Below are 72,089 nucleotides of genomic sequence, written 5' to 3' on the forward strand. Positions count from 1 at the left end.
ATAAGATATTGCCCTGACAACAGATACCCAGTGTTACACTAGGAGTTATGATATACAGCCCTGAGCGTCATGCATTGTGACAATGTGTGACACTTGACCTACATCTGGTGACGTCTCTACATGAGTGAAACATTCTTTAAAAAATATACAATCTGACAATCAATACTTTTTTTATTTTGATAATTATTACTCATCTATTCTATCTCAATGAAGAAATAAAACTTAGTACGTTTACTATAATGTAATGATGAAATACTGAAAACAAGCAACTATCTTTATGATGTGTGGTAGAATTGAATATTGAATAAGCCAAACAAATTAAAGCTGTATGGTCCGAATTACAATATTTTTTTCCATCTCGTAAAAACGCTATTAAATCATCGCACGTATGTAGTTATGAGACTGTACGACCTATCATAAATTATTTCACCAAATTAAACCCAAATAATTTGATTTTAAATCGATGTTTACCAATAACCGCGTCACTCTGCCATTTCAAGTGACAGTCACGTGACCAGTTCAAACTTTCAGATCATCGGTGGTCTTATCTGTGTAAAGCTGTGTATTTTGTTATAACAGTACCGTACCATAAGTTTAATAGAAATAAAAATATCAAATACCTCTTAGTAATTCGTTGTTTTAAGCTCTTTCAGCCTTAAAACTAGACAGTTGCGTATGAGTTAATACATCATGGTGGGATTCCCCTGACGCGCGTTGGTCTATTTATAGACGTCTATTCTGGGATGATTTATATATGTAGCCACCATATTTACTTTCTAAATAATATTCGCACTGTTTTCTTTTACATGCAGATGTTTTCAAGCATGTAATTAAGGGAAAGTTAATAACTTTATAAAGTAATGAATCTGCTTTAAAGTAATTATGTACAAAAATAATACATGAACATCGGGTCATACAGCTTTAACATCTGACTGATAGAGATTGTAGGTGATGATAAATATAAATTTGGAGAGATCACCAAAATATCTATATCCTTCCTTATGGACATCATAATGCGGACCTTAAACGTGACGGCGGAGTTGGTTTTACAGGAGGTTCAACAATGTCGTTTGAAGTCAGCACTTTGTAAATTCCATGGTCGTCAAAACGATCTGATTAAGTAATTGGGTCAAATGCTTTCTGAAGTGTTTCATAGCAATTCTTAGACCGTTCTTTATACACTGATTTAGACTATGGATTTCTTTATATCTCGGCTCACAATATAGGACTCATGGCGGATGAGAACGGTCGACAGGGCCTGGGGATGTTTACTCCTCCTAGGCTCTTGACATCCACCTCCGATATATCTAGGGGTCCGTCTTTGCCCTACTCCTAAATTTTTTTTCTAGGAGTTAAAATAATGATCCCCATTTGTTATCTTCATCGTTTGATTTAAATTTCGAATAATTTGTAACACACTTTTGACCCGCCCTTATCCGTTTTGTTAGGGACGGGCTCGTTAAACATGATATTTTAACATTATCCACAACTTTTGTTGTACAAAGTTTAACAATACGTTTTTCAGTTTCAAGATAACTGAAAAAAATTGGTTTTAAAGATCGTCCCCTAACTCCTTGAAAGGGGTAGCAAGAATACTTTTGAGAGTTGCATGTTATTCAGAATAACATTCTATTCATGTTTTGGTCTTTACTGCTCTACATAATATTTTTTAAAAGATAGAAATCATCAAAGTTTTGTGCATTTCCCAAATGCGTTCCTTATTATCTAATCAGTTGATATTTTAATGATAATCAGTAAAACGTACAATTCTGCTTCAATGATTCTTTAGGAATTCATTAAAGTTTCTGAGATATCCAGGGAATACATCTGACTCCTTCTGACCTTTTATTCAAAGGATTGACCCTTAAAACCTAATTCCTTTTACTTCCCTTTGGGACAATCGTGATTTCTGCCTGTTTCATCGATGACATAGGAAGCGCGTGTGGTACATTTAAATTGAAATAACTTTGTAGAAAATCAAGATGTTTCCGCAAAAATGGTTTCATTAGGAAGAGGAATGATAAAATTTGCTTTTCTACGACTTTTGTTTTACAACGTTTTATAAAATGATCGTCATGCTCGAGAACTATTCCGATTCAGGGACCGACCCCATAATTCATGAAAAGGGGTCACACAACAAAACTTTTGAGGAATACACAATATTCAGGAAAATATTCTCAGCAATTTCTATTCTTTAGTGATTTACAGATATTTTTTTTAAAGAAAAAAAAAAGCATTAAAGTTTCAGACGTTTTCGTTTATAAACTTTCTAAACCATGTTGTCCATTGATAACAGTTGTCGAAAATCGCCAAAACAAACATTTTTCCTTCAGTAATATTTTGAAAAGTTTTTATGTACATTTTTTTTTGTCGGAAAATACTGTTGACCCCTCCTGGTCCCTAAAGCTTGATATGATCAAATACTATTGACATTAAATTAAACGTATGTTCAGAAAATCTTTCACAGTTTCGAAATAATTGGGGTATTCAATTTTAGGGGACGACCCCGTAATTCTCTCAAAAGGTTTGCAAGAGACTTTTTGAGGATTGCGTATTATTCAGAATAGTATCTCTAGCCATTTTTGTTTCTTACATGTAACACTTTATAATGTAATACTTATAATGTAATACTTATAATGTAATACTTATAATGTAATACTTATACGGTACCAATTTTGATGATATATTTCCGCTTAAAAGAAAGAAAGCGTCAACATTTACAATGTCTTCCCTAATCAATCCCTTATGACGTAATCAGTTATATTTTAAATGATATCGATCGTTAGAAAACGTTAAATTAAATAGTAATGCGTCTATAGTGTCCAACAATTTCTCAACATATTTTAAGGTATTTAGGAAATACCTTTGACCTATTTTTGACCGTTATTTAAGTTGGTTTGTATGTATGCCTTACGTCTCGTCGAGAATTTTTAACTCGAAATGAGACGTCATTAGATGTAGCAAAAGTACATGTACCTACGAAAGAGGGATCATTCGAGATTTTTGCCCTGGACCCATTGGGAGCCTTAAAGCGGCCCCAAAACCCCTGCTTACGTCCCTGGTATGTTTTATGTCCAAGTATATATAATCTCAGGAACCGGTGATTTTGTCCGTAATAGTAATAGTCGGGTTCTATACTACATCACCCCGTAATAAACATTAGGAAGTGATATAGTATAGACCCCTACTATTATTATATTACAGACAAAATTACCAGTTCCTGTGGTACGTAGGCTGATATAATATGAATCAGTGCATAAGATAATTTTCAAAACGTGGATATATAAGTATTTTGTCGTTATCACGCACGTAAGCTTCCTGGAGCCTAAAAATGTAAAAAGATACAACATAGATCTGAGATGAATATATATTCATGGTTCGAATGCATGTACCCTCTAACCTTTAATCTATTGTGACCTACATTTTGATTGGTTAATTTGGATTTTGAATTTCGAAATTCGAATCTCGTATTTTGAATTTCGAATCTCGTATTTTGAATTTCGAATCTCGTATTTTGAATTTCGAATCTCGAATGAGCCTTCTGGGCTTTCGTATGTACCCGATCTTAGATCTCTGCTTAGCGCTCAGGACCTCAGCAGTGAGAGTTTGTTAACCTGCCTAAGCCTGGCTTGACATAAGACCTCCGTTTTTAAAGGATCGAGCATGGACACGATTGAGCTGAACATTTTATTTTTCTGTTTTTGTTTTTTGAAATGTTTAACCAAAGTATTTCTAATGGTCAACCAAAATTTTAATACCATGTGTTATTTTACAAGTAAGATACGGAACTCAAAATTCTTTGTTATGTAAACAAGGCTCGTGCCATGTTTTTATTTACATATGGATTACATTTTAGAAAATAGCATGTTTAAAACAAAATGAGATGTGCTAAACACTAGAAACTATTTAATTATGTTTCAGAATTGACTTGTAATTTGAAGAATTTCCTTTAAACGAAGTTCTACTAATATATTTAGCCTATATAAAAACAAAAACATGGCACGAACCTTGTTTACAGGACAACGAATTGTGAACTCTGTATCTCCCGTGTTCCTCAACAACTGACTTCCAAATTTATGCTGATGATTAGAAATACCTTTGTTAAGCATTCTAAACATTAAAAATTGAAAAACAAAATTTGAAAATTTTCAGTTCAAATCGTGTCGTCCCGTGGGGATCCGGGTTAGAATAGGTCCTCAGTGCCCCTTGCTTGTTGTACGAGGCAACTAAATGGGGCGGTCCTTCGGATGAAACCGCAAAAACCGAGGTCCCGTGTTACAGCAGGTGTGGCACGATAAAGATCCCTCCCTGCTCAAAGGCCACAAGCACCGAGCATAGGCCTAAACTTTGCAGCCCTTCACCGGCAATAGTGACGTCTTCATATAAGTGAAATATTATCAAGTCGGACATTAAACAATATACAATCAATCAATCAATGAATCAAATCGTGTCCAAGCCCCTTTAATGTCATCACTACCCATGTATACGTCTTAGATTTGACGTAATCATGGGACGAGTTGCCTCGAACTCACGACCTCCAAATTACGAATCGAACGCTCTGCCACTGCTCTACCGTGACTGGTCCCTTGCTAGTCTTTAGAACTCGATGTCCTGAACTACTAGTAAGTCACGTCGTTATGTACAGCTGTTGTTATATTTATTACAGTGTAATTATTACTAATCATTTTTGTACAATATTATTAATGAAAACATGTCGAAAATTGCGCGAACAATGTGTGGCGCATTTTCGAACCCTGCCGAACTGAGGTGTCTCTTACATTACTCCAATGCCACATCTATCAAGTCTTCTACAATCGCTGGACATTTCAAGTTGACAAAATGACCATCTGAAAACATAAAGACGTTATATCTTATGTAATAAGTGACGTATTAAAAATCGGAGACGATATTGAGATAACGTGAATATACATGTATACAATTTCTGCAAATTTCATGAAAATACGTTGAGTGACGAACGTATACGAAATCGCGTGCACAAAGATTATAGGAAAAGTATTAATTATAGAAAACCTAAAGATAACAATAGAGAATCCCGTTGGAAACGGAAGACATGAACTAGTGAAATGAACTGTTGTTAATCTCATAAATCCTATATAGAATACAACATCAGGTGAAGAACAAACACTGATCACCGGACATACGTGGAATGCGATCAAGTGCCTAGGAGGCGTAAGCATCCCTGTTGACCGATCACACTAACCATGAGCCCTATGGCGTGATGAGGTAAACGGGGTAATCAGTATGTAAAGTACAGCCTAACAATTGGAATGAAACATAAGTTGTGCCAAAATTCAGGATGTTCTAATCTTTCAATACGGAATTTCGGGATGTGCCGGATCGACCGATTATATTTGACGTTTATTCACCACGATCACGTAATAATAACCAATCGTAGGGCAAAGTTGACATCGATGCAAATGGGTGTTTTGCTAACAGACGGTCCGTAAAGAGCTATGCGCAGTCCTACGATGACGATCCAAGTTACTATTGGTACCTGAGTGTAAATTTGATGGAAGGGGAAAGGCGCATTTAGACGCGCATCATTGGATGCAAGGTATGAAGTTTTACCGATATCCTCAAGCTATTCCCTAGATTTATTTCCCTCGCCAACTCACATAATTTAATTAATTGCATTTTTCTATAAAATGGTTGTAGTGATTCATTTCTTTCAAAGATAGAATTTAATTGCAGGAATTTCATGGCAATTGAAGTATTCTATGCTTGTGAACTTAGTTGTTATTGTAGTCCGGAAGTGACAGGCCCTACAAATTACGTTCAACGCGCGATAAAAGTCAGAGTGGATCCGTATCTCGAAAGTCTGGTATTTACAAAACTTCATTCAACTTTATGCGCTCTGTCTTGTATTCTGAGACAGGATGAAATTGATATGAAGGGAAAGACCTTGACATTTTGACCAGTCGACAGGGGATGCTTACTCCTCCTAGGGACTCACTCCCACTTCTGGTGTGTCCAGGGGTCTGCGTTCACCCAAATTTTAATTTTGTATTCCTGATAGGAGTTTTGAGATTGGTAGTTATCTTCACCTCTTCACGGTTTCATATATTATATACATATTACTCGTAATACTATCATATATATTACTCGAGTAGGGGGTATGCTATGATGCAAAGCATTCTATGAGATTTTACGTTTGAAAAATTTAGGTTCATTATCACGACAAATAAATGGTAATGAAATAAGTTTTTATTTTTATAATAAAGGTGAAGATAACGAACGGTGATCAATCTCATAATTCCTGCAAGCAATGCAAAATAAATAGTTGGGCAAACACGGACCCCTGGACACACCAGAGGTGGGAACATGTGCCTAGGAGGAGTGAACATCCCCTGTCGACCGGCCACACCCGCCGTGAGCCCTATATCCTATAACTATTTTGCATTGATATTTTGGTGAAAAAACACACGGTTGGTACAGTCTGTAAGGAATTGTGCATTCAGTTTTGAAAACCAACGGACTTCGACGTGTCACCCCATCGCACTTTGGTTCATTAATGTGTACCATAGCACCTTGGCGGATTGATGTTTACCGTCGGACTTTGGCGCATTTTCTCACACCATTACACTTTGGGGTGTCACACTATCGCACTTTAGGGTATGAGATTTGATCATCGCATTGTGGTGTTGTCACACCATCGCACTTTGGCACATGAATGGGAATCATTGCACTTTGGCATGTCCCACCATTAGAGTTTGGTGCAAACCATCGCACTTTGGATTCCTACATTTATACAGACTGATAAGACATATAAATAGATATACAGACACCATTCGTTTTTCCTTAATGATATTATTTGTGTTCTGATGCTCTGCAACAGAAATTCTATGCTCCAGATTTGAAACCTGAATGGAAATGAAAGGAAATTTGATTCCACGCCTGTTCCGTCCGGGTTCAGAAATATGAGCTTTGTGTGAATTAGATTTGATGTACACTACAATCATAGATTCACGTGCACAATGAATGTTTCCAGAAAATGATTAAGACAGAGTATAAAGTCCGTGTAACAGATTACAAATTTTATAATTAGAACTACCAAACCATAGACCTATTCTTTTTTATATAAAATTTGTATATTTTATAGACTTTTGCAACAATCCATGTTAGACCCTAACATATTGTAAATAGAACGAATGAATCAATGCTGTAATAAAGTCACGATGTAAGTTATATCGGTTAACATTTTCACAAGAAAGGTGTATGATTAAAATATTTTACAGTCACAATTTTCGTTTCAAAAGTACTTATTTCGCCAAATTGTGACTTGAACCCAAATTTTGAAAAAAAAAGAAGAAAAAAAAAGAAATAAATAAAAAATCTTGTGGATTCGGGAACATCAAGACTGAAGTGAAAATAAAGGTTTTCTATAGATCCACGTCTCGTTGAAATAAGAAAAACATTTCATTATATTACCTATTTTGATGAAAATCATATTCTATGGAAATGCAACTGTTCCGTAATCTCTATTTCGATTGGCAAATGGATTAAGATTTTAAACAGTTAGATTGGCCTAAATGAGGCAAAAACCTTCGATTCTGATATAATGATATATGTACAATGACGCAAAACAAAGTATCAATCGTTTGTATTTCGTTCCGTATTTGAACAGAATAAGCGAAACTTAACGAAATCCGACGTAAACATCAAGGAAAATACGAAATTGCATAAGGGTGAGAATATGTATACTTTCACTTGTTATTTGTGATCGTTAATGCTGATTTAACGGTAGAAAGAATCTGTTTTATAATGCATTGCCGGTAAAGATCAGTCGAGGACCGTTAAATTAGTTTCAACGGTCGCAAAAAGCAAACTGGAAGATCATTCCCCAAACATTATCATAATGTGAATATATAAATGGATTTTATCTATTACACCGATATTATTAGAGCAGTTATTTCAGTACATCCACATATCCGGAATATGAGGACCAGGCGGTAATAAGGGAAACAGAGTTTTATCATGAACAATATGCTGCCAAAAACATGAATTAAGCTTAAGATACAACACGTGGAGATGTTTTTTCCGTTAGAAATTTACACGCATAGCTTTATACTACATGTACTTTATTCACTTTAGGTCACATTCGAAAATAGTTCTCTCTTGTCAAAACGGTATCAGCTTTAGGCGAAATGTAACAATTGTTCACCTGTGTATTGCACTAATGGCAGTTGCAATGAGGGTGGGTTACCGTGTCAACACCTTCCGGATAGGGAATCTACGTTAGTAAGGTCATATCCAAAATACTTCCACCTCTATCGTCGGTCGTTTTGCGAAGAAACAACCACCGTCTCTGTCACACGTCTTAGATTATACACCAGGAATAAGACTCGAACCGGGGTATCCCTGATTCCAAGAAAAACAATCTGACCACTAACCGTCCACGACCGGTACATAGTTTTATGTTTAGTCAAATTTAAAGTCAAAGCAAAAGTGGATTTTCAAAAACTCCAATGAAAGTTTAGTAAATTTGAAATTGCAAAACATTTTTCAAATAAACATCACCAAAAACGACTTTTCAACTCTTTACAAAACCATTTCTTACGATATATTAACGCCTAACCATTTGTACGTCATAGAAGTTTTCTTCAATAGAAATGGAAAAATGGAAATATTCATACCCTACCCGAAATTTACAATTAAACAGCATTCAAAGTCAAGTTCCAGTTTTAAACATATTCAATACTCTAGTCAATGAGACAAATGAATACAAATTAACGTACCAATACCGTATTCCAAAACATTACAAAACTCCCTACATAGATACATGTACATTGTTGGATCTAAGCCCTTATATTTGCTCCTCACGAAAATATTGACTACAGTGAACAAGGAACTTCAAACATATTATGCTAGAAGTGGTGTAAATGAAATGTGGATTCTAAAATAATCTAAAGAACGATTAGTAAATTTGAAATTCAAAAATCTACTCAATTCAGCACATCAAAACGTATGACTTTTCCACACTTTACGCGACAAGGCGATAAATTACACACTAGACTCTCTGATATTATAGAAAGTTGCTCCTTCAATAAAAAATAATAACAAAATGAAATAACCATATATCGTGATCAGTCATTCAAAAATTTACTTTGTGAAACACCAATCTGATTCTACACACAGGTACTCTGAAATTGATACGGGAAAGATGAAGGAGTTTCGACTGATCATATATCACACATACGAAGGTGAATTGGATCATGAAGAGTTTGTCAAAGACGCAAGATATGTAAAAGGAACCATGGCTCAATGATGATGATAATAATATTTATATAGCGCCTTACATAAAACAAATTACTCTAAGGTGCTTTACAAGGGTAAGAAGAGGAACACAACAATAAAACACAATTAAATGAAATTAAATGACAGTATGAAATAAGATTTTAAATCTGTAAAATTATCAAAATAAAACACTGTAATTAAAATCGATGTTGATGCACCCCTGGAGAGAATAGCCCTGGGAATTATGAGCCCCTTACCTCAATCTGAGAATGAACATTTGTATGTATTGGTTAGTGTGGACTACTTTACGAAATGAGCTGAAACATTTCCTATGCCGGATCAAGAAGTTAGCATTGTAGCCTATTTCTTGATAAACTTTCTTTGTCATTATGAAGTACACATTGAAAGCAAACTTTGCGTCCACGCGTAAATTATTTTAGCTAGTTTACAGTACTTCATAAGTTCGTTTGTAAAATTTGTGAAGGTTTAAAAAGACATTAGCAAAGTTGAAAATCCCTTGTCTTACAAATCCCCTCCACATCGACTTGTACCGTACAAATAACCACCATTCCAGATCATATCACCATATACCTTTTAATAGCTAATGTTACAAATTACCTTAAATCGACTCGTACTGTTTCGCAAATACATTGATAAGGGATGGGGTAAATAAAATCAGTTAATGTAAAAATTCGTAAGGAATTTTTTCTCTCAAAGTAATTGAATGTATGTGTTATTCAGATTATGTACAATAACAAGTACTTGGATGCATTTGAATTCTCGTCTAACGATATTTGTAATTTTAAATACTTTTCAATTCAATTTCAAATCCAAATAGTAGATACAATAAATAAAATGGAAAAAATGGGAATTCGTTATATAAACATACTACTTATGAAGTTATAAGCATTGTTTTAATTACATCTTTGCTTCCGAGAGGAAATGACATCTCTAAATTATACACAACCCTATACATTTTTCTAAATCCAAAAGTTGTAACAATTTAAACATTTCTTAATATAATTCTCGATAAAATGTTTACAAATCTTGATATTATGGAGAAACTAAAACGATGTGGTAAGTCATCGCTATGTTGGTTGTAAATGCTTTTACAATGTACAAGATGACAATCTAAATTTAGATTTAGAAGACTTTGGAATCTTACAAAGGAGGGGATGTACTTTATTATCAAGATTATAACTCTCCTTAAGACTTCAATCATTTATTTCTAACTGTCAATACTTACGACGCATGATGTGATATTTAAATGAGACGTGTTTTGGTTGGAAACCTTTGAAAGGCAGAAGAAATAAAGCTAAGCTGATGACACTGTGTAGAATATTCAACAATTTAGTTACCATATATCTACAAAATACCTATAGTGCCTGGATATTCCACACAATATTTTTTTTATCAAATTATGCATTACTAAAATGCATATACTGGAATTAGTCAACAGATAATTTATTACTGAGACTGTCTGAAAGTGAACTTCTCCTGGTGTCAATACAAAGGAAACGACTTGCATTAAAACCTTGAAGAAAAATCTTATAAACGGTATTGAAAACCCACCAAATTAAATTACATGTATATATTTACTTCGCAGCTGTTTACGAAATATTGTATCTGGATAGTCCACACAAAATTCCTCAAGTTATTCATTCCCAAAATGCATATCAGATTAGTCAAGACATGTTTGTTTTTTATTCCTGAGACTGACTGAAAATGAAATGTTGTCAGTATTAATCCAAGAGAAGCAACTTGCATTAAAACTTTCAAGAAAAGTCTGCTAAATCACCAAATTATTTTTATATGGCAAAATTGTTTAAACATTGTCCCCAGAAAGTAGAGACACAACCAAATTTCAAATTCTGATTGATGTCGTTGTAACCAAATAAACAATCCAAATTCTCCATGTGGACTATCAGAGAATGCTTCCCATGTGTAAGTTTTTTGTTTTGTATGGGGAAACTTATACTACAGCAGTAAGAGGCTACCATACGATATTGTTTACATTACACATGTAGAAAATACATTTAATGGTGGAATATTTCTCTTTCTGCTATACCAACTGAGGACTTTTCAAGGCTATTTAATGTTTTCGAAATGAGTGTGGTCGTTTTTTCTAAATATAAATAATCAATTATGTACCTTTTTGATTATAACTAGAACTGAAAGATGCGATGAACATATTTAACATTCATTTACACTACTTCTTTATTTCATGAGCACTATCATAATATACAAGAGCTGGCGGCCGTTTCACTAAACGATCGTAGATCGTAAACTTAGACTTAAATGTGAACATAGCATGTACGACCGTTTCACTTAAAAGTTACGACTTGCGATTTACGATCAATCTTGATCTTAACTCCACGAGTGGTCTAGCGCTATCGTAAGTGCTCCTACATGCACGCAAATGAGCAATATGGCCGCCATGCTGGCCCTGTCTGATATCATGTTGTGGTAGTATTTACCTGACTGAGTTTGTTTATACTTTGTAGGAAGAAAACAATCACAATGACATGACTTGCAGTCTGATTTTGCATAAGAATATTGTACAGTCCGAAACCGAATCTTAAATCAATTAGAGTTATCCTTCTTTCCTACGCACAACTACAGAAATGCCAGTCTCACAGGGGCTGTTTTGGGGCCGAACTCTGTAATACCATGAATATAGTAAATATAGATTTATGGTATCACAGAGTTCGGGCCCAAAACGGGCTTAGCCCCTGTGACCAGTCTGCCGAAATAAATGTAAAGGCAATAAATGCATCGCTTAATTTATCTCATTGTGGCAGAGTAAGTTCTTATCTAATATGCATATGATGCATTCATATGTGCATGTATGCATTGTTATTATTTCATTTGTGTTCAATTTAATGTCAATGTTATGTGTATTGAATTATATAATCCTTCAATGGATCTGCAATTCAATATCCGGTCAAGCATAATACTTAGTGAGTTTTTTGGTATAGATTGCTTTCAGGAGGTGCCTAATCATGTATTGGCCAAGTTGTCCACAAGTCTTTTAATTTCATTGGCGTTTTAGTTTTGTTTCTTGCGTCTTTATTGGGTTTTTTGGGGGATTTTTTCCCTCCAAAGGTTTTTTGTGTCAGTTCATTCTTTGTCTGAAATTTGAAATTACCAGTCCATAGAACAGTACACATGTTTATTAGTTTTGACTTTACATAGACCTGATAGTACTACCTGAAACTGACTTTTCCTTTTAATCGGTAAGTTACTAAGTTTATTACTAATGATAATATACTTCTAATATATATCTAAATGGTTAGTCCTATAATTTTGCATTAAGATTAATTTCCTGTGCACTTCAGCCTGAGTAAAAGTATATAGTGAGAGAGAATCATTTATTTTAACTATAAAGTGTAAATACATGTATTTCAATTGTCTCACTGTGATGTGTCTTAATTAATAACCATATTTTTATGATAATTGCATTAGCAGCTAGTTGTAAGTTATTTGATTAACTTGCAGGTTTGAACTTTATATGGTGACATTTATTTATCACATTGGCAGTTCACCATTGTATATATTGGCCTATTCCCATAGAATGGTATGTTTGAGTATTTTGAGTTACTGACTTAAATATTTCTCATAGTGTATATTTTATATCAAAGTAATAACTGTAATGTTTATATTATCATAAGCGTAAGTGTACAGTAAAGATTTTATCCATAGGCAAGAGTAAATATTGGGAGATGCAAATGTTACATGTATAGCACTTTGTGTAATACAAAGTTATTTCCCTTGAAGTATGTAAATATTGCTACCATTAATTTTATATCAATTAGTCTGTAAAAGTAATATTGTATTTTTATGATTTATACATATGTTTGATTATTGTTATACAATTGTTACAGGGCTTTCTTTTCAAACAACTTTATAAACAACCTTAAATATATATACTTTGCTGAATAAACACCTTGTTCCGAACCTCAACAGGAGTTGGTCATCATTACTACTCGCAATCAACACCCTTTTCTGTTACATCATATTCCCACTAAAATGCATGTAATAATAACGAAAACAGTTGTAAGAAAAGTAAATGGGGAGGTGGAGATGTTGCTACCTGTGGCTGCATCAATGTTAGTTTACATGTATATTTAACATTAGGCAGAATTCAAGACATTAAAAGTCCCATAGACTAACTGCATAATACGTGCACATTCGAATGATAAATATTACAAATTTTTAGGAAAATATGATAACATGATTTGCACTGGTATTAAACTGATGATAATAACGATCGTTACTATCATCCCATGATGGCGGAAGGAAATTCCGGTAAGACCACGTTTACTTATTATATCTATTTGTATTGTTTATTTGCGAATGATATGTAGGTAAGAAATATCATACACTAGCAACAATTATGATCAGGTGTTATTTTATCTTTTATACGGTTCATATGAACAGAAAATTCGTCGTTGAAAAAACAGCGAGGATGATAGTAACGAAAATGAATGATGATAGTAACGTTTTACTTATTATTATTATTTAAGAAATGAACATCACTTTTGAGCTCTTCATGGTCAGTATGAACGGATTTGGATTTGAGGCAAATTGTGTGAATCGCGCTAGCGATTCACAGAGAATTTGCCTCAAATCCAAATATGTTGATACATAGACATGACGTCACATTTCGTCTCACCCTGCCTTTTATCAACATTGCAAGGGGCACTGTATTTTGGAGGTATGAGACTGCAAGATTAGGATGATAATCCACGTAAGTTTACAATCTTAATCCAAAGGTGTGACTTGCGAGATCTTTGTAACAGTTGTTCTATATTTTTCAAATCATTACGCTCTCTCAGTCGCGTGCTTTAAGCTAGTTCATAATCCGTTCATAGTCAATGTGAACGGATTGTATCGCGCGCTGAAATTGGTTGGTTCATAGAGGAAAATGCGATTTGTAATATAAATATTATTTTATAATAAGTAAACGTGGTCTTACCGGAATTTCCTTCCGCCATCTTGGGATGATAGTAACGATCGTTGCTATCATCAGTTTAATACCAGTGATTTGGTATTGGGAGAGGGGTTAAAATCCTAATTTTGCAAGTGGAACGTTTCTGTAGTTTTATGAAGGTCGTTAGAAATTAAACATACAAACCAGGCCTATATGTATACACAGAAAAGGAATGAGTCATTATCGGACCCTTGGGGCTCCCCCGACCCTTTGTTTATAAAGTGCAATATCAATAATGATTTTTAATAAATGATCTGGATTATGCATCATCACGTAAAGCCGGAAGTATATGTTTACATGCCTAAACGAAAAAATAAAATAAAATACAAACGCTTAGGGAAAATAAATTTTAAGTCATTTAAGGTAGGTCCCTAGTCCTGGACCTACTTGTGATTTCTCAAAAATTTGAGTTTAAATACTTAGATTGTTCATTTGAGGGTATGATAAAAACAAAAAAATGGGGGGTTGTCAGTATAATGAGTAAATTATGGTATTTTTATTACGTGCACCCCCATTTGTCAAACGGCAATATCAAAATTCATTGAAGAAGTCCTAGAATATGTCCATAAAATTTTGTTTGAGGTATGATGCTGCAATTTTTTTCCTCAAATATGAAATAAATATGTTTAACTAAATAATTAAAAGTGAAATTTTAACACAATTTCATGTTTTTTAATAATGGTGGTACAAAATTGAACTCAATACAGGCCCTCGGCAGTCAAAAATACGGCACTGCAACACCACTAATATGAATATTTAAAAAATTTGACTTGTGATTTTTCATTCAAACTCACATATTATGTTCATATATGAATGCTTGTTAAAATACATTTTAAAAATCTGCCCTTTCTCAGCATAATATTTTCACAGCATCTCAATTTATATTTACATTTTTTGGCCAAAATAGTCATTTTGAAGATGATTTTCACATAATAGAAGAAAACAAATATATAACAAGATAACAAATATATAACAAGTGCAGAATTGTTTTATTTAATTCCACAAGTGCATTATCGCATATCATGAATTTTTTTTAATTTACAGATAATTTTAACATGTAATACCCCTGTATATCAATTAAACAAATATGTACCTCTGGTTTTATTTGTGAATTAGATGACAAAAAATGGAAAGAAGATTGGAGCCATAGTCTACTCAAATATAAGTGATTGAGTGTTATTGTATTCATTTTACTAAATTAAAAAACATACAGGTAAATGTAAAAATATGTTTGATAATAATAGTACGTGAACCAATACCAGAGTTCGATCCGGACATGACGTCACGCTACTAGACCTCTACTTTAAGGGACAAATTGAGTCCATGATTTGTATGAAATTTATACAAATAAGTGAATAGATATGTCAATGGTGTTATAGCGTATTAGCTTAATTTACAACAATGATTAAACGAATACATGTATATATACATGGTTTGAAATGTGTTTGATGCAGGATAAAATTTTCTATATCTGTGTGCAATTCTATTTTTATTTTATTATAATATTTTTTATCAATACCATTTCAATTTTTCATCATCTTTTTTAATCCTTTGAATATAATTTGTTTAGGCCTAGGGGTCTGTTGATGGAAACTTGACTCACTAGAGCAGATCGATACATGGCATTTAAAAGTCTATAAAATGTAGACCTTTTATGTTATTTTTATATCATTTTTTTTTTCAATTTTAACTGAGTTACATGAAAGTCAATAAAAAATATTCTATCAATTGTTTTAACATTCTAGGAATTTTCTTTACGTTAAATTAGAGATCGGGCTCAAAATTTCCATTATTTTTGTTGACAACATGCATGAGTTACTGCAGACGATAAGGATAATTATGTTTAAAACCATGAGGAAATAATGAATGAATATTTCTTTCCATGGCATGATTAATTTTAAATCTACCTCCATAGGCAAAAGAGTTCTAAAAAGTCAAACGAAAAATTTGACTCGCATTAAACGTAAGTTAATGCGAATTAAATCTAAACCGCGTTCACACGGAGAATTTAATGCGCATTAGTTTACTTCAAATTAAAATTTACGTCGCGATTTAATGTTCGAAGGGTCCGTGTTTGCCCAACTCTCTATTATGTATTGCTTTTAGGAGTTATGAGATAGATCATTGTTAGATATCTTCACCTTTCTGAACTTGTACCAAATCCCTTTCATGTTTTGTTAATAAAAAACGTTCAACTTAGGCAGATTTGTTTTAATATATTATTTAATATATAATATATATTTAACATATGGGGTTCACGGCGGGTGTGACCGGTCAACAGGGGATGATTACTCCTCCTAGGCACCTGATCCCACCTCTGGTGTGTCCAGGGGTCCGTGTTTGCCCAACCATCTATTTTGTTTTGCTTGTAGGAGTTATGAGATTGATCACTGTTCGTTATCTTCACCTCGCATCCGTAATGTTGATATACCCTATGATTATTTAGTCGAAGTGTGAATATTTACACAGTATTGTTGTCGAAGTATATACGAAGGCATTGAATTTGGAAAATTGTGGGTCAATATGTCTTCTAGAGTATTAGAAAAATGCACGGTGTGTTTCGTTTGGAATGGAACCCTTTGGTTCGCATTCTTCCAGAGATGACTTTGATTTGAAACCCCATAATTCTGATGATACATGTATGTCATTGTTGAGATATGTAAAAGTGATATTGAATTTAGATTAAAAAGAGATCCAGTATATTTCATGCACACGTATTCATCAGTTTACCTGATCAATATATAGGGCTCACGGTCGACAGGAAATGTTTACTTATCCTAGGCAACTGATCCTACTTCTGATATGTCCAGGACCAAGTTTTACTAAACATCTTATCTAACACCACCCCCCCCCCCAAAAACCCCAAAAAACCTTAAGAATTTCGGAAGTTTTAACACAATCGTAAACTTAATGTAAAACTTACACGGTACCAATTCTGATACACCAGATGCGCATTTCGACAAATAATGTCTCTTCAGTCAGTGAGGCTCAAGCCGAAATTTTGGACATTCGAAATAAAATAAACTTGTAAGAGCTAAAAGGAAAAATTACCTTAACTTATGATATATTCGTAACTTACGATCTGAGGCTATGCCAGTACATTTGTCACTTTCGCTTTCAATATCTCAACGTCTGCGACGGTCTTAAAGTCGGGGCAAGAGAAGGTACATATACGCGCGTGGATCCAATTTTTTGAATACTGGATTTGACCCTGTAAAATAACGTATATGAGATTGATCACTGTTCATTATCTTCACCTTTCATACTAAGAATATTAACATAAAGATTGCGATTGATTCATCTACACCGTTTTACACCCGGTGAAATTAGTTTACACCTTATAATCAAGTGGAATTTGGTATAGTGTAGTATATTCAATATGGACGTTCAGCTGCTGATGGGATCCTCATGGAGAATTAACAATTTTAAAGCAAACAAAGTTCACAATGAATAATTATTAGAATGTAAGATTTTTTGTACAAAAATATATTTAATGTACATTTATCAATACCTACATATACCTGAAAATACCATACCATACTCCAAATTATTTGCTGATTTTTGTCACCGAAGTTGGTTTTTTTGTGATTGTACGAAAAAAACCCCACCTTTTAAATTATTCTCCCAATGCATTTTAAACTATTGTAAATGACTACATACATTGTACAATACACTGGATATTTTTTGTCACCGAAGTTGGTTTTTTTGTGATTGTACGAAAAAAAACCCACCTTTTAAATTATTCTCCCAATGCATTTTAAACTATTGTAAATGACTACATACATTGTACAATACACTGGAAATATCCTCTTGATATATACTTCACATGCAACAAATTATGTACATACATGTATGTACGAAGAGAAAAATCTGACAATTTTCCTTCTCATAATTTTTCAGCCATGTTGAATTTTTCAGTGAAATTTGCCAACATATGTGCTATACAGGGTGTAAAAGGTGTTCACCAAAATGTGTACATCTTTGCTCTTGATAATGGAAAGATGTACACTTTGTGGTCTGTGCAGACAAATCAAGTGCGCCCTAGTATTTTAAAAGTGGAAGTACACATACATTGGAAACATGTTCTACCAACTCTCGGGGGGGGGGGGGGGGGGGGGAGTCCAGATTCTCTTTATCCCTACCGTTTTATGCAGACTGACAGCTATTTATTTCCTTCCAAGCTCGGAAAATGGTCGTTCTCACCCTCGTCTACCCCTATTGAATCATTATGGAGATGTCACCATTGCCAGATAGGGCTGACAAATTTAGCGCTTACGGCCTTTGAGCAAGGAGGGATCTTTATCGTGCCACACCTGCTGTGACACGGGCCCTCGGTTTTCACGGTCTCATCCGAAGGACCGCCCCATTTAGTCACCTCTTACGATAAGCAAGGGGTACTGAAGACCTAATCTAACCCAGATTCCCACGAGATTTTTTTTCAAAGAACAAATTAGAACAACATCATATTGTACAAAATCCGAATATCTAACACAGTGGTTAAATATAAGATCATTCGCGTATAATACATGATTTACTATGTAGGCCTAGGTGTTAGGATCCCTCCCCCTCATTTTTGTAAGAATACACTGAGACTCATTCAAAGGCCTAGAATTAATGTTTCTTTCCATGACCATTTCATATAAAGCTCTTGGTAACATAATTGTTAGTATGTAACGTGACATGGCTCATTTTGGCGTGTAGGATATCAGATCGTTTAATGGTGGAATGAGGGGGTGGGGTCTGAAAAAGAAATACAATGTATACTTTACAATAGTATAAAATCATTGTCCAAAGAAGAAAATATCGCCTAAGCTTCAAATCATGAATGGGACAGGGGTGATCGTTTATTAACAGCGTGGGTTCATTTCATCATACATTCTTACCATTCAATGCCACTATGATGAGAAGTTTAAAAGGTTGGCCCTGGAGAGAGTCACGTAATACGCAATGTATGTTATTTTGTATGTGAAAATTACGCAAAATAACATCGTCATGTTGTTCAAAACGTCAGAGAGAGAGAGAGAGAGAGAGAGAGAGAGAGAGAGAGAGAGAGAGAGAGATGTACACTGTATAGAGACACGGGGTACCCTCACCCCCGAATTGATTATACGTATTTTAATTGCATTACAGCAAATTGGGTGTGTTGACACCTTATTTCGCACCATTAGCCACATCAATGATATGTATAAGGCGTTTTTTCCGTGTCAAAATGTGGCTATGGTATATGAAATTGTAATCTCGGAGGTGGAAAGAAACAGGTGCAGTTTCTACAGTCATCTGACCCAGAAAATTTATGATTTCAGTAAGAGTCCCAAAATCTGGCATTCAAATAATTGTATTGCGTGTTTTGATTCAAGCTAGTCCCATCTTTGATTGCCAATTTTTTAGTCATGTGTTTTTTATTGTGTATATACAGTTTTGTATTCATGATTGCTCTATATTAATTTGGACAAATTTAAGATATATAGAATATCACACTCTAATGTTGATCTCGGACCTGGGATTGGCCCCGAGAGTTGATCTCGGCCCGTGCCCGTAGGGCGAGGGCCGAGATCACTCGAGGGGCAATCCCAGGTCCGCGATCAACATTAGAGTGTGATATTGTTTATATCATATACCTAAAACACAACAAGTTGATAAACATTTTTTTTAAATTGGGTGGGGGGGGGGGGTCATTGACCCAAACATAAATACATGGTATACTGTACAACGATATTTGACTATTTCATTCCTTCAGAGAGTTTACTTTAATGGTTACGTTTCCAGTACTATTGACATTGTGAAACATGCTAAAGTCTGGGTTTTGTAGCTTTATTCCATTGCTGATTTTTATTTATTTTTTCGGATTTACCAAACTCGCCCGTTTTCAATATTTCATATAATTTGTAAGAGTTGTAGAACTTTGTTTACGTGGCGTCATCGTATGAACGGGAATGTTTACTGATGCTGCTATTTCTTTGCTTAAGGAATGCTACCTTATACTGAAGTAAGTTTTTTTTTTACCGTTTCCCATCTGTTTAGCATCTATAAGTCGTTGAAATACGTCGGAAGATAATGGTTCTACTTTTCTCGTTTTATTGCCAAGTCCTCGGGATTTTAGATTTCAGAAATCGTTTTAAAACAGTTTTCTACATCAAAATTGCTGTAAATTAACATTTTATCTCCATTAGGACCGGGGATTTCTGAAAATGCTTCAGTATCACCCTCCATGATCCTCCTACTGTTTTCTGTCACCTAGAACGTTGATTGTTTTGAAATGAAGTTAAACGTGTTATTGTTCTAAATAAACAATTGTTACCTGGGTTACCCCCCTTTGCTTAGATACTCGCTACAATTTAGCGCTGTTTTCAAAAACGTTTTTATTTAATTTTTCTGCTTAAATTAAATTTTGTCGTGGAAGAAAGTATTATATATGAAAAAAATTGTGTCTAACATCATTTTTTCATGTAGTTATGTTAGATTTCAAAAGATTAAAGAAGAAATAGCCATTTGAAATTTGAGGGCGAGACAGCCCCTTGACAACGGGCCGAGACAGAGATATCTCGGCCCTTAGGGCGAGACAGCCCTACCTACTTGCAGCTGTCTCACCCTAGCCAAGATAGGTGTATCAGGGCTGATACACTACTAGGTATATGATATATGCTCTTATTGTATTGTATGTACCTTTTTGGGTCGTTATCATTTTTCTTGTGACAGGTGTAACATGTATTTTATATAGGACAATACTGCTACATGTATATTGTTTTAGTTACATTGCAATTTGTAATAAATGCTCTTTTTCAATTCAAAGTATGTTGCTATTATCTATTGGCAAAAAACAGAGCAGAGTAGACTCTGGTAGAAAGATTTGAAGGAAAAACACAGTCTATGGTATAAAACATAGACGATGGTATAAGGACTATATAAAGAAACCCAAACTACGTTTAATTTGATCCCCAATTGTTTTGTGATTTGTCGATACGTATATGTTCATCCATGTCTTAAAAGGAAATCAGCCATTATGACAATGTAGAGTATCTCCTTGAAAACTTGTTTTATTTTTTGGAATTCTAGGGTTGTATTTGGTTAGAAACAGAAGGGGGGGGGGGGGTATACCCTGGGGTTTTCTTATAAAGTTTGGTTTGATTGCACTTACAGTATTGATTGATTTCAATTACTTTTTTATTAGGTTTATTTTAAATTCATTTAGAATTTCATAAAGATACTCGATCACTTGTTTTTCGCCTATGGCGTATGGTTTCACGTTTAATAAACCCCCTAAAACTGAAAGGACACAACGCATGTTTCTAAACTTTGTCATTTTTTCAGCAAAATGAATTCTTTTCATGCCTAAAACTACATTAGATATGTTTTAAATGAAATATTTTGCATAGTTTTCGAGTCAGTATAACGCCGCGTGCTCCGACTTCCTAACGACGTGCTGATCACAATTCAAAAATAATAATAAGATTGCTTTATCAAAATAAATAATGTGATTTCCACATTAAATTTGATTATTTTTATTGATTTGTGTTTTTTTTTTTTTTTTCTTTTTTCCCGAAATGCACCTGTGACAGTAGCTTGGCCTAGGGCCTAGTTGTCAACAATGTAGCGTATTATAATTTCTCTACTCCAAAAATAAATAATGATTGCACTGTTTATTTTTGAAAAACAGCGCCAATTGCAGATGTATAAAGGAATAACATTACCAAACAATTTGTAGATAGCGACCCATATAAACATTATTTACTCGCAATATTGCCAATTTCATACTCGCTTTCTTCGCTATATTTGAGTATTTACATCGCTATTTGTATGCACTGGTGGCGAGGACATATAAAACTCGGGAAATTTGTAAACATCGATTTAAATGTTGCCCATGGTGAATAAGTTAGGCCCCTAAAAGCTGCGTTTTTAATGATATCTCACAGTACTTTCACAATTCAAAGGGCGCATGTGACGTCACTGTACCACGTGACTACCTACCTAATTAACTAGATTGTTTTTTTAAATTGGGGCTTAGATTTAAGTCTGTATTGTGGTTAATTATCGCAAAATTTCGGCGAACGAACTATTAGAATTAGTTACTATAAGCATAAAGAAGACAAAATGCATGTAATTTTGTATACTTTGAAAACATGACATGTGTCCTTGAAGGATTATGTGTACTTTCGTGGTCCAATTATTAGGACCTGTTTGTTGGTTTGATGTACAGTATTCTGCTCTGTTCCGGATCATGGCCAGTTTCGAATAACTTTGAATTATCATTTAAAAATACTTGATTAATGAAATGATTTTTACTTAGAAAGGTAAATCACGTTGAAAATGATTACTGGGGGATACAAAACTGTTGTAATTTTTATCCAACCCAGGTTTATTGCTTGTCACACTTATTTAATGCATAAGGACGTCGATATGTTGGTCTCTTACACGCTTGAGGAAAAATCACACTGGAGGGAAAAGTCTGTAGCTAAAAATTCACCAAGTTTTCTACACAAAAAATAAATGCATTTCATTGATATATATTTCAGCAAATGCATCAATAAATATTTCTTCAGTGAGTGTATCATTGTAGTTGGGATGACTTACTAAAGAGCCACCATTTGCTTTTCCAATTCCAGATCAGTCGTGTCAACTATTGCTATACGCGTCTTGTTGAACTTAGTTTAAAACTTTGAGCAATATTTCAGTTCATATTAAAGGCACTCCTGGATTTATAGAAGTAGTATCAGATACAATAAACACAACAAACTGGTTTTTTTATTACCAAAATGGAAATCCTCCCTCCACAAATACATTTTAGAATTAGAAAATCTAGATTTACTTCTTGAAACTAATATTTAATCAAAGTACTGAAAGTACTCATGGGAGTTGAACATTGTGGAAATTCAGTTAGAACAGATAGCACTGGAAGGGTAGGGGGATAAATGACTGAATATTATCATGATTTTAGATACAAATCAACTGTTGTTGTTTTTCAAAGCGTTACAACAGCAAACATGGATAATGAAAGGCCCATGGGCCACAACGCTCCTCGAGTAACTGAAGTTGTGTTGTTGTTTTCTAGAATTTCACCCCTTTATATTCTCATGATATATGTGACCACATATTATGGCCCAAACATTCAAATCAATATGGTTATCAATGCCTTGCAGTTATGAAGAAGTTTTTTCCCCTGTATATATACATTCAAGTTTAATCCTAGTTGTAGCTAATTCTAAGGATTCATTACTTGAAAAGGTAGTCCAATATGCTAAACTGTCACCTGAGTATACTACAGTCCTGTAGAGGATCAATGGAATGGTAAATAATTGTATAATAACTCAAAATAAATGAAATGCAAAAAAATTAAAAATCGTCCGGCATCGGAAATGCACAAACCGAGTTGCGCAAGGAATGGGCATAAAGGAAACCGGCAGAAAAGTCTGCAAGAATTATCAAGCAGGAAGCAAAATTTTGCGTACATAAATTTCAGCCGACTTAAATCCTTTGACCTTGACCTTTAACCCTTGACCAAAATCAATAGGCTAACCGCTTCTTTGTCTCATCAAGGGCGATAATCCATCTAAGTTTAATTGAGATCCTATAATTTGTTAAAAAATTATAGTGCAGAAAACAAAATTTTCTCCAATTTCAGTCTATTTATAGCCACTGTGACTTTGACCTTGTGACCCCGGAATCGATAGGCTTCTTGTCTTACTGAGGGTGACAATCGATCTAAGTTTGATTGAGATCCTATAATTCGTTCAAGAGCTATGGTGTGGAAAACAAAATTTTCTCCAAATTTCAGTGTATTTATAGCCAGTGACCTTCACCTTTGACGTAGTGACCCCAGAATCGATAGACTTCCTGGTCTTACTGAGGGTGACAATCCATCTAAATTTGATTGAGATCGTATGATTTGTTCAAGAGCTATGGTGCGGAAAACAAAATTTTCTCCAAATTTCAGTCTATTTATAGCCACTGTGACTTTGGCCTTTGACCTAGTGACCCCAAAATCGATAGGCTTCCTCATCTCACTGAGGGTGACAATCCATCGAAGTTTGAATGAGATCCTATAATTTGCTCAAGAGCTATGGTGCGGAAATGAAATGTTGATGCGTGCCCGCCCAAAGGCACTTCATCAGATCATAAGCCGAGTTCGACTTCATCGCAACTCCGCTAAAAATGAAACACTAGTCAAATAATGTTATTCCTAATGTTATTCATTGCCAAGGCATTTGGGATATTATACTGTGGCTCAAACAGGGGGTGAATGAACCTAACAGTATGGGAATCATATAGTGGAATCAGACTTGTGATGCTGGAAATCTATAGTGATTAATAAACTATACATGTACAAGATCCATAACTATTTTTTTTTCCTTCAGTTTATGAGGGAGAATCCTCATGTCTCTTTCATCTGTAGACAAATAAACTGTAGACATATAAACAATGTGTTTTGACCAGAGCAATTTCCAATCCTTTTTGCAGCATAAATTCAACATTGTGGCAACTGGCTTAAACTTTGATAGTGAAGTAATACATGGCAGCACCTTATCCCATGCTCTTAAAATTTCTGTTTGACACACACTCAAACATTACAGAGTGCAGCAAAATCCCATTGTAATAGGGGATTCAAAATGGATAACTGGTACAAAATATGGTACATACTATTCGAAAAGGATAATGAATTTGACATATTGATGTCTTGGAAAAGGAAATTCTGACATCGGGGCTCTAAGCGTTTTCAAACATTGTCATTTGATAAAAGTGTTCTACATTTTTAAAAATAGAGATTAATATGTCTTTACATACATAGGTGAGAAAGTTTCCATTATTCCTAGCCGAGACATACCATGTATGCGCAAAAATTTCATAAACAAATATCAAAATACTCACGTAGAAAATGTGGACCTTAGCGTCATCAAGCGCAGTGAAACACGCCATTTCGAGATTTTCGCCGACGAAAGCTCGGTAACAGTAATGAATAAGGTACACTCATTTTGTATCTATTTTGTGACTTTCTTTATTAAAAGGAACAGTTCTCTAATGTGTAACGTGCAATTACTACGTAATTCAATAACTTGAAGCATGAAGCAGTTTCACTTTGCAACCGGATATAAGAAATTTTATTTCGTATTCCGATCCCGATCGAAAGTTTAATTCAATATACATGTAACATCAAGCATTTTTTATATCACATTAAAAAAAACCAAATATATACACATACACAATGTTGTAGAGTTATTTCTTGTAAATTTTCTTGTAAGGTTTCGCACCATATTCGATATTTCGCGCCACGGTGTCAATAGGTCTTGTGTGCAGTTGTCGTTCGTTTCCCTATCAATGTTTATAGGTGACGCTGCGCTACAAACGACAATTTTCAACCTTATCTTTTATTTTTCTATGTCTATCAGTATCAATTTGATCGAAATATTGTATTCAAATTGATTTGAATACAATATCATTGCATTTACTTACATGTCAATTATCAAAATTAGATTAATTCAGAAAAGTTACATGGATTATTTAATGGCGGATGTTTATAAAAGTTTATGTTGATTTACCTAGGAGTAAATCAGCTGACACAGAACCCCCGTTGACGACCACTATACAAATCAATACAAATTACTACGCAGAAAAGTGCGTGATGACCAAGGGAGATTGAACATAGTTCAACTCCCAAAAAGTATATTGTAGTTTATTCAATTATAGCATATTTATGTATGCCTTTGTTATTTTTTCTTCCGGCCACCCTCGCCAACTCCACAAGAAAATGGTGAAGGATTGTTATCCCGGGTAAGATATAACGTTATATCATAAAGGACTCGGAGAAAGATAATTATTAATGTTAATTAAGAGAATTTTGAATGCCGCAATTTTGGCTATGCCTAAATTTGAAGCTTTAAATATTGTTTAATATAACGTCAATAATGTATTTAAATTAATCTAAACTAGTGTCTAATTTGATTTGATTTTTACAGAAACTAGGTGTACATGTATCTTAAGCAAAATAAATATACACACGTACTGATTCAAAGTTTCGGGCTGATTGAATATCGGATCGGGTCAGTCAATGTTCGAATCGGCCTGCAGTCGTTTCAAATATCTCCGTGATTCGGAACTGGCAGTGTGATTTGGAACTGACCCATGCACACGGTTATGGAAAATGCAAAGATCGGTGATATTTACAACGACCTTCAAATGATTTTATTTATTTTTCATTTGAGTGACTTCTGATCTTCTCACAAGACGATTGGAAACTACATTATCTTCGTGGATTATACCACTAGCAATCGTTTATGAACATTTGATCCGGAACTAGGCAAACGACTGTACGTTTAAAAATCTAGGATGAGAGTTGCTTCAAATCGCTTTCATTTATACAATGTAGTGTCCACAGAAATGAATAATATTTGTTTAAATTTGGAAGTATACAATTTTAGCAGTTGGTGAGTATAATGAATAAATCATGGATATCTGTTTCTTCTCCTCCATAAGATAGGCTATAATAAAGACGTAGTCACGATAACGTCCGCGGTACCTTATGTGATTTCATTTTAAGAATCCCGTGCTTGTAACTTAATTCCGATCCCAAGGATTTTGTCGGTATATCGATATTAAAAAAAATATATCGCAATACGATATTCTTTATCAACGAACCGCAATACACCGGGGCATCGATATTATTGTACAGTCCTACCTTTGTATGATCGTATTTTCTCACATTTCTATGAAACTTTCTTTCACAGTCACATGATCTAGACCTACTCGTCTAATCATGTCCCTAACAATGGTATTTTTTACATTTTATTTTTATTATTAGTTTTTTTTTCTATCAATATTTTTTATTATCTTTTATAAATTATTTATTCTTAATGCATATAATCTCTCTAGCTTTACTATTCATCAACGTAATATGGTTAACTCGTTCCACCTGAGACTAATTAAGTATATTTTTATTACTTCGTACATTTTGGATCAGCTCTTTGGAGGAATAAGGCATGTCCTAATTCGCTCCGATTTTAACATTGATTGGCAAGCCTAAATATCAAAAAATGTAGTCTGCGTTGTAAATACGTTTGTAGATTAGTGTATTTGTAGTGTTAGATGTATTTATATGTAGTTTTTGTTATTGTAGTAATTAGGGCTATACGGACCGTAGATATCGGCCTGGATAGCTCAGTGGTTAGAGCACCTGACTAGTAATGCAGGGGTCCCGGGTTCGATTACCAGCCAAAGATTTTCTCCTTTCTCCTATACTACATTATTATTCTCTGTTAATATTGGCCACAATACGTAATTCCTTTCGTTTGTCCCTAAAATTTGACAATCTGGTTGTTCGTGTTGTTGGTCATTTTAGTGCTTTGTAGATTTTTTGTATTTGACCTTGTATCCATGTGGTGGATCCGACACTTTTAGGAATCGGGTGTTGTTAGAACTTAGTGCTTTATATACACATGTTCGATATGTAATGTGTATTGTACGAAATCTTTATTATTTTGAATAATTTCAATCTCTGAATCCATTTCTGAAATGCGTCACGATACGCTGATTTAGGTAGACTTCAGAGACACTGACTGATGGCTGAGCTAAGGGCCTGTCGGGACTTGTAACGATGACCACTTAAGAAATTTGTAAGTTTTGGAAAAATGAAAAAGTCGCATGGGGCTGAATCTGGAGAGTATGGTGGGTGATGCAAGACGGTAAACGTCTCCGACTTCAAATATTGCTTCACAAGCTCAGATGTATCTGATGGAGCGTTATCATGAAGTAGGCGAACATGCCTAAATCCTGACACAGGACGTCGTTTATGATAATATGTCTTGAGCTTTTTTAGTATAACATCTCGGTAATACAGACCTGTAACACTTTTGCCCTTCGGCACGATAATGTGTACGGCTATATCATCACATGAGAAGAATAATGCAATAAAGAAACTTCTTTGTGCTTATGGTTCTCTTGGCAAATACAGGCTTTCTACCGTGTTTAGTTAGCCATTTTTTGTTTCCAATTTTTCTTACTGGTTCGAAATAGTGAACTTATGTTTCATCACCAGTAGCAATGTTTGCAAATTGTCTTTGAATTTGGGAAACATTTTTTAGCAATTGCTTAGCGGTTTGTACTCGTACCCGTTTTTGGTCATCTGTCAATATATGCGGTATCCATACCTATATATGTTGCTTAACTTCAGTCAAGTTAATGAACAGGAAAATTAAAAGATGTGCCATCTAAACATCATTCTCAATTTAAACGACTGAGAGAGAGAGAGAGAGAGAGAGAGAGAGAGAGAGAGAGAGATGATTTATATCGTAGCAGTGACAATGTTCTCACCAAAATTATTATTAATATGAAAAACGCTTGGCTTGAAAGTTTATCTTTATGTCCTTATATTTACAATTTAAAAAAATCCTTTATGATATATGTCTCCAGTGTTGTCGCTCAGACCCTATGTTTTGGGAGATCAAAGTATAGAAAACGTAGATGGGCTATCGAATTCAACTTAAAAGGAGATGAAATTATGTTTTTCAACTAAGAATGTCAAAATGTGAAACACAAAGTGTTTATTGGTCATTTATGTGAATTGACAAAAGCAATAGAAAATCAAGCGTGCACACATACTGTTAATGAGATATGTACATATATAAGTTGAAGGCACATGTTTGCAATTCAATCGGAAACGTTACTTGTTAATCTCTTATGAAAAGTTCTATCTTATCAAACTGCAAACATTGCCAATAGAAAGAAAAGTAACACAAATTTAAAGATCAATTGAAAGTATCAAAATATTTCAAAACATTAACAAAACACATCTTCAATTTAACTTATACCGGTATCTAGCGACGATCGTCTGAACATTTAACAGTATCCTTTTACATATTTCATTTGATGTATTCCTGCAGCAAACGAGAACTGTCAAAGAAATCGAGCACAAGCATCCATTCCTCTCACTAGAAAAGTACAACCCCATTCTTGACAGATTTCCTACATCAGGTTTTCAGCAAAGCTGCATCACCAGATGACACAGACGATTTGGTACCCGGGCTCCATCTCGTTAATATAATGATAGCGTGCGACCCGTCAAGCACTACTAAGTGTCGCCGGTCAATTTACTATTGTCTTTGATATATATAAGTCTTTCGATTTTTTCCTTCAGTCGACTAAATGTGGGGCGTTGTGCTTGGTCTTCTTACTAACAAATTTGCACGAGTACATCAGTAGCTATAAAATATATTAATGACACAATTGTTAGAAATTTGAGATTGAAATTGTTTTAGATATACACAGTTTTTCAATTAATAATTCCTAAACTCTAAATTGAATTACAGTTTCCATAAGAATCATACAAATGATAATGTGCTGATGAAAATACCACATCTATGCATGAAAGGTGAAGATTACGAACAATGATCAATCTAATACATGTAATTCCTACAAGCACTACAAAATGGAAAGCTGATCAAACACGGACCGCTGTTTATACCAGAGGTGAGTTCAGGTGCCTAGGAGGAATAAACGTTGCCTGTCGACCGGCTACACCCGCCGTGAGCCCTATATTTTGATGAGGTAAACGGTGTTATTCGTAGTTAAAATCAGTGTGCCAGGAACGGTTTAACAAATGGTATGAAATCGTCAGGCAGCATTTGACCCAATGATAGGTTGTATTGACAAATTAGATCAATATAACAATGACAGAATTTCCGAAATGCTTACTTTAAACGAGACTGTTGAAGCCAATGTACCATAAACGTTTTCGTCAGTAGCCTGTCTCGATTTAAAACTGATCATACACAGAACAAGCTCTTGCGTATTGAATCAGAAGGTGATAACGGACTATTGCTACATAAACATCGGAAGTTGACGATGGAGAAGCTGAAATCATCCCGTTTGTCGTAATGTTGAGTTGTTAGTAGGCCGTTAATATTTATTTTCAATAAAATATCTAAGTATGAAACAGAAGTGGAGGATTATGTGGTGTCTTTAATTTTGAATTCACAGGGATATATCCAATCGACATATGAAGAAAGAGTATTATTGTTAAGAGATAAAAGGTCGTCGATATATCTAAATGTCGAATTGGAGGCTACATAGATTTTTTTCTTCTCACGTAAAAGTTTTTCAATAAATTCTGCTTCACAAGAATAGAAAAGTAGGTCAGCTAACAATGGAGTACAATTCGCGTCCATGGGGATTCCAACAGATTGTTGTGCAGATATCTATCTGCAGATAACGGTAATTTTTCAAACTACGAGTATCTTTATCAAATTTTGACCACTGGTCGTTATATTTACCTTTCATTCACTATATGTTAAATGTACGAGTCTTTTATTTCCTCGAATATTGCGAGAATATCCTCCGCGAATTAATTCTCTGCTATATACAACATTAAACAATAAATCGTCTTATTGCATATAGTTCATACTTTTAATATCATCTCTCAATGCTTTTGTTGGATTGACAGACCCTTTGATGAATTGGGTATAGGCAATGCTGTATGTATGTTATTTGTAAAATTCAAGTAAATTAATCAATTACAAATATACATGTAGGCTTTACCGTTCATGTACAATGTATTTGATATACGCATCCAAAGATAAGACATGAACATATTCTCGTAAAGATATTCAACTGTACCTCTTCCTAAACCAGGGCAAGTTAGATCAAATCGTAAAGAATCACATTGATCAAAAGGTTTTGTTTCTCAAGCACTGCATGTGAGTCGTTAACATCTCTATAAAGGCCCCAAACGCTTGTTCCAGTTCGAAAGTAGTCTAAAACAAAAATAGGTAGTGTAATAATATGAAAAAATTGAGAGAGTAGAAAGGCATTGGTATTTCATCATAGAAGTAACAATTTTATCCGATGTACTGGTTTAATTCAAAGCTAATTGTTTTCGTGGGATTATATTTTCGTGATACAACGAAGAAAAACAATGCGTTATTCGCGTATCTCGAATACAAGTGTGGGGTATTGTCGGTCATATATGAGTTCACGTTTTTGCATTCGTCAGAAAATAATGTTTAACGGGTCTTTACCACAAAACAAGTAGAAATTACCCAGGTAATACACACTAAGGATTGTTTTTTTATTGCTGAAGTCAAATAACTTTTGCTTGACCGAATAAATCCATTGCATATCATTTCTCGTTGCTAGATATGAGCATGAAGGAAAAATTGAAACCTAATTTGAAATTCATCTCCTTGACATGCAGATATATTTCGTTTTCTTAGAACTGCAGCAATATTCGTGTTTGCTGCACAATTGTCTGAGTTATAACAAACTCCTAAACTTTAGCATATTAATGTGTATGCATGGGTATCCATTAACTGATTTTTATGACTGATTATAATAACAAAATGGTACGTAAAATAAGCAACAAGTAAACTCCAAATCAACTTGGATACATTTTAATATGCCGATCTTTACGGGATTTACTTCATTGTTTGAAATCATAATTTGCGGAGAATCACATGGGCTAAAATGGAATGTAGATATTTAAGAAAAAATTCATTTCTGAAAATGTATAACCTACGGCGCTGCGTATTTCATGAAAAAACTTTAGCGCTCCATGACAAGTATTTCGGCTTGAAGCACTGCAGTTCATACCCTCGTGCTTTTTTTTCGAAAAGGAAATTCTATGACTATTTATTTAGAACCTAATTTCTTTCTTTCGGATTTCCAGCCGTTACAATAGTAATACTATAATTATCTATATTCACACGTACATTGTTTACAACTGCAACGAAAGGAAAATGGCTATCTTTACAATGTTATGAAATATCAAAAAAGCAAAACATTGGAGATGTAAATACATGTATATGGACGGCTATTGGTGTATCATGCAACATCGCATATAAAATCATGATTATCATGACATCTTACAGCGGAAAATGTGGTGTATGTGATTTTTTTTTACCATTCAATCTAGCACTCGCACTACTCTCGGGATCGGGATCCAGCATTAGTCTACGGGACATCTTTGGGACAGAACTGTCAGCGTGGAAAATGACTGAAATCTCGTGATGAATATTATCTTCCGTTTGAATAGACCAACCCTTTTCCTATGTATACAGACGACACAAATCAACATGAGAACGATCAATACACTTGTCGTGCTATTATGTTTTTCCTAAGCAGACAGAACAAGTGGGCCTCCTATTATTGAACGTTGAATGAAAACAATAGAGTGAAAATCAAGTATTTACGCAATTTATTCGATATGCAATAAAACACACAATGACAATAAACGGGTTACGGCAATGGAGTTTTACTGGGAAGTTGCATATTGGATACCTGAATCAAAAAGCTGAAACAAATGCCTGAAACGAAGATCATTGACTACAATGGGCATTTGTTTCGAAGTCTGTCTTGTTAAGGTATATATTGACAGTTATGAACTTCATTGATAAATAACTACTTGTTAAAACATACCTTTGGACGATTGTGTTGAAGATTGGGATCTAAGGACACCACGTTCCGGCGACCAGATTTAAGCACAATTATTAAAATAAGAATATACTGATTCAGTTTTGTTATTGTTAACAGATATAACTACAACACAATACGATTTAACTGATACTCACTGAGAATGTCAATAAACAAAATTCTGTAATTGACATAGCTTGAAATCAATAGTGTCTATGGACGTAAATAAATATCAACTGTTAGCTTAAAGGTATAAAGCTGAAATTACCCATCTGGATTCTTCAATGCCCATCTCTTTGGCGTCATAATCGTAGAGAGCAGTTACAAATCGTTGTCTTGGGACTAACGTCTGCCCAACCATTGAGTGTCCGTATTTATTTACCTTATGAACGTTACACAGCTGTCAAATGACGTCAAATATAATCGTATTTGACGCCATACCTCGAGAACATTTAGCAGAACATTCGGAAAAGGCCCGAGGAATACCTAACATCGTATCCGGTATAAATATCGCACCATAATTTAAGACGATCGAATACAAAAACAATCATCAATTAAACTATGACTAAATCGATGTATACTTCACCTATAAATATAATAAATATATGTTTATTCCCTACATACATACAAACACCACTAAGAACAAACAGCGTGCATACAACAGAGGAAGGAAATCAGGCAAGAAGAAAGACTGGGAAAAATACAGTAAAATGAAGAAGCATGTTCAATCCAAATGCAGAAAAACATACAATTACTACATATCAAACATGCCAACTGATGATCATTTCAACAACCCAAAACGATTCTATGGATTTATCAAGAGTAGACGCACATAATCTTCAGGTGTAGCACCATTGCGTAAGGAAGGTATACTTCACAGTGACACCGGAAGTAAAGCCAACATACTGAATGATCAATTTACCTCAGTATTCACAACAGAGAATGAAGACCATATACATGTACCAACCAAAGGAGATAGTCCATACCCCACAGTACCAGACATATCAGTACAACAAGAAGGAGTCTACAAACTGCTCCGGAATATTAACCCACATAGAACCACTGGACCAGACTGCATTCCAGGCAGACTTTTAAAAGAACTATCAAAGGAAATTACACCTATCCTGACTACCATATTCAACGCCTCAATACATCAAGATAGAATACCAGAACAGTGGAAAGAAGCACACATCACGTCCTTATTCAAAAAGGGAGACAGAGGGAAGGCTTCCAACTATCGCCCTGTCTCTTTGGCATGAACATTTGTAAATAGTCATCTGCGACAATACACCAGAGGTGGTATGCAGATTATTGGAAGAAGAAGAAAAGTACCAAGGATAATACATGAAAGTTAAAAAAATTGTTTCTAGTGGGGTCCTTTGATGCATGAATGTTGGCACTAAATGGTCATTCATGTGGGAGGAAACCGGAGTACCCGGGTGAAACCCACGTGTCCGAGCGGGATAACACCATATCATTTCACATACAACCACTGCCGATCACGTGGATCGAACTCAGATCGTAGCGGTGAGAAACAAAAGTGCTACCACTGCACTACCCAGTCAGCTTACATGATAAAATAAGCTAATTGATTGTCAAACATATGCTGCATAACAATAGTTGACCTCCTTTATACTTCTCGGCATTCGTATGACTGAGGAAATTCGGGACTACCTTTGATTTTTATAGCGGTTTCACATATGCAGCATGAATAAAATTACATTGCTAAATATGAAATAAGAATATGATGTCTCATAATAATGTCATGCATATTCTCTGTTAAATGCATGTCAAATACCATACTATTTATTTATATCAAAGTAACAGAATCGTGACACACTTATCAAAGTTACTGGGACTATCGTCTCGTTACCTTGGTGTTGAATGGTCACGTATCCAAGAGAAATATCTAGATTTCCAATTGATATCTGCAAAAAGAACATACTATTACCTTAATGCATTGTGTTTCAATTGCCTGATATTCTCAGGTAAAGTATAAGATTTATAATTTTAAAGTATCTTTTTTAATTAATGGATTACTCGTATTGTAGGAATAATTTGATGAGTGTACACTAATAAATGACAAACATTAATCATTCATGAATGAATGTCCTAGCATGCACTATGTTTTATCCCAATATCTGATAACAACCTTAGTTCTTAGTGCCAAACCCCTCTCCAGAATCTGATATTGATCTATAGCAATTGTCAGGTCGCACTTCAACGATGTCGGTGTTACATCCACCATAGGGCAGTCTATGTCATCTAGTGTAACACGTATATCCTCTGTTTGTAAGCCCTCAAGGTTCCTTCCCTGTGCAATATCATCAACATATTCTTCAATCTTAGCCATAATTAATCTTTGAACTAAAACAAAGGTTCCGATAATTCGTGTTTTATTTGCTTAGTACATTTTTATGTCGTATCTGCATTACTTTTTATTTCATATCATTGCATCTAAATCGAAATTTATATGGAATTGGCAAATTAAGACGCGATCACATAATGGAAGAGTTATTTCATACAGACCCTTAAGTAGGTCTCTGGGAATAGTGAGTATGTAGAGCAAATGCTTGAGAATTCGAAAATGTTTTAGGGTTTATGAAATAGCAATTTCCATCACGGCTGGTATATTCTGTTGCAATTTGTGTCCTATATATTATATAGAAGAAGTAATCATAATGGAATTTTTAGGCATTATGTGCACAACAAAGCGCTAAATGTAAAACATGAAAAAAATATGAGTACAGTGAACATGTAAATATGCCGTACATAGGTTGAATCGATGGTTCTTGAATTTCTCGAAGACGTACATGTAAAGGTACTGTTTTTTAAAAAGCACACCAGTACACGTTTTAGTACAATTATGATTCTTTATTGATTTTGTCCCGCTCAATAACATTTCACCCATATGGAGAACTCACCTATACCGATGAAGGGCTTCGAATTTAGACCTACATGTATGCTCGGCGCTTACGACCATTGAGCAGTGAGGGTTTTTTAGCTTGGCACACCTACTGTGACACGGAAAACGGGATCCGTTTTTAAGGTCATCTCCGATGGCCCATGACATTCACACCTGATGCCGGTGTTTGGCGATGGAACTGTCACTACCTGTTTTAACAACTTATGTCTGTCGCGGCCGGAATTCAAACCACGACCTTCCCCATGCGGAGCGAACGCTCTACCTCTATATTACTACAATGTCTAGACTATATGCTGTGCTATTGAATGCTATCTGTATCGTTATGCAAAAAAAAAACTCATTTGAAAAATCTCGAAGAAGCATTTTCTGACCACAGTTGTAACAACCTGTAGCTCCAGAAGATGTGTGTCGCTTAAAATTTCTTTCAAGCCCTCGATCTCAGGATCTTGATGAACTCTTATGTAAAATGGCTGGCCCTTGGTCCAGTGTTTCCAATAGAAGTCGTCGTTCTCCAGAAGTACAACGACTTGTAAACTACTGTGTACAATAGACATGTTCGTTAAATCCGGCGTCTCGCACATCAGTTCTGTACCATTGGTCTGCGTACAATTCTGTAAGATTAGTAAAAATTATATACGCTCATCATCGAACATAAACAATCAGGCGCAAAAAGAATTATGCTAATGTAATTATGTTTAATTTCATAAAACAAAAAATCTTAATAAATCAGACGAAACACTTTCAGTATGAAAATAATCTATATATTGTAGTTTAAAACTGCTTTGATTAAAGTTCTCAGAATGTTAATCAAGTGTGTAATTGTCTAAGCATTAGTAGAATCAGGGTGCCGTATTGCGTTTGATAGTACAGTATGGTATTTGTATATCTCCAAGATATTCCTTTATAGTACAACAGTAGGGTTCATTCAGCAGCAGCAGCAGCAGCAAAGTGAAGCAAACAGAAAGTTGATAGACATCAGACGACATTACAGTATTTTTATTGAATTGATTTATTATTAGTTGATTTGAGAATGTTCGTGGAGCATGGAAACGGTTTTTTAAATGATAGGCTTTATTCGTCATACAGTTTTGCCAATTTAGGATATAGTAAAGAGAAATGTGTTATTAAAGAAATAATTCATAGTGTTTTACCATATCTTCATTATGCGTGGCATTTATCACAGAACGAAAGACGTAATTGTGAACAGAATCAAATTGACGTCCTTTTATTTTGAACTTCAACTCACCACTACAAGAAAGCAATATAAAACCTTCTATGATATGCCGTATACCAAAAGCATTAGTGAAGATAACTTTATATATCCCTTTCAACGACAACTCAAACGAAAATATCATGTCTGTATATATGACTTAATTGAAATAGAAGTAGAGACCATGATTTTAATGAGATCCCTCGATAATATAGCCCACTACTCTAGTCCCCCCCCCTCCGGAAGTGAATTTTTTTTATTGCGCTGGACCTTTACATGTAATATGACATAGTCATGTATTGCAAAAGCAAATTGTATCTATACAGAAAAGGAAAATCTTACGCTTCATTTCCGCATCACATAACGTCTTACCTTGTGGTGGTACTTGTACGTGAAATTCTTTCGATATGAGGGTTTTGCTTGTAACAAAATGTTCCATTGATAACGGTTTTAAATCTGTCAATCTCCATTATGACGTCATCACAATACGGACACTGTTTGGTGTATTTCATACCCACTCTGCCAGATTGAACAAGCAGACACTCATTTATTTTGCAGACAAGGTTGGAAGAACTTTTCCTGCAATATATTTAGATCAAGTTAGTGGTGTATTTGACACAATGGGAAATGCATACAGTGCTATTTACATTGTAATGCTTATTTACCTTTGATTCTTTAGATATTGTAAAGATAGCCATTTTCTCATGAATGCGTTGCAATTGTGAACAATGCGTGTATAAACTTTGATGGATATAGTACCTCTATTTTCATGAATGGGGATTCCAAGAAAAATGAAAGTAGAATGTAAATATAAGAAATAAAATTCAGCATTAGCGCTTCATGAAGTATGCTGGTGTAAAGCATTACAGTACATACCCTCATATATTTTCAAAAATGAAATAAACTTCAATATACATTTGTTTTATTTGTGTGTTACAACCTGTCGGAAGATCGACTGTCGCCAAACGTGTTTACCAGTTGTTGGACCGTTCGTTACAAACTGATTTTTACTACGGATTACTTCGTATATAGGACAAACGGCGGTACCGGTCAAGAACAGTACTTCGACGTCTTAAACACCAGACCCCATCTCTAGATAGCGATTGCTGCTTCGCCAAACACTCGGCATTTAGAAGTGAGAATCACGGGTCCTTCGGAAATGACCTTAAAAACGGAGGTATCGCATCGCGGCAGTCGTTGGTACAATAAAGAACTCTCACAGCTACGGCCCTGAGCGCTAAGCATAGGTCTAAATTTGCGGTACTTCACCTACAGCTGGTGACATCTCAATATGAGTGACAAACTACGGAGAGATTTTTGCCATTGCCGAACATCTATACGTAAGATAAACTTTGATTCGTTGATTTGGCATCGGGACTGTGTGCAGCAGCCAACCACCAAATGACCCACGCATATTAATTACATACGATGATTTTTCGGCGAGTTTGCCCACGCGTGATGAGTAAAAGACGAGATCACCCGTGGGTATCCGGCGATGATAATAGTGATGATAATAATAAACCTGATAACTTCACACATGGATAGAACGGTATTGGAACCAATGTCTAGATTGTTCCCAGTGATGGTTACGATGGTATTACCGCGTCGTGGACCAAACGAAGGACTCATAGACGTCACCACCGGAACCTGGAATTATATGATATTATTCAATGATATATGTTTCTTACATTGCATTAAAGCTTGTCATAACTGCATCCTAGTGATATCATACAATAATATTTGTATTTTACAATGCAATAAAGATTGTCACTGTTGGAACCTAGGATTATGTGATACCATGCAGTGCTCTTTCTTACATTGCAATAAAGCTTGTTACTGCTGGAACCTAATGTGCAATCTTATATAACAGCATTCACTCGTATCTATTACGTTGGTTTAAAACCACAAAAGGAAGATGAATACTTGAGAATATTTTGAATCACTACATTTAAAAACAATAAATGAATTGCAGTTTAATTTAGTAAATACTGCGAACATGTTTTTAGAAACAATGTAAGATAATTTCTTTGAAGTAAACAAACAACGTTACCTTGAATGAGAAGTTGAATACGCCTACTTCTGATTTTCCTTTAATTTCGTAGCCATTTATAGACTTTTGGGGATGGATTTCTACTATGATTTGACTTGTAAAGGGTCCATTTTCTGATGATGTCAGGTTACAACATATGCTATAAAAACAGAACACATAACACATGCAAAGATTAGTATAAATGATGCTTGATGAATTCAATATTTTCTTTGTGCCCGTAAATAGTAATAGGGATATTGAAAACTATATTGCCATTCATTTCGGTCTCAAGAGACCATTCCTGAACTGTGGATTATGGTCACATTTGTGTACAGTTAAAATTAATAATGCATTGCTGTTACGGCGAATTACAAAAGACCAGTTCAGTTTTCAATTGCCTGCTAGATTGATCAATAGACTTTACAATTTGGTCAGCAAAGTATCACATTTGGTCTGAATTTAGGTCACAAAGTTACTCAGGTATGACAAAGAATTGACAACTTTGTTTTCTCAGTGTGAGTGACAACTCTGTAAAATAAGATGATTTTACACTTCAGTTTTACTGATTATTTCAGGAAAAGAATTTCTCTCATTGTATAGGTCAACAATTTCTTTGTTTCTTCAGAAATTTCTTTTTCATTTCTAAAATATCTCCCTATCTTATTTTTTTATGGTTATAAGCTGAATAGGTGTTGTAAAATTCCCAAAGGTAGATGTGCACTAACCAACCCTAAAACTATAAATAGAATACAAGACTGAACCCAAATGGTTTAGCTATAATAACAAGAATTCTATTGGTCAGAATCAGTAACGAAAGAAGAGTATTCAGGAAGTTTTCTTTGTGTGATATGAATGGACTGACCTCAAATATAGATTGACAAACAGATGAATGGTGCATATACATGTGGACACTTTGTGAGATGTCTAATGAAAAAACAATTAAGTGAAATTGGTGAGAGTTTAGTAAAGTTCAGTTTAATCAATAATATAAAAAATGTATTTGAGAGAGAGAGAGAGAATGCACCCTTTTCTTTACTTAAAGTAATTAAAAGTATTTTTAAAAGAAAAATATAGTCCAATTTGATTTTATCCAAATTTATTGATTTAGAAACACTTGGAATAATGTTTCAAATTAGAGAGAGAAAAAGAGAGAGTGCATCTTTTTTTTTTTTTACTTAAACATGTTAAAGTAATCAAATGTATATTTGAGAGGGAAATATATTCAAATTTGATTTAATTGATGTTCACTTTAAAAAATATATATAGGGAAGTAGCTGCTAAAGACACTGAAATCAACTCAGATTTACCTGTAAAATCAATCTACGCTTGAGTAACTTTGTGACCTAATGTGATTCTTGGCTGACCAAATTGTAAAGTCTATTGATCAATCCAGCAGGCAATTGAAAACTCAACCGGTCTTTTGTAATTCGCTGTAAGACATTTATTCATCACGCTAATAACAGGAATGGAAGATATAGTACCATTTGATACATCGTGAAGAATCATTCTAATACGTGATGAAGCTTCATGAAACGCTTAGTGAACTACTTTTCTACATTTCGTAAAGTGCCTTTCTAAATTTCATGAAATACCATTTTACATTTCGTAAAGTACATATAACATTCTTAATTTCATGAAATACAATTTTACATTTCGTAAAGTACACGTACCATTCTAAATTTCGTGAAGTACCATTAAAAATTTCATTTATACCATTAAAAATTTCATTTTTACCATTATGAATTTCGTGAATTACCATTATAAATTTCGTGAATTAACATTATATATTTTATGAAGTACCATTGTAAATTTCGTGAAGCACCGTTCTACATTTCGTGAAGTACTATTTTACACTGTGTTACTGGGTTCCGTACTGAGTAGTTATACAGAAAGTAAGCTAATAAAAATTACTTTGTATCGTTCCATTCGATCTCTTCACATTTGGATGTTCCAATGGATACCGAGGAAGACGAAATATTGGGTTTCCCAAAATTTTCTCCCGTCAAATAAAGCACGGTGCCACCCTCTACTGGACCGCTTTCTAGAGAAATCTGAATTCATACACATAAAACAACATTTGAATAAAGTAGAAAAAAAACTGTGAAAGTTAATTTCATACATGTACGTTGTTTTCAAACACATTATCCACTTTTTGAAGACTACATCAGTGCTTACTCCTCCTAGGCACCTGATCCCATCTCTAATGTGTCCAGGGGTCCGTGTTTGCCCAACTATCTATTTTGTATTGCTCATAAGAGTTATGAGATTGATCACTATTCGTTATCTTCACCTTTCACCAGTAAAATAAAACCAAAACAGCAAAAATACTTGATAATATCTCTCGAAATTAAAAACTGTCGTAAATTTTCAATATTTACCTTGTGAATGAATGGCGGACAGCTTGTATTGTACCACGTGGTTGAACACTCCCCTTCCTGCAGACAAGCATCTTTACACCAACCACATACCAAAGAATCATTACTCTTTACACATGCTCCACAGGTCGTGTGAAATTGGCACGAGTATAATGGGAATTTCGAAACCTTGAGGAAAATATTAAGCAATTAATAGGTGTGGAATACGGTTCAGCGTTGCCATAGAAAATAAAAGAAGTACGGAATGAAATATCATTTAATGGTTCAACAACAATTCACCAAAACTATCCTCCAAAGGATTATGCACGGTAACACCGTTATTCCGGCCGGGTATGACGTGGGTGATCTTAAAAATATGACCGTTTTGGATTTAATTGATACGTAGTGGGTCAGACAAAAAGAAAATATTTTATTTTCTGTAAGTCCTTTGATGGTAATTTTTTTTAAAGTGCATCAATTTCTTTTATACATAAGTTAATGAAACATGAAAACATTTTACCCAGCTAACCAACGAATTATTTATTATAATATAAATGACGCTTCCTGAAAATATTCCTATTATATTTAGATTATAGGCTTTGTGTAATTGTTTCCTGGTTTATAGTTCAAGATCCCGTTGCCTGAAAGCCAACCATATTTAACTATAGTTAACTGCAGTCATTTCTCCCCTAACTCATACACAAGAATAACTCTTCATTAAAGTTGATGTGTTATGGGCTCCTTAGAATCAACTCTCGGACTTACCTTATTTCCGTATAGAAAATAAGCGTACGACCCACTCTGATCTGTTTCTACATCCGCTTCTATCTTGATGCTTCTGTTTTTTGTCAGATCAAATCTGCCATATACTTTAGGTGAGTTGCTATCTGCCTGAAACATAAAATCTTTTGTAGTTTCAAAACAAAGGAAAAGTAGTCGATGAATATCGAGTACGTAGTTTTCATTACTATAACTTAATTAACCTAATCATAGTAAGGTGTCCTATATTCTAGTAATATTCACAACCATCGCCTGCATATTGTGTTTATGTCCCTCAACTGATTCAATACGCAAGAGCTTGTTCTGTGTATGGTCAGTTTTTAAATCGAGACAGATTATTAACAAATAATTTGATGTTAAAGGGAAGTCAACAGCCTCGTTTGAAGTCAGTATTTCCCGAATTCCGTGGTCGTTATAACGATCTAATTTACAAACACAACCTCTCATAAGGAAATATTCTTTCAGACATTATTAAAGTAAAAAACGTGGGATAAAAATATTTACTCTCTGTCCAAAGCTGTATATGTAGCAACATATCTGGAATAACAATACCACTGTCCGAAGCCTGGCTGTCATTGTTTCCGGGGTTTTTACATGTACATATGGGATACTACTAACATGAAAACCTGCAAACTTATAAACGATTTTTGATTGAAGTGATCAAAATGCAACATGACTACATGTAATATTGAAACGAGTATGCATAGGTCGATAAATCATATTCGTAAGTCAACTGTTAGAGCTCTCCCCCCCCTGAAAACTATCGATCTGTACAATCAATGGTTAGAGTTGAGTACCCTATGTGTATGCTTGTTTTGTAGAAAATATCATGAAGCTTTTAAATTGCACTGAAATGTTTTTGTTTCGCTTATCTAGAGAACTTTTACGTAAAAGTACCACATACGTTGCAAAATTGTGACATCAAAGTCATCGGAAATAAGATTGCATCTTTGAAAAATAGAGATTCTTGGCTTCTATTACTGAAAATAATATCAAGTTCTGACTAAGGACCATTTTGGCTATCCGTGGCTCTGGGTGTTTTCTCTTTCAATATGAATATGAATAGTATATGCACGAGTTAACAGATTCTGAACACTACTCCCAATAACAGAGACACAAAAAATCACATTCGCAGAAAGCAATCTCATATATCTTATCACAATCATGATTAAGTGAATGTAAATATTGGAATTCAATTTAATAAAAAGATCAAACATGAGTAGTAACTTGGATGTACATAATTAAGTTTATTATTTCATAATGTCGGTCCGTGTTAATCACTGTCGTCATCGCAAATCTCCATCCCTATGGCGGCAGAAATGTGCCATCTGTTCACAAGCAACACATTACATTTAGAGGACTCCTTCACTTTATGCAGTTTAATACCAATAATGCTATACTTGTTAAGAAATCGCCATTGAATATACAAAAGTAGGCAAAATGCACGCTCTCTTAAAAATCAATATACCTTTAAAAGCAGTCCATCGCTGGTTCCGACCCATAGTATTTCACTTGAATGCCCTGTTAGATTCTGAGCGTAAACGGATGTGAACAATTTACTGTTGTCTGTTTGTATCAATGAAACTTTATGAGGGTTCCAGTGCTCTAAATTTTCAATTCCATCTAAATGCCTATCTTTTGTACAGAAGTTGTCCAGCGTAAACTAAAGTAAATATTGAGAAAAGGTAAATATACGATAGCAGAAATAAGTAGTGCATGTTTTACTTACATTTTGATAATGTATTGCTTCTTTTTATTTGTGCGCCTTGCCTATGTACATGCAGATGTTACTCACATTTTTATTTCTTTTACACATGTATTTTCTGTCATTGTTGCAGTTTTTCCATCTCGGAGGAGTATATCCGGAACTTGTCAAATAGGTGTAACAACTCTTAAAATCATCGTCAAATTGTTCTTTTATATCCCGGAATCTGCAGACTACTGAGGAAGGCCCAGCTTCCAAAGACCCACGTCCGGTTCCGAAAGCCACATACAAATGCTCTTTCGCAGAATAATAAGCAGCAGTTGCAATATTATGCTGATTACACTTTAATATTCTTTCTTGAAACGTGCCCATGTAGTCATCAAGTTTGCAAATCCGCGATATTTTGGTTTCAAAATGCTCTGTTCCACCCTCTTTTCTTATTTTTAGATAGATCGAATACACAAAGTTTTCATCTTGGAATCCATAAATGAATTTCAGATTCGATTGTTGTCGTTCTCGGACGCAAAGCCGAAGTTCAGAATACGCAGTTTCGCGGGAAAAGACTGAATCATAAAACCTCTTAAAAGAAAATTCGTTGTGCGTGTTTTGCTTGAGAGTTCTCCCATCCCAACTCGTTCCAGTAAAATAAACCCAACCTGTTGTTTTCTGAAATGGTACAATAATGGACCCATACTTGCTTCCTAAATAATTTGCAGGTTCTCTGTCAGGTAACGGTTTGATATTATTTTTTTACAATAAGCTACAGTTTCCGTACTGCACAGACCCACACATAATGGTTTGGTTTATCGCTGGAAAGTACTCCAAGACTTCTACAACATTATCAGTTAGTGTTGCATTTGCACAAGTGTGTATTTCTGATGGTGGGCAATTTTTACTGTTTTTCCTTGGTCCCACAGAAATACTGAACATTTTTTCAAAATTGGAATTCATTCGCATTAAAGCATTTTTCCCACCGGCAAAAATGTCTCCGGATTTTTTATCAATGGCGATTTTTCTGAGATCCGAAGATGGGTCATCTGTCTCTCTTGTTAGATAAAATGTTTGAATGATTCGGGGAGTATTCAGTAGAAGAACAACAACTAAGTACGTCGTCATAGTGATGATTCCAGTTTCTCTAAAATGAAATAAATCTATGTCAAATCATACGAAATTAATCACAAAATTCTGCAAGAATATGCAGTTTCATCCAGAACGAAACTTTGCAAAATGTGGAGCGGCAATAGCAATGTTCTATATTCATATGACTAATCGTTTGTCATTCTATTCTAAATCTGCATCAGGGTTGACGGTTGTGTATGATGGTATATAAAACATTGGAGATTTCAACTTTACCTCACATGAACCAATTGGGTCCACACTAGCTTTTACTATTAAATTCGGTACGTTTTCTGATATACATATGATAAGGGTGTAGCCGCTGAACCGCTGACTGGCTGGGAGTAAGGTCGACTATGAAAGAAAGCAAGAAGCACCCATGCAAAATATTTCAAAATAGGTAAGAATGCTGTAAATGTATTACATTTGGCTGTGTATTCTATCTAGCGCCTTTGGCGGAACGCAGCTTCCGCTAAATCAAGTACATCGCTAAATGCCATCCGTAAATCTAGATGTTTAAAGTAATTCAGGAATGCGCTAAATCAAATCTACTCTAACTTGTTGAAAAAACGATTTCCGCCAAATATCGTACACGCCAAATATAATACGTTTACAGTAACTGACGCTGAAGGTCTTTCTTAAAAACAAATGACGTTTTCAACCACAACCCACCAATATTCCATATCACAAATCAATATGACATCTCCCACCAATTGACCAGATGATAGGTCAATAAAACACTTTCCACTAATAGACCATATCACAAGTCAATATAGCATTTCCCACTAATGGAAAAGATCAGAGCTATAAGAGTAAACGAATTTGCGAAGATGCACAATAAGGTCGTGTCAATTTTCCAGCCATTTTATTCTAGCTATAAACTATGTAACACATTAACCACATTTCTGAAGCATGTTTAGTTTCTGCAAATTCATCGAAACTCAACATCTGATAATATTCATGTGTGCTGCATTTTCATACCGTCACACTACAATATTTTATAAATCAATTCAGCAATTCACAAGGAATACAGAATTGTGAGTTGGTCAAACATGGACCCCTGGATATACAGACGTGGGATCAAGTGACTAAGAAAAGTAAGCATCCCCTGTCGACCGGTCACACCCGCTGTAAGTCCTATATCTTGATCAGGTAAACGGAGTAATCCGTAGTCAAAATCAGTGTACCAGGAATCGGATAGAACATATGACAATGTGCAAAAAACTGGATAATACAGGTTAGCAATGTTTGATAATTTGTTGGATTGATTGATTGATTGTATATTATTTAACGTCCTTCTTGCGAATTTTTCACTCATATTGAGACGTCAACATTGCTGGAGAAGGGTTGTAAAATGTAGGCCTATGCTTGGTGCTTACGGCCTTTGAGCAGGGAGGGATCTTTATCGTACCACACTTGCTGTGACACGGGGACTCGGTTTTCGCGGTCTCATCCAAAATACCGTCCAGATTAATCACCACTTACGACAAGCAAGGGATACTGAGGACCTATTCTAACCCGCATCCCCACGGGAAAAAATTAAGAATAAAGATCAAATGTTGACAGTTTCATTTTCTTCATTCAAAGGCTATAGTACTATGGAATGTACCACTCAGTCCTTAGACATATACAAAATTGACAGAATAGTAACAGGTGACCCAGCTCACTCCATACTGGATTTGACCATTTCTGTTGCTAGAAAACCTCTTGAGCCTTGTGATTTTGACCTTGAATAAGTAAGAAAATTTTAATCTATCTAACAAGGTAAAACTCTCATAATTTGCAAGTAGATTGCCTATGGTAAGGCCTTACACCTCATGTATGTTCTTTGACCGTTAGAACTTGACCTTGGAGTTTGACCCAAATTATAAAACTTAAACATTTCTCATAGCTTTTGAATGGTGAGTGATAGGACTCTCATAATTCATATAAACATTCCTTGTGACAAAACAGTTTATCGTATTCAAAGTTTCTAACCTTATGACCTTAACCTTGGAATTGTACGACTTTTAAGAAAATCTAAGGTATTATATATCTCCTGAACTATTTAAGATAATGCTTTCATACTATGTTTTACATAAATTTCTTATGGCAAGACCTGTTATTGAATGCTATGATATGATGTTTGACCTTGACCTGTGGTTAAAATTAAAACCATACCTACTCAATATCTGATTAAATGACTTACCTACACGATAGAAGAGTTCTTGAATGGGACGTAAAACAATATGTGAATATAAGTGAAACGAGAAATTAGATTTATATTTAATAAAAATATGCCTAATATGCACTGTTTAGTTATAGAATACTTATCAAGATATTTCTATGATGTGCAAAATAAAGTCGTGACTGAATTATAACAATGAATTTGTTGACGCATCAGTTGTTTTCTTTCAAATACTTCATAAGTCAGTAAAGCGTTAGCGTAGCGCACCGTAAGTGAATATAGCGTCATTAGATTATGAATATCTATATATAATATATGCATTCCAAAATTGTGAAAGTTTCAATGACATGTAATACTAGATGTTTAAACAATTAATAATGCATGTAACTGCATGTAATTGTTACAGAATTATATAAACATTTAGCTTCCTTGGTCCTTAATTTGAAATCGCTTATTTTGTGGAAAAGTGGTCGCAAACACCACCACAACCACGACATTTCGCAATCTATTTTTAGTAACAGCATACGACCGGTAATCCCCAAAATGCGCTTTTTTAAACTTCCCATATGCTTCAAAATGATATATGATACAAAAATCAAATATTTGTTATAGAATTTGACTTGTGCATGCTATATAATAGCAAGATTTCCGGGTATCAAAACTAAAACTCAGCCAACCTAAACAAGAATTACATTGGGATCTTCCTGATATTTTTAATAAATCTTCTTAAATGTAAACATCATGAAGTAGAAATATAAGGTGGCACCGTAAAATTTTGTCACACAACACACAAATATGATATCAGAAGAGAAAACAATGAATGCATATCCGTGTGAATGTGAGTGAAAGAGTAGGGATTCTTTAAACCCTGTACCCCCTGATCAGGTACATGTAAGGTTGTAAGGGTTATGTAAAAACCTGACTATATACCTGAATAAATGTTGTTGAAAGGTTAAAAAATACATAAAATGGAAAAATAAGGTGACATCTTAAAATTTTGCCACACAACACACAAACATAACAGCAGGAAAGAGAAGAATCTGTAAAACTGGTAAGTAGTATTTGTGCAAGAGGAAATTCCGCACTATAAATATAAACTAGAGTTGCAAGATTGGGGTGTTGGAGGGGAATTTTTTCCTCTATAATCATTTAAAAAACAATGCTTCCTTACACTTGGACAGCTAAAAACAAAGACATGATCACATGACACTTAATCAATATTTCATTGGTTGCTGATGATGGATATAAATAAATCTTCTGATACATAAAATGATTGGTTATGATTACTGTTATATTGCATGATACGATAGAGAATTACTGCAGTAAGTTTAATGTATGTGTTTAAATCACGAGGTCAAGCAAAGGTTGTTTATGATAATGTTCTAAGTGTTTCTGCAGATTTGCTTCCATGCCATCTTACGATCCATTAAATGTACTGTTTGTGACATAATGACGTGACCATTTGCTTGCAAATCCACACCTCTCCCAGCATTGTATGTGTAAAAGTACATCAATTGTTTAATCATTATGTTGCAGACAGTACATGATAGTGGGGGCACTTGAATTGGCTCCATAACACAGTCGCTGCTACTTAGAGAATATACAACTCGCATATGTGCATTAACATACAGTATCTGCATATAGTGTGTGGCTGACGTATACAACACAAGTTTAAGAAATATACGCTGAAGTGCAAATTTTTACTCATGCTTTGAGAAGGTTTACTTGTGATAGAGACTAAGAATCGCGAACTTCAGTAATGATGTGTATTTTCATAGTTCAAAGTAACTACCGCATGTAGAATGATAAGTTGTATGTATCATAGCTGCTCTGGCAGGAAAGAGGGAGATTCTTTGAGCATCATGAAATATTTCATATACATTTAAAGTACTCCTCTGGTATATAGATATGTTAAACATATCTTACGCATGTAAAATGTGTGAAATTGAATATCTGAGTTCCGTGAAGGTATTTTATTACATTCCCCAACCAATTTGTAATTTTTTTTTCAAAAAGAGAACAGTTTTTTATAGGTAGGAATGTACAAAATGGATTCGTATCATTCATTTCGAGAACAACTTCCGGAACATTGGTATACACACATCCCTTTATTTCCTTATGCAAGAATTTGGTTTCATTATTTTTGAGAAATTGAAATTTCATTTGTTTGTCGGCAAAATGTGTATGCATTGATTTGGTATATTAATCTATAGTTATAGTTTTGTGGATGATACGTTGATCTGCATGAATGTTATGATATGTTCATCTGCACCAATGTTATGGTACGTTAATCTGTATCAATGTTATTATATGTCCATCTGTATCAATGTTATGATATATCCATCTGTATCAATGTTATGGTACGTTAATCTGTATCAATGTTATGCTACGTTAATCTGTATCAATGTTATGATATGTTCATCTGTATCAATGTTATGATATGTCCATCTGTATCAATGTTATGATATGTTCATCTGTATCAATGTTATGATATGTCCATCTATATCAATGTTATGATATGTTCATCTGTATCAATGTTATGATATGTTCATTTGTTATGATATGGATAAAAATGAATTTTGTCAATATATGTAAAATCTGTAATATACCTAAAGCTTAACAGTTTTATCAGTCAGTTCGATATAAGTCTATAACTATGATTCCAATTTCCTACAACAATATTGACTAAATGTGCTAACTTCTATCTTAATATCAATAATGGTCCCACCACAAATTTCTAGAATATGCTGCAATCTGCACCTGTTGTTAAATGTTTAATAAGCAGACAATTCGTCCTATTTCTAATAGTAGGAAACTTGAATGTTTGATAGCTCCACCTGTATGGTTATAGGAATTTTCGGAATTTTCCCCATACCAATTAATTAGTTTCATAGTTGTACCCTCTACAGACACACCGACACGCGCATACAAAACAAACACACACAAACAACAAAGGAAGCAGTCGACATAACGCACTGTGTCTTTGTCATATTTTTGTTGATATAAAATCTACCGGTAATGCATGATTCACTGATACGGTCTTAGTGATACCCTATTACATAAAAAGGTGCTCCGAGATAAAAAAAAAATGCATTTCATAGAACACGTGATTCTTGGATAGGCAGCACCATGACAACAACGGAAATTGGCTTTCATCGATAAATGATGCTATTAAAGCTATTAAAGCATTGTTGGATAAGATGAAAATTAAACATCTAGATTCCCCTATAGCAATATTCATGTACTGAATTAGTTAAAGACATTTCGTTTTCTTCTGTACGTTCCTGTTTTATTCTCTTTCGCAAAACCTTTCTTAAATTGAATTAGTCTAAAAGAATAGTAATTTCAAAACGAACTTACCACCACTTTGCTCTCATGCACACTCCATATCGTCGTAAAACCATATGACAAATCTGCACTTCTGTTTCCGCATCGCTAAGTTTTCAAAGTATCCACTTAAATTATATTTGGAAAGAGGAAGGAAAATCTAACTCATTCTAACTTACACCGACTGGTATCCCCGGAGACAGAGATCGTCCTGGAGGCAATTAGATTTTGGAACGGAGTTCGCAGTTCACTATTCGCAAGTCAATAGTGAACTGCATTCCAGAACGCAGTTCGCAATTCAAATTTCTATATGCATAAAACAACACCACACTGGAATTATAAGGATGGGGTGCCAGTTACCAACCCCAAACACTGTGAAGAAATGGTGATGGTAATCTCTCTAGTTACGGAGATCCGCCCCTCCAATTTTTATGCATAACACATTACACTTATTAAATAAACATCGGGTTCGGAATCATCGAAGACCCCTACCCCGGGGACTGAAATCTTTATGGTAGAATGTTAGTGGTCCTCTCCCACCACTGTGAAGAAATGGTGATGGTAATCTCTCTAGTTATGGAGATCCGCCCCTCCACGTTTTATGCATAATGCATTACAACTAGTGAATAAACATCGGGTTCGGTATCATCGAAAACCCCTACCTCGGAGACTGAAATTTTTGTAGTAGGGTATTAGTGGTCCTCCCCCACCACTGTGAAGAAATGGTGATGTTACTCTCTCTAGTTACGGAGATCCGCCCCTCTAATGTTTATGCATAATGCATTACACTTAGTGATTAAATATCAGGTTCGGAATCATCGAAGACCCCTACTCCGGGGACTGAAATTTTTGAAGTAGGGTATTAGTGGTCCTCTCTCACCACTGTGAAGAAATGGTGATGTTACTGTCTCTAGTTACGGAGAACCGCCCCTGCAATTTTCATGCATAACACATTACACTTATTGAATAAACATCGGGTTCGGAATCATCGAAGACCCCTACCCAGGGACCTGAATTTTGATGGTAGGGTGTTAGTGGTCCTCTCCCACCACTGTGAAGAAATGGTGATGTTACTCTCTTTAGTTATGGAGATCCACTCCTCAGATATTTTTAAATAACACATTACACTTAGTGAATAAACATCGGGTTCGGAATCATCGAAGACCCCTACCCAGGGAACTGAAATTTTTGTGGTAGGGTATTAATGGTCCTTTCCCACAACTGTGAAGAAATGGTGATGTTACTCTCTCTAGTTACGGAGATAAGCCCCTCCAAGTTTTATGCATAACGCATTACACCTAATGAAGAAACATCGGGTTCGGAATCATCGAAGACCCCTACTCCGGGGATTGAAATTTTTGTCGTAGGGTATTAGTTGTCCTCTCCCACCACTGTAAAGAAATGGTAATGTTACTCTCTCTAGCTACGGAGATCCGCCCCTCCAATGTTTATGCATAATGCATTATACTTAGTGAATAAACATCGGGTTCGGAATCATCGAAGAACCTACCCCGGGGACTCAAATCTTTGTAGTAGGGTATTAGTGGTTCTCTTTCACCACTGTGAAGAAATGGTGATGTTACTGTCTCTAGTTACGGAGATCCGCCCCTCCAATTTTTATGCATAACACATTACACTTATTGAATAAACATCGGGTTCGGAATAATCGAAGACCCCTACCCAGGGACATAAATTTTTATGGTAGGGTGTTAGTGGTCCTCTCCCACCACTGTGAAGAAATGGTGATGTTACTCTCTTTAGTTATGGAGATCCGCTCCTCAGATATTTTTTAAATAACGCATTACACTTAGTGAATAAACATCGGGTTCTAAATCATCGAAGACCCCTACCCAGGGAACTGAAATTTTTGTGGTAGGGTATTCATGGTCCTCTCCTACCACTGTGAAGAAATAGTGATGTTACTCTCTCTAGTTACGGAGATAAGCCCCTCCAAGTTTTATGCATAACGCATTACACTTAGTGAATAAATATCGGGTTCGGAATCATCGAAGACCCCTACCCCGGGGATCGAAATTTTTGTCGTAGGGTATTAGTGGTCCTCCCCCACCACTGTAAAGAAATGGTGATGTTACTCTCTCTAGTTACGGAGATCCGCCCCTCCAATGTTTATGCATAATGCATTATACTTAGTGAATAAACATCGGGTTCGGAATCATCGAAAACCCTACCCCGGGGACTCAAATTTTTGTAGTAGGGTATTAGTGTTCCTCTCCCACTACTGTGAAGAAATGGTGATGTTACTCTCTTTAGTTACGGAGATCCGCCCCTCCAATGTTTATGCATAATGCATTACACTTAGTGAATAAACATCGGGTTCGGAATCATCGAAGACCCCTACCCCAGGGACTGACACTTTGGTGGTAGGGTATTAGTGGTCCTCTCCCACCACTGTGAAGAAATGGTGATGTTACTCTCTCTAGTTAGGGAGATCCGTCCATCCAATGTTTATGCATAATGCATAACACTTAGTGAATAAACATCGGGTTCGGAATCATCGAAGACCCCTACCCCGGGGACTGATATTTTTGTAGTAAGGTATTAGTGGTCCTCTCCCACCACTGTGAAGAAACGGTGATGTTACTCTCTCTAGTTACGGAGATCCGTCCATCCAATTTTTATGCATAACGCATTACAATTAGTGAATAAACATCGGGTTCGAAATTATCGAAGACCCCTACCCCGGGGACTGAAATTTTGATGGTAGGGTATTAGTGGTCGAAGCAAAAACCGTCACCAACTCCGGCATTTACACGTTTTTCAGAATCAAAATATGAATGCTTGCGAAGAGAAGTCGATGAAGGCTATGCCTTTCGACTTCTCTAAAGAGAATAGTAAGCATCCCTGTTGACCGGTCACACAAGCCGTGAGCCATGTATATTGATCAGGTAAATGGGGTAATCAGTATGTAAAGTACAGCCTAACGATTGGAATGAAACATGACTTGTGCTAAATTAAGGGGATTCTAATCTATCAATACGGAACTTTTGGGGTGTGCCGGATCGACCGATGATATTTATTCACCACGGTCACGTGATAATAACCAATCGTAGGGCAAAGTTGACATCGATGCAAATGGTGCTTTGCTAAGAGACGGTCCGTAAAGAGCTATGCGCAGTCTTACGATGAAGATCCAAGTCACTATTGGTACCTGGGTGCAAATTAGATGGAAGAGGAAAGGCGCATTTAGACGCGTATCATTGGATGCAAGGCGTGAGGTTTTATCGATACCCTCAAGATATTCCCTAGATTTAATTCCCTTGCCAACTCACATAACTTAATCAAATGCATTTTCCTATAAAATGGTTGTAGTGATTCATTTCTTTCAAAGATAGAATTTAATTGCTGGAATTTGATAGCGATTGAAGTATTCTATGCTTGTTTACTTAGTTGTTATGGTAATCCGAAAGTGGCATGCCCTACAAATTACGTTCAACGCGCGATAAAAGTCAGAGTGGATCCGTTTCTCGAAGCCCGTATTTACTGCAAAACTTCATTCACATTACGCACTCTGTCTTGTATTCTGAGACACGATGAAATTGATATGAAGGGAAAGACCTTGATATTTTGACCAGTCGACAAGGGGTGCTTTCTCCTCCTAGGCACTCGATCCCACTTCTTGTGTGTCCAAGGGTCCGCGTTCAGCGATTTTTTAATTTTGCATTCCTGATAGTTGTAAGATTGATATCTGATCGCTATCTTCACCTCTTCACCGTTTCATATATTATATAATGTACATATTACTCGTAGCACTATTATATACATGTATATTACTCGAGTGGGGGTATTCTATGATGCAAAGCATTCTATGCGATTTCGCGTTTCAAAATGTTGTATTCATTAATACGACTTATAAATGGTAATGAAACAAGTTTTTATTATCATAACTGGTGGATGTTTCGATTGTGGGGCCAGAGGGCACTGGAGTCGAGACTGTACCAGAAAACAAGATAATAAGATAAGTGGAAATTTATTTCAATCAAATTTTGGCGCAAAAACTTGTATCTTTGAATCACTACGCCAATCGGACGTTTAAGATTAAGTTTTCAGTGAATGAGAAAAATAGGTCGAGTAGTAGTGTCATTCAGGTGATCAAGACAGGTTATAAAATCTCATTCTAAAACGGAACCGGGGTATGTTGAGTTGCATAATAACATCCACTTTGGAAGAGTCATCGTTTGTACACACAGAACTGGAAAAGGGTATTGGAGAAATGTTGTATTTCATGTGTTACATGCAAATCGAAAGTTGTTAACCCATTGACTGTAGCGTACAACAGAAATGATAAGCCGCGTGTTTGGTTTTCGATTGTATACAGGAAATCCTCATTTGCATAAGTTTGAATACAGGTATGAAGACGCTCGTGTTGTTGAGAAATGTTTAAAAAGGGTAATTTCATGTTTACATCTAATTTGAAATCAGCATATTGAGATTTTTAAAGAACATAGGCAGTAATTGGGTTTTTCGTGGCAAAACAAAGGGCAACTTCTGTATTAATCAGTAATGGGCCCCTGTATTAATCAGTAACGGGCCCCTGTATTAATCAGTAACGTCCCCTGTATCAATCAGTAACGTCCTCTGTATTAATCAGTAACCGCCCCCTATATTAATCAGTAACGGGCCCCTGTATTAATCAGTAAGAGAACCCTGTATTAATCAGTAACGTCCCCGGTATCAATCAGCATCGGATATCTGTATTACTCAGTAACGGACCCCTGTATTAATCAGTAACGGGCTCCTGTTACGGGCCCTAGTATTAATCAGTAAACGTCCCCTGAATTAATCAATAACGAGCCCCTGTATTAATCAGTAAGGACCCCTGTATTAATCAGTAACCGCCCCCTGTATTAATCAGTAAACGTCCCTTGTACTAATCAGTAACAGGCCCCTGTATTTATCAGTAACAGACCCCTGTGTTAATCAATAACGGACCCTGTATTAATCAGTAACGTCCCCTGCATTAATCAGTAACCACCTCTGTATTAATCAGTAACGGGTCCCTGTATCAATCAGTAACACCCCCTGTATTAATCAGTAAAGTCCCCTGTAATAATCAGTAACGAATCCCTGTATTAATCAGTAACGGACCCCTGTATTAATCAGTAACGTCCCTTGTATTTATCAGTTAACGTTCCCTGTATTAATCAGTAACAGCCCTAGTATTAATCACTAAACGTCCCCTGTATTAATCAGTAACAGACCCTTGTATTATTCAGTAACTGTCTCCTGTATTAATCAATTACGGACCCCCCGTATTAATCAGTAAGGAACCCTGTATTAATCAGTAACCGCCCCTTGTATTAATCAGCAACGGACCCTTGTATTAGTCAGGAACCGCACCCTGTATTCATCAGTAAACGTCCTCTGTATTAATCAGTAACGGACCTCTGTATTAATCAGTAACGTCCATGGTATGAATCAGTAACGGATCCCTGTATTAATCAGTAACAGCCCATGTATTAATCAGTAACGGGCCTACTATTAATCAGTAACGTCCCTTGTATTAATCAGTAACGTCCTCTATATTAATCAGTAACGGACCGTGTATTAATCAATAACGGATCCCTGTATTAATCAGTAGCAGACCTCTGTATTAATCAGTAACGGGCCTAGTATTAATCAGTAACGTCCCCTGTATTAATCAAGAAGCGTCCCCTGTATTAATCAGTAACGGACCCCTGTATCAATCAGTAACGTCCCTTAAATTAATCAGTAACGTCCCCTGTATTAATCAGTAACGGATCTCTGTATCAATCAGTAACGTCCCTTAAATTAATCAGTAACGTCCCCTGTATTAATCAGTAACGGATCTCTGTATCAATCAGCAACGGACCCCTGTATTAATCAGTAACATCCCCTGTATTAATCAGTAACGTCCCCTGTATTAATAGGTAACGACCTCTGTATTAATCAGCAATGTCCCCTGTATCAATCAGTAACGGATCTCTGTATTAATCAGTAACGGACCCCTGTATTAATCAGTAACAGACACCTGTACTAATCAGTAACGTCCTATGTATCAATCAGTAACGGATCCCTGTATTAATCAGTAACGTCCCCTGTATTAATCAGAAACAGGCCCTTGTACTAATCGGTAAACGTCCCCAGTATTAATCAGTAAACGGACTCCTGTATTAATCAGTAACGGATCACTGTATTAATCAGTAACGGACCCTGGTATTAATCAGTAACGGACCATTGTACTAATCAGTAACGTCCCCTGTATCAATCAGTAACGGATCCCTGTATTAATTAGTAAACGTCCCCTGTATTAACCAGTAACGGATCCCTGTATTAATCAGTAATGGCCCATTTATAAATCAGCAACGGGCCCCTGTATTACTCAGTAAACATCCCCTGTATTAATCATTAACGGGCCCCTGTATTAATCAGTAACGGGCACCTGTATCAATCAGTAACGGGCCGTGTTTTAATCAGTAACGTCCCCTGTATTAACCAGAAACGTACTCTGTATTAAACAGTAACAGACCCCTGTATTAATCAGCAACGTCCTATGTATTAATCAGCAACATCCTCTATATTAATCAGACCCTGTATTAATCAGTAACGGACCCCTGTATTAATCAGTAACGGATACCTGTATTAATCAGTAGGAGACACCGGTATTAATCAGTAACGGGCCTAGTATTAATCAGTAAACGTCCCATGTTTTAATCAGTAACGCCCCCTGTATTAATCAGTAACCTCCTCTATATTAATGAGTAACGACCTCTGTATTAATCAGCAACGTCCACTGTATCAATCAGTAACGGATCTCTGTATTAATCAGTAACGGACCCCTGTATTAATCAGTAACAGACACATGTACTAATCAGTAACGTCCTATTTATCAATCAGTAACGGATCCCTGTATTAATCAGTAAACGTCCCCTGTATTAATCACTAACGGATCCCTGTATTAATCGGTAAACGTCCCCTGTATTAATCAGTAACCGCCCCCTGTATTAATCAGTAACGGATCCCTGTATTAATCAGCAACGTCCCCTGTATCAATCAGTAACGGATCTATGTATTAATCAGTAACGGACCTCTGTATTATTCAGTAAAAGACAACTGTAATAATCAGTACACGTCCCCTGTATTAATCCGTAAACCTTCCCTGTATTAATCAGTAACCTCCCCTGTATCAATCAGTAACAGATCACTGTATTAATCAGTAACGGACCACTGTACTAATCAGTAACGGACCCCTGTATTAATAAGGAAACATCCCCTGTATTAATCACTAACGGATCCCAGTATTAATCAGCAAACGTCCCATGTATTAATCAGTAACGTACTCTGTATAAAACAGTAACAGACCCCTGTATTAATCAGTAACGTCCTATGTATTAATCAGTAACCTCCCCTGTATCAATCAGTAACGGATCACTGTATTAATCAGTAACAAACTCTTGTATTAATCAGTAACGGACAACTGTACTAATCATAAACGTCCCCTGTACTAATCAGTAACGTCCTTTGTATTAATCAGTAAACATCCCCTGTATTAATCAGCACACGTCCCCTGTATTAATCAGTAATGCCCCATGTATAAATCAGCAACGGGCCCCTGTATTAATCAGTAAACGTCCCCTGTATTAATAAGTAAACGTCCCCTGTATTAATCAGTAACGGGCCCCTGTACTGATCAGTAACGGACCGTGTATTAATCAGTAAACGTTCCCTGTATTAATCAGTAACGTTCCCTGTATTAATCAGTAACATACTCTGTATTAATCAGTAACATCCTATGTATTAATCAGTAACGTCCTCTATATTAATCAGTAACGGACCCTGTATTTATCAGTAAAAGAACCCTCTATAAATCAGTAACGTCCCCTGTATTAATCAGTAATGAGCCCCTATATAAATCAGTAAAAGAGCCCTGTATTAATCACTAATGGATCCCTGTATTAATCAGTAAACGTCCCCTGTATTAATAAGTAAACGTCCCCTGTATTAATCAGTAACGGGCCCCTGTACTGATCAGTAACGGACCGTGTATTAATCAGTAAACGTCCTCTGTATTAATCAGTAACGTCCTTTGTATTAATCAGTAACATCCTCTGTATTAATCAGTAAACGTCCACTGTATTAATCAATAACGAGACTCTGTATTTGTCAGTAAGAGAACCCTCTATAAATCAGTAACGTCCTCTGTATTAATCAGTAACGACCTATGTATTAATCAGTAACCATCCCCTGTATTAATCAATAACGAACCCCTGTATAAATCAGCAAGGACCCCTGTATTAATCACTAATGGATCCCTGTATTAATCAGTAAACGTCCCCTGTATTAATTATTAACGTCCTCTGTATTAATCAGTAACGTCCTTTATATTAATCAGTAGCATCCTCTGTATTAATCAGTAAACGTCCCCTGTATTAATTATTAACGTCCTTTGTATTAATCAGTAACGTCCTTTGTATTAATCAGTAACATCCTCTGTATTAATCAGTAAACGTCCACTGTATTAATCAATAACGAGACTCTGTATTTGTCAGTAAGAGAACCCTCTATAAATCAGTAACGTCCTCTGTATTAATCAGTAACGACCTATGTATTAATCAGTAACCATCCCCTGTATTAATCAATAACGAACCCCTGTATAAATCAGCAAGGACCCCTGTATTAATCACTAATGGATCCCTGTATTAATCAGTAAACGTCCCCTGTATTAATTATTAACGTCCTCTGTATTAATCAGTAACGTCCTTTGTATTAATCAGTAACATCCTCTGTATTAATCAGTAAACGTCCCCTGTATTAATTATTAACGTCCTCTGTATTAATCAGTAACGTCCTTTGTATAAATCAGTAACGTCCTTTGTATTAATCAGTAACGTCCTTTGTATTAATCAGTAACATCCTCTGTATTAATCAGTAAACGTCCCCTGTATTAATTATTAACGTCCTCTGTATTAATCAGTAACGTCCTTTGTATTAATCAGTAACATCCTCTGTATTAATCAGTAAACGTCCCCTGTATTAATTATTAACGTCCTCTGTATTAATCAGTAACGTCCTTTGTATAAATCAGTAACGTCCTTTGTATTAATCAGTAACGTCCTTTGTATTAATCAGTAACATCATCTGTATTCATCAGTAACCATTCCCTGTATTAATCAATAAAAATCCCTGTATTAATCACTAACGGGTCCCTGTATTAATCAGTAACGGGGCCCTGTATTAATCAGTAACGGGCCAGTGTATTAATCAGAAACCGTCCCCTGTCTTAATCAGTAACGTCTCCTGTTATAATCAGTAACGGGCCCCTGTGTTAATTAATAAGATACCTCTGTATTAATCAGTAAGGACCAATGTATTAATCATTAATCGCCCCCTGTATTAAGTAAACTTCCCCTCTATTAATCAGTAACGGGCCCCTGTATCAATCACTAACATCCCCTGTTTTAATAAGTAAACATCCACTGTATTAATCAGTAATGATAACCTGTATTAATCAGTAATGGGTCCTTGTATTAATCAGTAACAGACCCCTTGTTGTAATCAGTAACCGTCCCCTGTATTAATCAGTAACTTCCCCTGTATTATTCAGGAACGGGCCCTTGTATTAATCAGTAACCGTCCACTGTATTAATCAGTAACGGGCCCCTGTGTTAGTCACTAAAAGACACCTGTATTAGTCAGATACTGTCCAATGTATTAATTAGTAACGTCCCCTGTATTAATTAGTAATGGGCCCCTGTATTAACAAATAAGAGACCCCTGTATTAATCAGTAATGGGCCCCTGTATTAATCAGTAACGTCCCCTGTATTAATCAGTAACCGCCCCCTGTATTAATCAGTAACGGGCCATTGTTTTAATCAGTAAGAGAACCCTGTATTAATCAGTAACGGGCCCCTGTATTAATCAGTAACGTCCTCTGTATTAGACAGTAAATGTCCCCTGTATTAATTAGTAACGTTTCCTATAATAATCAGTAATGTTCCTTGTACTAATCAGTAACGGACCCCTGTATTAATCAGTAATGTCCCCTGTATTATTCAGTAAACGTCCACTGTTGAATCAGTAACGAGACTCTGTATTAATCAGTAACGGGCCATTGTGTTAATCAGTAACATTCCCTTGTATTAATCAATAACGGGCCCCCGTATTAATCAGTAACCGTCCCCTGTATTAATCAGTAACGTCCCCTGTAATAATCAGTAGCGAACCCCTGTATTAATCAGTAACGTCCTCTGTATTAATCAATAACGGACCCCTGTATCAATCAGTAACGTCCCCTGTATTAATCAGTAACGTCTCCTGTTATAATCAGTAACGGGCCCCTGTGTTAATTAATAAGATACCTCTGTATTAATCAGTAAGGACCAATGTATAAATCATTAATCGCCCCCTGTATTAAGTAATCTTCCCCTCTATTAATCAGTAACGGGCCCCTGTATCAATCACTAACATCCCCTGTTTTAATAAGTAAACATCCACTGTATTAATCAGTAATGATAACCTGTATTAATCAGTAATGGGTCCTTGTATTAATCAGTAACAGACCCCTTGTTGTAATCAGTAACCGTCCCCTGTATTAATCAGTAACTTCCCCTGTATTATTCAGGAACGGGCCCTTGTATTAATCAGTAACCGTCCACTGTATTAATCAGTAACGGGCCCCTGTGTTAGTCACTAAAAGACACCTGTATTAGTCAGATACTGTCCAATGTATTAATTAGTAACGTCCCCTGTATTAATTAGTAATGGGCCCCTGTATTAACAAATAAGAGACCCCTGTATTAATCAGTAATGGGCCCCTGTATTAATCAGTAACGTCCCCTGTATTAATCAGTAACCGCCCCCTGTATTAATCAGTCACGGGCCATTGTTTTAATCAGTAAGAAAACCCTGTATTAATCAGTAACGGGCCCCTGTATTAATCAGTAACGTCCTCTGTATTAGACAGTAAATGTCCCCTGTATTAATTAGTAACGTTTCCTATAATAATCAGTAATGTTCCTTGTACTAATCAGTAACGGACCCCTGTATTAATCAGTAATGTCCCCTGTATTATTCAGTAAACGTCCACTGTTGAATCAGTAACGAGACTCTGTATTAATCAGTAACGGGCCATTGTGTTAATCAGTAACATTCCCTTGTATTAATCAATAACGGGCCCCCGTATTAATCAGTAACCGTCCCCTGTATTAATCAGTAACGTCCCCTGTAATAATCAGTAGCGAACCCCTGTATTAATCAGTAACGTCCTCTGTATTAATCAATAACGGACCCCTGTATCAATCAGTAACGTCCCCTGTATTAATCAGTAATGTCCCCTGTAGTAATCAGTAAAGAACCCCTGTATTAATCAGTAACGCCCCCAAGCATTAATCAGTAAATGTCCACTGCATTAATCAGTAACGATACCCTGTATTATTCAGTAACGGGCCCTTGTATTAATCAGTAACCGTCCCCTGTATTTATCAGTAACCATCCCCTGTATTAATCACTAACTGACCCCTGTATTAATCAGTAAACGTCCCCTGTATTAATCAGTAACGTCCTCTGTATTAATCAGTAACGTCCTCTATATTAATCACTAACTGACCTCTGTATTAATCAGTAACGGGTTCCTGTGTTAATCAGTAACGGGCCCCTGTATTAATCAGTAACGTCCCCTGTATTGATCAGTAACGTCCCCTGTATTAATCAGTAACGGGCCCTGTATTAATCAGTAACGGCCCCCTGTATTAATCAGTATAGGGCCCCTGTATTAATCAGTAACGGGCCCCTGTATTAATCAATAAAAATCCCTGTATTAACCACTAACGTCCTCTGTATTAATCAGTAACGTCCTCTGTATTAATCAGTAAATGTCCTCTGTATTAATCAGTAAACGTCGCCTGTATTAATCAGTAACGGGCCCCTGTATTAATCAGTATCGGGCCCCTATATTAATCAATAAGAATCCCTGTATTAATCAGTAAAAGTCCCCTGTATTAATCAGTAAAAGTCCCCTGTATTAATCAGTATACGTTTCCTGTATTAATCAGTACCGTGCCCCTGTATTAATCAGTAACGGGCCCCTGTATCAATCAATAAAAATCCCTGTATTAATCAGTAAATGCCCCCTGTATTAATCAGTAATGTCCTCTGTGTTAATGAGTAACGTCCTCTGTATTAATGAGTAACTGACCCCTGTATTAATCAGTAACGGGTCCCTGTATTGATCAGTAACGGGGCCCTGTATTAATCAGTAGCATCCCTGTATTAATGAGTAACGGGCCCCTGTATTAATGAGTAACGGGCCCCTGTATTAATAAGTAAGAGACCCCTGTATTAATCAGAAAGGATCCCTGTATTAATCCGTAACAACCCAGTGTATTAATCAGTAAACGTCCCATGTATTAATCAGTAACGGGCCCCTGTATAAATCAGTAAGAGACACCTGTATTAATAAAAAATGGGCCCCTGTATTAATCACTAATAATCCCTATATTAATCAGTAAACGTCCACTATAGTAATCAATAACGAGACCCTGTATTAATCATTAACGGTCCATTGTATTAATCAGTAAACGTCCTCTTTATTAATCAGTAACGGGCCCCTGTATTAATCAGTAACAGACCCCTGTATCAATCAGTAACGTCCCCTGCATTAATTACTAACCGTCCACTGTATTAATCAGTAACGTCCCCTGTAAACGTTCACTATATTAATCAGTATGAGACCCTGTATTAATCAGTAACGGGTCATTTTATTAATCATTAACCATCCCCTGTATTAATGAGTAACAGGACCCTGTATTAATCACTAACACACCCGTGTTATAATCAGTAACCGTCCCCTGTATTAATCAGTAACGTCCAGTGTATTAATCAGTAACGGACCCCTTTATTAATCAGTAACGGACCCCTGTATTAATCAGTAACGGGCCCCTGCATTAATCAGTAACGTCCCCTGTATTAATCAGTAACTGTCCCCTGTATTAATCAGTAACGCCCCCTATTATAATCAGTAAAAGTCCCTTGTATTAATTAATAAGAGACGTTTGTATTAATCAGTAAGGACCCCTGTATTAATCAGTAACAACCCCCTGTATTAATCAGTAAACTTTCCCTGTATTAATCATTAACGGGCCCTTTTATTAATCAGTAACGGACCCCTGTATTAATCAGTAACGGGCCCCTGTATTAATCGGTAAACGTTCGCTGTATTAATCAGTAACGTCCTTTGTATTAATCAGTAACGGGCCTCTATATAAAATCACTAACGTCCCCTGTACTAATAAGTAAACGTCAACTGCATTAATCAGTAACGAGACTCTGTATTAATCAGTAACGGGCCCATGTATTAATCAGTAACGTCCCCTCTTTAATCAGTAACGTCCCCTGTATTAATCAGTAAACGTCCACTGTATTAGTCAGTAACGAGACTCTGTATTAGTCAGAAATGGGCCCCTGTATTAATCAGTAACGTTCCCTGTATTAATCAGTTACCGTCCCCTGTATTAATCACTAACGACCTCTGTAATAATCAGTTACCGTCCTTTGTATTAATTAGTTACCGTCCCCTCTATTAATCAGTAACTGACCCCTGCATTAATCAGTAAAGTCCCCTGTAATAATCAGTAACGAATCCCTGTATTAATCAGTAACGGACCCCTGTATTAATCAGTAACGTCCCATGTATTTATCAGTTAACGTTCCCTGTATTAATTACTAACGTCCCTTGTATTAATCACTAAACGCACCCTGTATGAATCAGTAACGTTCCCTGTATCAATCAGTAACAAACAAACATAATTATATGTGTACAAAGTTACATTTTACGACAATCAAACGTAAAGAAATTTTTCAATTTGAAAACGTAATTTGAAACAATTTGAATTACTTTTGTCCATGTATCACGAGACAAAATTCCAAAGCTAGTACCATTAATACATCCCAAAAGAGAAAGATATTGTGTTTCAATACTTTGGCTCCCAAAATTTACATATTCTTCAATAATAATAATAATAATAATAAGACCTTTATTTAACCAGGATTACATATTTAGCGATAACGCTAGTTTTCAATATGGTCCTGCATATAACATACATACAGACAGATATTAGTAAAATAAACACAGATTAAAAGAAGTAGAATACATATAAACTTAAGAAATAATTATGAATGTAAGATAAATAGAATACAAAATGAAGCTTAAAAAGTATGGTGATAATCTCTAAGATAATTTCTCTTAAAACACGCAACACTCGTTGAGTTTCTTATGTTTTGATTCAAGGCATTCCACACTGTGCTCCCTGAAATGCTGAAAGATCTTCTATAATATTCTGTTTTTGCCCTGGGTATATACAAAATATTTGAATAAGAATTTCTAGTTTGCCTCTGACTGACTTCTGATACATATTTAAAAACATTTAAATAATCTGGCATTAAACCATGTAAAACTTTATACACTAAAATGACTTTTCTATAGACAAAGTAATCTGATAGAGGCAACCAGTTAAGTTCTGTAAACATGACATTAGATGGTGTTTCAAAATTTCTGATGTTAAGAATTACCCTTGCAGCTCGTTTTTGCAATATAAAAAGCTTATTCACATTTTCAGCATTTCTTGGATTGCTCCATATAGTACAACAATATGTAAAATGTGGAAAAATCATAGTATGATAGCATAATATCATAGTTCAAGGTCTAACAGATTCAATATATTCTCTAGTAAATGTTCTCTTTCTGAAAAAACATTGAAGCAACTAAGCATTACATGCATGTTATAATTTAAAACATTTTTACCACACAAAGTACATTCTTTTGAAACTATTTTCATAGAAGCAAGTTGCAAGAGACAATTGATAGACCGTCGTTGACCAGGATTTTCATTAAGGATACACCAGATATGACTTGATCTTAATTTACAATGCATTTTCATAAACAACGACATATTCTGACATTGTGATATAGCATTATGCCATTTTCTATCTTCTACTAGATTATATATATATATATATATATATATATATATATATATATATATATATAATTCAATAAAAAAAAAGCAGGAAAATATACAGTTCCAAAATATATTTAAATCACTAGCGCTTTCTGGATTTTAACATCCATCCTCAGGTGAATACAAATTAATAATGAATACAAAGTTATTTATCTTATCACAATAGACGTCTCTAAGACAAACAACTTTGTATTCATTATTAATTTGTATTCACCTGAGGATGGGTGTTAAAATGCAGAAAGCGCTAGTGATTTAAATATATTTTGGAACTGCATATTTTCCTGCTTTTTTATTGAATTATTTTGACTGTGTGATATCAACTCTTTATATTTGGATTTTATATATATATATATATATATATATATATATATATATATATATATATTTAGACCTCGTCAATCTTATTTTGGCAAAACGTGAAATGTGTAGTTTTAAATTGTTTTACCCATTTTCATTTTCTACTTCTTTTAGAGTAAAACAATATTTACAGTGACCATTTTCATCACGGGGACTTTCACAACAACCACAAAAAGAGATACAAAGGCATTTAGCAAATGTGATATTATAGGTTTCTGTGTTTTCATGAATACTTTGTTCCATCTCAGGTAAAGTTTTAACCAATTTATTTAATTCATCGTGCATTCTTTCTATTTTGTCAGCATTACTTTCAAAAAAACAGAATTCCAAGAACTCCTGGTGTTAGTAATACAAATATATACAAAAGAAATGTATTCAAATCAAATGATTTTTCACTGCCAAACGAATTTTCACTGTCAAAAAAGTTAAGTTCATTTAATGTCAAATACATAATGATCAGCAGAAATGATGTCAACATTAGTTTTGCAAAAAGAAAGAATATTTCCCTAGGAACAGGAAAGTAATATCGAACAATATCATCAAAATGTTTTATTTCTATTTCGTTTGTATCTTTTATCTGTAGTATCTTTTGCAACAATAGGTTGTACAATAGAAAAAAAATCAAGGAAAAACTTACTCATGTAAGTAGTGACTGCTGTTAACAGAAGAAAAATATGAACTTGTGTGGAATATAAGTGTGGTATTCTCACAAAAAAGAAATAAATTAAAAATTGTATGAAATTACTCATTCCCATGTACGTCATACTAAATAAAAATCCACTTGCAAACATTACAGAACATTGCAAAGCGAAATATGGACGCCAGTCAGGATTATCTGAAATGTATTTGTAACAATTTACAAGAAATGAAATATAAAACTGATTAAGTATTGGGAATGCTGAGAACAAAATAATCAGAAACACGTTGATTGCAAAATTAATTGGGGAATATAAAAGTCTTAAAAAGAACCGCCATGACTTTTTCACCGACAATGGTATTAAATAAACTTTAAACCAGAACTTCAAGGAAAACATTAGATTCAATCGATTTATGATTTGCATTGATAATGATATACTTTCGTATACGCTTTGGTGGTGCATGTCTGGCAAAAAACATGATACTGGAATTGATCGTAAAAACACAACATCTATCAATACGAACTCATCATTTGATAGCTTGGAAAAAGCTATGGCATTACTGTTAAATTTCACAAGGAAATAAAACTGGATTATTGTCGCTACAACTATAAATATATAATATATGGCCGTTATATCATTTCCATCGAAGGCATAAACGTCCTTGTATATGAAGGCATTTGGTGGAAGGCAACCACTGCAGGTATCAATATAGACGATTTTCACCAAAAATGGTATTGCTGTCACTATAGTAATCAAAAGAGAGACACGAGTTCCGATGATAACAGGTAAGACGTTTCTTCTAAAACATTGGATATTACGGTGCATGTTGCCAGTTTTGAAAATGATATAAAGAAACAGACGACGAGGGGTGTAAGGATAATCAGCTTTATTGTATACAATAAGCTGTCTTTCGCCTTGTGTCCTTTGAGAAGAGGGTGACAATATCAGTGGGTAGTAAGCGAATAATATGAAAATAGTTGCAATGGTAATGTATATAACGGGAGATTTTTCGATTGTGACAGGAGACGAGGAATCATTGTTTTGAAAACAATGGAATCCGTATCCGATAGAGGCATGTGATATTTGGGATAATATTTTTTTCCAATCCTGGTCTTCAAAATATCGATGGCAAAATTGCCCATCTGATCTATTATGAACTTCAAACAAATACTCGTAAACCTGAATCCATAGTCTATCACTGGTGCAATTTTCTTTAGTTTCTATAGTGATGTTCATTTTTAGAGAACGGACATTTCGTTTCATCAATCCCAAGGTGAATACATCGATATCTATTGGATATGATAAAAAGTATTTGTATTCTTCTGTGACCCAGATCCAGTCGATTATCTTATTCCACTCTTTTTGAGTTAGGGAAATGTTCTCAAATGATGGAGAAGAAACATTAACATAAATCACTCCTATTCCATTTGAAACGAGATCTTCAAACTCTCTCTGATATCTCTGGATGTCCACATCAGATACATAACATGGAATAACGTAGAAAGGTTCCATGAAAAGCACCACTGGAAAAATCATCCATATTATCACAGGATTCCTCATATCGTGTCTGAAAGTTAAACCATCAAATACATGTACATGTATCAGGTGCAATTTAATGTAAAAATTATGAAATATATGACGAACATGTATTTTTTTTTTACACTCAGTGTACCTCTCTAATCTATCTGTTTCTCTTAGAGTTGGGTATGTCGGTATTGTAAACAAGTTGTGCTACAATAGTTTAATTTTGTTCGTTTAATGTTATCGAGAATTGTTCACTTACGAAGAGGCGTCACTAACTTTAATTTTCGTACATATAATTCCTTTATCATCCCGTGTAATCGAATTCAATTTCGCTGAGAAAATATTCGTGTAACATCATTTTTTCATATATTTTAGTTAATAGCCATTTGAAATTTGCGGGCGGCTGAGCGGGACAGCCCCCTGACAACGGGCCGATACAGAGATAGCTCGGCCCTTAGGGCGAGACAGCCCTAGGTTCCTAACAGCTGTCTCATCCTAGCTAAGATAGATAGATGCATCAGAGCTGATACATTACACAGTGTATATGGTATTTTGTTTTCCTGATACACAACAGAAAACGTGCCAAATATCATCGCGTTTTATGTCTTAAACTAAAATTAGGATGACAGTCATTCAAACTATCCTATCCATTCATGAAAAATAAAACTGTTCCTGAGAGAGAGAGAGAGAGAGAGAGAGAGAGAGAGAGAGAGAGAGAGAGAGAAGAAAATAAAGACCAGGTAGTATGCTCTTAAATCCCTTAAGAATACGCAACTTTGTGAACGCAGGGAAAATTTGATTTACTTGCCAAATATACATTGTATCAAACACACGTTTCTAACTTCTTCTTGTATCGAAATACATCTTAACCCCTTTCATTGCTTGACAATTGTTCACGATACTCGTTTCGACAATTGCATGTTAAGATCCACCATAATGAGTGCTTCCTTATAGCTCAAATGATGGGACCTCTAATTATAGAATGCACCACTGATTCTTATTGATTTTCTTGACACCTAACACTAATGATAAAAATCAACAACCAATTTATGCGAGGGTTTCAGTGCACAGATTGTTAATGATTTTCTTAAATTCCATTTTTAAAGAACTTCTTGACAAAACAGTGCGACATTTAACTCTGGACACGACAAAAGTCCGGAGTTTCGCCAACCCTTTTATTAAGGATACAAATAAACCCTTTACAAAAAAAGATGGGATTTTATGTCCACAAGACATGCACCAACATTTACACTTGTAACTATTGTAGTTTTTAAGATATTTCACCTGAAATCAAAAAATCCCATGGGATTTTGGAGGGATTTTTAATCCCACTTGGGGGATTTTCACTCCCACAAAAAATCCTATGGGAGAAAAAATATAATTTCTCCCATAGGATTTTAACTCCCATATTTAAATTTAAAATGGAATACAATGTCCCATAGGAGGAAATGTCCCATAATGAACATGAAATGGCAGTGAATATCCTATTTGAGCATGAATGGGAATAAATATCCCAAATAAAACACGGGATGGGGACTTTTATCCCATGAATATATTAATAAAGCAGAAAATTGTATCTTAAAGAGTGTTGTTTGTCATGATTCTTAAGAATGTACTTGCAAGCTAAGGAATGACATTAACTTTATATCTAGTAATTACACTCCTAAATTATGTAGACCTATACATGTGTTAATGGATAAATGTCTAAACAACATGAGAAATTAAATTATATTAGAGCTCTGCATTACTAAACTCTTTCCCATGCAATTTTAATTGTATACATATAACCCTATCACAAAAATATTAGAATAAAATTGAACGGTATTAAATTATGCAGTTAGAACACTAACTTATTTACATGCAGCTGTTCACATTCACTATTTACAACCCTTTACAGGTCGCCAGGTGTGAATATTCACAGGAACCGGTATTTTTGTCTGTAATAATAATAGTAGGCCCTATGGTACCATCCCCAATGAAAAAAAATAACCCAAAAGGAATGGCACCATTTCTTACTCAAAACTTCGCTTCAAAATAATTCGAAAATTCGGCTTTTATCGTCCCCACCCCAATTGTCATTCTGATTCAGTAATCCCAATGCTTTTATTAGGGGTGTATGGTATATACCCCTACTCTTATCATTATGGGGTTCCTCTGATATGTTGTGGAATTTTGGAATAGCCTAGCTTACAGTTACAATTTGTTTACAATATATTAAAATTAGTGTTAATTAAGTGCTTACGGTGAAATCTGCTACTGCTAGATGATGCTAAGTTGTTTCGTGAACCGAATCAGACATCTCCAACAAGATTCTCGAAGATTTAACAACACAAGAATCATTTTACAAAATGCATGCTTCGGTCCATCATTCTCCCTCTGACAATCACATTCATTCTGAAGTCAAAGTACTTTCTCCTATACCTTAAGCGTCAAAAAGACTTTGACAGGTAAATACGAATAAACGGTTAACAGACATCTCGACCCTAAGAAAGTTCAGTCCTGGATGTTCTAGTCCAAAAAGAAGTATGACCCAATCTTATGCATTAATTTATTAAATTTCCGGTTGAGCAACACCCAAATCCTCTAGAGACATTGTTTGCAGTTATATGACATTACCTAAATGTGTGACACAATATTAATCCACCCCTGCTCAAAGGGGCATAAGCACCGAGCATAGACCTAAATGTTGCAGCCCTTCACTGGCAATGGTGACGTCTCCATACAAGTGAAAAATTCTCAAGCAGGACGTTTACGCTTTTGTTTTGTTTTTTTAAATTTTGTTTTCATTTTTTTAAATGTTAAACATGAAAAGTATAACTGAATCTGTGTTCACAGCCAAAATTTTAACCTTCTGGATGCAGGAATAAAAGCAATATTTTAGCCTTCATTCTGTGTCATGTAAACAAAGACTGGAGTCTTTTTATGTTTACATTTAAGGTGGCTCACTACACCGGAAAATAGTTTCTCAAATCAGTACAAATTGATTTAATATTTTAAAAAAGATCTGATGATATACAATAAGTGTGTATGCCAAAAACAGCAAAAAATGCAAATTTGGATAAAAACATGATTTTCAAAAATATTATTTCAACACATGAACAAAAGACTGGTGGATTTGAGCTCAAGATCTGTAGTTCACCAGCCCAATGCTCTCTCTCTCTCTCTCTCTCTCTCTCTCTCTCTCTCTCTCTCTCTCTCTCTCTTGCCCAATGCTTTATTAATTAACCACTTAGGTATGGTGTTATAGACGAATAAATCGATCGATACAAATACTTTCCCAAAACATTTAAATCGCCATCTTGTAACATAGTGTCATAAAGCTTTAGTGTAATGAGTACCTTAACAAACCAGTGAAATGTTTAATTTTGTAATTGAATTTTCAAAGCATCTTTACTTTGCACATGCAATTTTACAAAGATTATTCAATAAAGGGTAAAAAAAAAAACAACACTTAAAATAATTGTTTTTGATCCACTGTAGATTTTAGGAAAATATTAGATTCCTGGGTCAGAGAAATCTAGACATCATTAAATGATAATGAAGTATTGTAAAAAAGAAAAAAAAAATTCAAGACTCTCCAATATGTTTGCAACTAGGATAAATGGTCACAAGCTATTTTACACCCCCATCCCTCTTGGATCGAACCACTATAACTTTTAGGATAACAATAAATCCTCTCCCAACAATGTGCACATCTGCAAATGGCAATGAAGCATTGTACAAAGTTTCAAGTTTATCAGATAATCCATACAGGAGGAGAAGCATTTTAATGCTCAATTTAAGACTTTGTGACAGACAGACTTACAGATATGGACAGAAAGTACAAAAACCATATAATTATATGAAATGATTTTGCATGTAAAAAGTACATGAAGTGCACAATTATGATTGAAATGTAATTATCATTTTTATTAGGAATTTAGATGTCTCCTCTTTTTGCAAACAATTACACATCTATATATGAAGATGACATATATAGTGAGCATATAAAACACTCCTACCAAAAATGCAAACAAATATGTGCAATGCGAGTTTGAAAAATATTTATGTCTTAAAAAGTGATTGACTAGATATCAGGAAGCAAGCAAGCTCACTCCATGTTACTGTGCTACAACTAACTGAAATTCACTACATTATCCAAAATCCACCCAAAAAGAACCAAAACCTACCAACACTAAATACCAATATATATCCATGTGAGCTGGTCAAGGTTTCAGGAGTGAAACAATGTGTTTTTTAAACTTTAAATCATTATGTTTTACTTTTGTAGGATATTCATAATGTTGAAATTGATTTAAAGCAATCAATTTTCAATTGGAGATACAA

General features: G+C 35.1%; 2 protein-coding genes across 4 annotated transcripts; both read right to left on the reverse strand.

The window, feature by feature from the left end:
• Positions 1–28,756: 28,756 nt before the first annotated feature.
• LOC125653768 (hepatocyte growth factor receptor-like) lies at positions 28,757–50,457 on the reverse strand. Of its 3 annotated transcripts, none has more exons than XM_048883375.2 (16): positions 50,283–50,395; positions 43,730–44,774; positions 43,403–43,597; positions 41,920–42,045; positions 41,179–41,343; positions 40,712–40,851; positions 38,822–38,960; positions 38,294–38,418; positions 37,144–37,350; positions 36,713–36,809; positions 35,948–36,172; positions 34,788–34,949; positions 34,509–34,563; positions 32,127–32,271; positions 30,845–30,981; positions 28,757–29,431 (listed from the first exon to the last, which is right to left on the reverse strand). In XM_048883375.2, the coding sequence occupies exons 2-14, from the start codon at positions 44,009–44,011 to the stop codon at positions 32,240–32,242; spliced, it is 1,950 nt and encodes a 649-aa protein (XP_048739332.2). In that variant the 5' UTR covers positions 44,012–44,774; positions 50,283–50,395; the 3' UTR covers positions 28,757–29,431; positions 30,845–30,981; positions 32,127–32,239. The 3 variants fall into 3 exon arrangements, with proteins under 3 accessions (XP_048739332.2, XP_056001082.1, XP_056001081.1); XM_056145107.1 differs by having other exon boundaries at positions 32,642–34,563; XM_056145106.1 differs by having other exon boundaries at positions 32,127–34,563; positions 50,283–50,457.
• Positions 50,458–65,852: 15,395 nt separating this feature from the next.
• LOC125656374 (uncharacterized) lies at positions 65,853–67,799 on the reverse strand. The gene is made up of 2 exons (XM_048886979.2): positions 67,058–67,799; positions 65,853–66,237 (listed from the first exon to the last, which is right to left on the reverse strand). Exons 1-2 carry the CDS (start codon positions 67,797–67,799, stop codon positions 65,912–65,914), a joined length of 1,068 nt encoding a protein of 355 aa, XP_048742936.1. The 3' UTR covers positions 65,853–65,911.
• Between the last annotated feature and the right edge of the window lie 4,290 nt (positions 67,800–72,089).

This window comes from Ostrea edulis, chromosome 7 (genome assembly GCF_947568905.1).
Source record: "Ostrea edulis chromosome 7, xbOstEdul1.1, whole genome shotgun sequence".
In the NCBI taxonomy this organism is placed as follows: domain Eukaryota; kingdom Metazoa; phylum Mollusca; class Bivalvia; order Ostreida; family Ostreidae; genus Ostrea; species Ostrea edulis.

Excerpts from the sequence above, each read along its gene's own strand:
- LOC125653768 (XM_056145106.1), bottom strand. The coding sequence starts at position 44,011 with ATGGGCACGTTTCAAGAAAGAATATTAAAGTGTAATCAGCATAATATT. Across the intron at positions 36,173-36,712 it reads CCACGCATAATGAAGATATG|AATTGTACGCAGACCAATGG; the intron begins GTAAAACACTAT and ends CTAATCTTACAG. Across the intron at positions 34,564-34,787 it reads GTTTGGCACTAAGAACTAAG|ATATCAATTGGAAATCTAGA; the intron begins GTTGTTATCAGA and ends TTCTTTTTGCAG.
- LOC125656374 (XM_048886979.2), bottom strand. The coding sequence starts at position 67,799 with ATGAGGAATCCTGTGATAATATGGATGATTTTTCCAGTGGTGCTTTTC. Across the intron at positions 66,238-67,057 it reads CAAAACTGGCAACATGCACC|TAAGTTTTTCCTTGATTTTT; the intron begins GTAATATCCAAT and ends TACTTACATGAG.